This window comes from Equus caballus, chromosome 8 (genome assembly GCF_041296265.1).
Source record: "Equus caballus isolate H_3958 breed thoroughbred chromosome 8, TB-T2T, whole genome shotgun sequence".
NCBI lineage: Eukaryota > Metazoa > Chordata > Mammalia > Perissodactyla > Equidae > Equus > Equus caballus.
The window spans coordinates 72,921,379-72,993,467 of NC_091691.1; positions in this window are offsets into that span (position 1 = coordinate 72,921,379).

Below are 72,089 nucleotides of genomic sequence, written 5' to 3' on the forward strand. Positions count from 1 at the left end.
ACGCTCCTAAAGCTAGGGGCTATGTCTTCTGAATTCTCTGGAGTATTCTACATAGTGCTTTAAAGGCTCCCATTAAGAATTGAATTGAATTGAGCTGAACTGAACTGAATTGAATTACTGTCAAAGAGGTCTGAAGACAGCCCCCTTTATTCCTCATCTCCAGAGTAAAATATTTGGAAAACTACTTCTTGAGAAGAATCTGTGAGCTACAGCACAGTTAACATTTAGAATAGAACTTAGATGGCCATCTCCATCTCTAGAGTAAATTGACTTCAAAGACTTCTGGAAGTCATCTTTCCTTTAAAACTCTGACATAACATTATAGAGGCAAATAGTTCAGCAGAAAGTGTCTAGGATTGAACATCAATTGTCCTGAATTATAATTTATCCTGGCATATGCAGCCACATTTATGGGCCAACATTTTACTAATGCTCTGTGAGGGGTAAAAAATTAACTGTGATACAGTTCCTGCTCTCAAGTTTAAGATCTTGATGGAACTCTACAAGAAGAGAGACTATCTCTGTTTTATTCACCAAGGTGTCCATAAAGCCTGGAAAACATAAGTGTAAAATACAATTTTATTGAGTGAATCTGATGGGAAGATGATACCTGATCAAAAAGCTAATTAAATTAAAATACAAGGTGGCAAATGACCAGCTAAACAACACAAGATGAAAAAGTGACTACATCACAGTAATACTTGAATTCCCCACCCCACCCTGATTCCCAAGAGTCTAACATGGTGCCTGGAACAACCCAGATGGGTATGGTAGAGATGGAACAACCACAGGTGTCATGGAATACAAACTACTGCCTGGTACAATATCAACTCTCAAGTGTCCTCTACAAAATGTCGTCCAGGTTCTACATGAATTCCCTCAAGAATAGTAAGCTTGCTGATATCAACACTGTTGGACAGCTCTCCATGTTAAAAAGACAATTCCTATATTGAGCCCAAAGCTGGCTTCTTATAAATTCCACACACTGGTCCTAATTCTGCCTCCAAAGTAACATAGTTAAACCTCTTTTCTCTTCTATGTGATGGCCTTTCCCATGTCTGAAGACAGCTATCAGGTCTCCATCATGTGAACTATTCTCCAAGCTGACTTCCGCTGCCCCCATTTTCTCGACCATTCCTCCTATGACCTGGTTTCAAAGCCACACTTCATAATTATTACTCTCCTCTGAATGTGCTACCAGGTGCCCATGGACCCTCTAAAATGTGATTTCTAGGCTTGAGTGAAACACCTTATTTATGTTCTGTCCAAACTGTTACCTTCTACGGTCTGACCGCCATCCACCTCTTAATGAGGCCCAAGAGCATACCAAATTCTATCAAAGCATATCAAATTTTATCGAAGCTTTATCATTATTTTCTCACAGTAAGTGTGTGATTATGCTAAACCTTCAGGCCCATTTTAGATAAAATCTTCCCTATTAAGTCTCCTCTAATTTTGCAGTTATCACAGGACTTGACCATGGCCAAAAAGAATATTATGCACGTACTTCATTTTATGCATCAGACTGTAGGAGCAATAGGGTAGGTAAAGAAAAACGGCTCTCACTAACTAGCTAAGGGACCATATGTAAATCTCTTCCCATCTTACCTGCCAAATGGTACAGTAATTCCCATCCCACCTCCTCACCCAAGTAATATAAGGCTCAAATGAGACAGATTTGAAAAGGATTTAAAAAATTGAAGTAGAGACTCAAATAGAAATTATTAAGACGATCCATTCTCCTTAAACTCTGGTGTCTTGCCATTCTTCCATGGCAGCTGCCACTACACTCTTGTGGCTTCTCTCCTACAGTGGTGGTGGTGTGCAATAGTGTAATAGTGTAGTGCCCTGGAAAGAACAAGGGTATAGATACTATAAGACTAGCCCTTCCTAAGTGAGTGACCATGGCAACCCATTTAACCTTATGGACACTGTCAGTATCTTCCAGCCAAAGACCACCAGAAACACACCTGTAGTTAACCAGGTTGAGTTTATTACTCTTTGCAGCAAAGGATGATGCACATCATGGGGAACTCTGGGTCATCTCAGTAATAAGGTGTTAGAAAGAACCTATTATAGAATTTGAGCCTTGGTTGGGTGATATGAGAGAGGGTCTAAAGAAATAAAGGTTGACTGTAGATTGGATGCTATCAGAAAGCAGGAAAGAGTCTATGATTGGGTATCTTAATAAATCTTATCTATAGTGGGAAGAAGGATAAATCTATAACTGATAAAGAAGTAGGACTCACTCATTTTCGGCAAGAGAGGGGCGTGTTTGGTATTTGTGGGTGGCATGGTGAACTTGTTTTTGTCTACATCTAGACAAAATTATGAAGTGGCCTTGCTTCGTCTCACTTTATCGTGATCTCAGAGCAGCCTTGCCTGAGGTTAGTATCCTTTGGGATTGTTAATGTCCATCAGGAGGATAATATGACCTAGCTGTGAGTGCCAGGCAGCTTTCAGATGTCAGAGGCTGCTCTTTTTTGGCTCTCAAAATTAGTTCAACTATTTGTTAACCTCCCTGAATCTCAGCTACGTCATTTAGAAAACAGAAATAACAGCTCTTCGCATTGTTGTCGTGGGTCAAAAGTGGTACTATTTGTGAAAACGTTTCGTCCAGCTCTGGTCTCCAGGACCTATGACCCCTTGACATTGTTGAGTTTTCCTGGGCTATTAGGCCATCACCTCTCAGAAGAGACATTTTACATAGAGCTTCACAGCTTGAGTCCTCTAAGGAGGCTGCTCTTGAACCCTTCTGATAAACCTCTCTCTGCTGCTGAAGCCAGCCAGTGTTCTGCACTTGTTAGACAGTGAGTTCTCTCTTCCAGCAGCTGGAGCTGGGCTCTCTGACAAGGCAGAACCTAGCAGAACCTAGCAGGCCTGAATCCATCTGCCCAAGTCATGCAGTTGGATAGTGACCCTTGGCACATATTTGGTTAATAAATAATTGCACTCTTCAAATTAAGACATCATCGGATGTTGGATTTGGAAGACATTAGACATATTCTTGACCAAGCTTCTTATTTTATAGTTAAGGAAATTAAAGATCAGAAAGGAAAGATCTCCTGAGTTTAGTTTTCTGTAGTCTCCTGACTACAGTCAGCCCAAACAGTACAAGCCATGAAGGCTCAGGACTGGATCTGATACATTCGCTTTGCTTTTAGATCCTGGCTTGAGCCAACTGAGGGCTTCAGCACTTGAGTAGATGCTTTATTTTTTTCTTTTTTGATGTATCTTGAGCGTAGCTCCTAGTGTTTCAATAATATGGACTATAAACCCCTCAAGGGGTATACTGGCTGGAGACAAAAATTGTGATTTCAACTCAATTCAAGCAAGTAATGTTTGGGAGTAATACTTGTGCTTGATGCTGGGGATATGGACAAGAATTAAATACAAGCTCTACCTTCAAAGAGCTTTCGCTTGTATAGGGAAACAGAGCCCACGGCAGGATGCATGGAGTACTATAATGGGGGTCAAGGGATTTCATCGTACCTGAAGCTGTAGGGGAAGACTTCATGCAAAACAGACATTTATGCTGGGCTTAGTCTATGCGGCTTGGTATGAAGTACATCTAGCTACCACCTTATGTCTTCCAGATTCTCCACAGTGCTTAACTCTCCACCTGACTTTTGTTACCTGGAGACCTAATGAATACATACCCTGAATTATAAGAAAGAACCATACAGCCTCATAGGTCAGAATGAGGTTAATTCAGGTGTCATTAGTCTCTGAAATATTTGCAGTTTAGGACTAATCTCTGTATAAAGAATTTATGAAAGTTCTAGGCACTTATTAAATACTTCTAATTGATTAAACGACACCAATATTTTCAGATGTCTCTTTTTACACTTTATGTAGCTCTGTTGAAAAGAGCTGGGAGATATCCACTTGTCCTATGACCATGGTGGTCTTGCATAATACATGGCAGAGAAAGGGTTTAGTTTAGAGCTGCCAATAACCTTTAACATTGCCTAGTCCAGTGATGGCAAACAGTTTTAATCTCAATAAAATCTCTATTTGGTTGATAGCAGTGTTTCAAATGCAGTGTTGAGAGGGACCCTGAGTCTAATTCAGTAGGAAAGAGCACTGTGACCTATTAGCAATATGTGCTATGGGCATAGACTGTCTGGCTTCATTTGTGATACACATTTGCCTTCTCTGATATATTCCAATGCCTATGTTTTACAGAAAAGCAAATTAAAAACTAGAATGTGATTTGTCCACGATCACACAATGCATTAGTGAGAAAAATAGAACCAAGACCCAGGTCTTCTGATTGCAAGTATACTGCTTTTCCCATAATACCATCAAGCTCCCAGAAGCACCTGGGAAGTTCTATGTAAGCTTTCTGTGGAAAATAGAAGAAATTGACCCATTGTATACTAATACAGCACAGCCCCAGGTAGAAAAATTCAGTGACCATATGGGCCATATGGTAGCTCCTTCAGCTCATAGAATCCCAGAGACTAAGAGTTGAAATGGGCTTAGCAGTCATCCAATAAAACTATCCAGCCAGTATAGGATTCTTTTCTACAGCTTCCTTGATGGTCCTAAACAAAATATTGATAGAGGCAAGATTTCTATTTGTTACACTTCCCCTCCCTTGCCTTCTCTACTTCTCCTCAGTCTCCTGGGGCTCCCTTCATGGGCCACCAGGTATTCAGACCCCCATGATGCCCTCGATCCAATTTAGACCTTTCACTCAGGCTTAATCTTGCCCCAAGTTGTTCCATAATTCAAAATGTCTAAACCACTATCCCAGCTAGATGTTATAGGAAAACAATCTGAAAAATATCCTTGGGTGGCTGCCGTGGGCTCTGCTTTCCTAGGTTTCCTTATTTCCTACACTTCTGAACCCATCTTTTCCCTCTCTTTTCCTCCTTGCAGCCCCCAAGAGGCCTCTGAAAGTGATGTGAGGTGAGAAGGATGAGTGAGGTTAATCTGAGATTCATTTACAGGATGGATTTGAGAAGGACCAATATCAAGAGTAAATCTCCAGACAAGGAGCAAGTTGAAAGAGCCAAGGAGAGTCCCTGGGTTGTGAAGTGGGGGAAGAGAATTGTTCTTATATACGTAAGACATGCTAGCGTAGGCACTACACAGGGAACTAGAGATTGGACATCAGTTACATTTGTTTGAAAATGAGAAAGCTGAGACTAGAAGCCTTTGCACTTTCTCTTAAACCACTGGGACCTTACCCACCGCACTGAAGAGGAGTAAGAGCTTGAGGGAGCCATATAGACCCTCTGCTCTACTGGTTGTGATGTGCTTTCTCCACCTCCAGCACTTGGTTTCACCTTCAAAAGGAAGAGCAGCATGGAACCTTCCCAGGACCAGCCTGGGAATCCATGTACAAATCCTCTTGCTGTAAAGTGAATGGATCAGAACTTTGCTCTCTAAAGGGCTTCGTGGCTGTAGGATTTTTTTGTGTTCCTAGGTGGGAATTAGCCCACAGGCTTCATAAAGGAAACATTCTCCACTTTCGTGGGGCTGCAGAGGATGCCCCAAAGTTACCCCCAACCTGCCTTGCCCTGTTTCTGAATAACGGGATGGATTTAGGATCGACTGTTAGGCGCTGCTGCCCTCTGCTGGGTGGTATGTAGCCAACTGCCCCCACAAAGTACTCTGTCCACCCCCTAGCTGCCCAGGCACTGCCCTTGTGTGTCCCTGTGGTGACCTGTCTGGCATCTCATGTTCAAGTGGAAAACCACAAGGAAACTGAGGACTCAGGAGGGTGTGTGTACATGTGTGTGCTGCAGGGAGGTGGGCATGTGAGTATAAACCCAAATGGCCCATTGTCCTCAGTTAAATGAATGCTACCCTATGACTTGAGGGAGACCTTAACCGAGGTCTCACTCAGCAGAAAACCACGCACTGGTTACCCATATAGTGGCACCTTCAAGCGAAGATGACCAGGGGGCTTTCAAGCTTCATCTGCCTTTTGTTGTCCATGAGCTAAAGCACAGAAGCAAAATGGGAATAATTGGACGGCAGGGGAACATCAGGATATTGTAACTGTTCTCCTTGGAGATGAAAAGGGAAGCGGAAAAACATCTGCATGCTGAAATCTGCTTCGACGTGCTAAGTGGGCCAGGAAAACCTGCAGCCACGAAGTGGGGCTAATTTACTGCTCTAATCACCAGCATCCAATCTGAAGCCAGACATTATCTTAGAGTACACACCAGTTCCAGGTGGCGCACAGCAAATGTTTGATTAGCGCTACCAAATTCCCTGCAACTTGATAACGCTTTCAAGTGTGCAGGAATCACAGGGCTGCGCCCCGATGGAGCTGGGCTGCTGCTGGCTCCGCAGCAAGCTGTTTGCCATTGGGTCACGACCTTCCTAAGATGCTGAGGTCCCAGGGTGCTGAGATGCTGGATTTGCACAGGCAAAGAAAGGAACTCAGCAGGGGTCAAGGGAGATGGATTTAGTCGATGAGGAAGAACCCAAATGTTTCCAGTGAGGCTTGAAAAATGGAAGAGGGGGAGAGTGGGAGATTAAAAACTCATGTAGTATCTGATAGGTGCCAGGTGCCAGATATTTTATATACCATTCATCCTCACATAATAGTACATGGTTACCATTACTATCTGCCCATTTTGCAGATGAGTGAACCGAGGTACAGACAGTTTAAGTGACTCACCCAAGATATCTTAGCTAGAAAATCATGGAGCCATAATTTGAACCCAAGACTGACTTAAAGGCCTTCAAAGTAAATGTCTCTGAAGAAATAGAGGTCAAATAAGGTAATACAGATGTTAGAGTGGTCTAGGTGTTTCACAGAAAAGTAACAGGAAGACTCTAAGTCAGTCAGTCGGTGGCTTCAGAAAAGATGGAAATAAATTGACTTAGGCAGCTGACAACTTCACTAAGCGCCTGCCACCTCCCCAGGACTGTCTTCAGAGCTGTGAGTGAAGCAGAGACATGGTGCCTGCCCTCAAGGTGCTCAGGGTCTGTTTGGAGAAGATGAGACTGTTTGGCCCAGATGTGAGGGGTGCTGCAGGGTTCAGAGTTGAGAGCTGCACTGACAAAGAAGGATGCTTCAAATCAGCAAAGACAAGTATAAGCCAAATTGTGGAGGCAAAAGTGATGGTGGCGAGTTGTTCTGGGGTAAATCAAGAGGCCCAGATGAGAAGTCACATCTGTGGAGCTGGAGTTGGTTCAAAAATTGCAGCTGGAAACTACTTCTGGCTGGCTCTTAAAACCCAAACTAAAGGATCAAAAGTCTCATGGAAATTTCATATCCAAAACTCATAGATGGGAGGGGAGATGGTATTAAAACTGAAGAGAGGACCAGGGTGGAGTGAGGATTGTTGACAAGGAACTCAGTTTTCGTGACACCTGGAGTTGGAGCTATTTCCTACAGTGTCTTCTAGAATTCAAGGACCTCAGGAGGGTCTTGGAAAACCAGGGCTAATCACAACCTCATAGTCTGAAGACACACCACACCCCCGAATGGACCCACACATTACATTGCGTCTATACCTGGCTTCTCCCTATTCTTCCTCCATTATATGTCACCTCTCTGGGTCCCACCCCAAAAAGGTGTGCTCCCTTCTCAGTGGCAGTGGGCACAGCTGCATTAACAGATAAACTGAGTCTTGCTAACACATAACCCATTCAGCTCCCTCTCCATTCAGCAACTGCTAAGATGCCTGCTTTCAGAAGCAGAACGCCTCTGTGGTTGACAGCACGGACTCTGGGGTCAGGCTAGGATCTGAGGCTCTGCAGCAGTACCAACTGGCTGTGGGACCTTGAGCATGTTACTTGACCTCCTGAGACCTCAGTTTCCTCAACTGTAGAAATGGGATGATGACAATATCTACCTCCCAGGGACATTGTGAAGGTTGATGGCAATAATGAATGCAAACCCCTTCACACATAACCAGGCACATGGCGAGCATGTGCAATAAGTAGCAGCTTATTATTACTAATATGATTGTGATTCACTAACAATTTTTCTCTATGAACAGTCTATGAATGTCAACCCTCCCTCCCTCCAGACCTGGGCTCAAATTGTTTCTGGAATGCTGTTGTCTGAATTACTATTTTTCTCTAAACTGGGCGTGACCCGATTGCCACTTCTTCCACTGGACCTTCACTGATACTCTACACATTGTGGAATCCATGAGAATTTTGCTATCTCTCCCTTAGAACTTTCTTCCTTATATTATGGTCATTTATGTCCATGTCTTATTCCGGTCTTACAGGGATGAGCTTCCTGTATCAGTCAAAATAGACTAAGCTATGCTGCCGCATCAAATGACCCCCAATCTCAAAGGTTTTAAACAGTAAAAGCTTTCTCTCACTCATGCTACTGTCCATCCGCCGAGGGGCTCTGCTCATGGCAGTGACTTGGGGGCTAGGCTAATAGAGCAGCCACCGTCTCATACTTTGCTGGTCACTGTGCATAAGGGAAAAAGAGCCCTGGAGGCTCTCACACCAGCACTTAAATGCTCCAGCCTGGAAGTAACACACATGACTTCTTGCCACAACTCATTGGCAAACTAGTCTTATGCCCCGCCCCCAATACAAGGAGGCAGCAGATGCTACCCTACCACCTGCCTCCTCATCCCCAATTTGAGGAGAGCCAGATATTGGTGAGAATGAGTGATGACTACCACACTCCTGGGAAGCAGAGGCAATCTCTAATACCACTTTGTACCACCCTCCATGTGCACCCAGCAGTGTGCCTTATACACAGTAACAGGACAGTAGGAATCTTTGCGTGCATAACTGAATGACTATATTAGTTCACAATCATGTTCTCTCTCCTAATGAAGATCAATGCCTTAGATCAAAAATCTCTTAAACACGGCTGGTAGAAATTTCAGGTATCCTCAGGGCAAGTCAGAAGGGATGGTATTTGGGGACAAGCCACAATTTTGTTTCCCTCTTATTCACATCATATGTTTTTAAATGTAAAAAATTCTATGAATTGCTATGACAATCAGTAACTGAGAAGGATTATTTTCCTTCAGGAAACTGATTCACACATGAAAGGGCATTTACACACAACATAACTGGAAGACAAGCCACAGCTACTTGTAGAAATTGCACAAAAGCTGGTATATACTGTGTCCACAGGAGGAGCCGAAAAATAGGCAAATCCCCATGAGGTCAGGTTATGTGAAGGAGGTCATTCCTGACCTGATTTTTAAAGGCAGTGTGCAGCTTGGGAAGGCTCAGAGGAGGAAAAGATCTTCTGAAGCCCACCTCATTCATCCTTTGAAGAAACCATGAACCTGAAATAAGGCCTTACTTTATCACTGAAGGAGAATAGTTTCACTCCTTAGCTCTTGACAAGAGCTGTGATAATTATTTGAGAACTTCGTCCATTCATTTCTGGTGTGTTGACTTCAACGCCCCAAGGTTGGGAGTATCTGGAGTTGAAAATTTTTGTATGTTGAGACACAGAATCTCTAACCCTTCATCTCCACCTTCCCCTGTCATATTACCCAAGAGAACGTGAAAAAGTAGGAATTTTACCCATTCCAGAAGCTAGCTAGAAAGAAGAGCATCCTGGCACTTGCATGAAGAAGAGCTGCAGATCACAAACTCCTCCACTACAATCTACGAATAGAGAGGGGCCATACAAGCCACAGGTGCACACAGATATGTGTTTGCGTGTGACAGGACTGTATAGCCAAGGGGTTCTTATACATCCAAATGTGGGTTGGCTCCTTCAAGGAAGGCATTCTGATGTGCTAGAAGCATCTAATGAAGATTTTTTAAATGTTGAATAAATAATTGAAGGAAGGCAGAAGTAACATATTCACATATATAAATGTGTGCATAGAAATAGACTCACAGTAATCTGGCATGAATGAGAAAAAGAGTGAACCCTTTGAGAGGTAAAACCTTTTGATTTCAAATCATTTTGATGGAAATCTTTCTAAAACATGAGATAAGTGTGAGCCCTGGTATTTGGAGGAAACTGACCATCATGAAGCTATTTGCTGGTGACAAAGATCGTCTTTCCGACTAATTATTGGCTGACTGCGGAAGTTTGTGGCTTGAGTGATGGGACAGAATGTGTGCCAACTCCAGGGCAGGCTTGCAACTTGTTTTCTTGGCTAAATTTTGATATTGGCTTGATGCTTTATAATTTTTCTTTCTCATGAATATGGGCTACAGATTCCATCTTCATCATTTCTTGAACCAAGGAATGTAGCTCTCTTTCTCCAAAAGTAATGGTCAACCCAGTGGCCCAACTAAGGTTTTCTAAAATGATCGTCTCATTTTTCATCAAGTCATACTATTCCTCATATTCAAGGACTGATCATTTTTGCAGTATAATAAGCATTGTTCTTACAGTTACTATCAGGTTCCCAAATCCACTTCAACCAGCGTTCTATTTCCCTTGGATTAAGTTAACGAGTAAACATTGCCAAATTATGACCTTTTAGGGTTTTGCTACAGAAGGTTTCTCAAACAGTTGTTCAACTCCAGAATTAAAAGTTGCTTTCTGTTTGAGGATATTTGTTTACAGGTGCCAGAGGGCAAGACAGGACTCAGGCAAAATAAGAAAATTGGCAAATTTCTTTTGAAATTTTTTTTGGTGAGGCACACCAAACAAAGAAAGTTTGGTGTGCCTCGCCTAATGGTTTTCTCCTTCTTTCTAGACTTCTAGACTTTTTCCTGAGCTTAGGGCCCCACGCTCATCTCCATTCCAAAAGATCTATGACTTAGATCCCACTCTCACTCTAAAGAGTAAAAATGTTGACCCTGCTAAAAGATCTTTGCATTTTGACAGATATCCAAACTTTAAGCTGAAAGAAGGTCATTGTAGCATGCAAAAGCCCTTTTGGTGTTTGGGAGAGAGTTTGAGAGGAGGAAAGGGGCTATAGGTCCTGGAGCTGCAGAACACGCATGGTCCCTTATTTTTCCCACACATGAGACTGCAGACAGGACAAGTGTGACAGGTGTGCTTGGAGAAATCCGAGTTCTGGGGCAGGCACTGACACGCCCAGGTGATGCTTAAGAGAGACCTCTGTTTGTCCTGCTTCCTCTGTTCCTACGTGCCATCCTCTGGCTGGCCTTCATGAGGCAGTGAGCAATCTCAGGCAGTACCTCATCATTGCCTCATGTGCTTGCAGGGCTCTCAGAGCGGGACAATCAGGATGCACTAAGTGAGCTTTCAGTCCACTAAGCTTCCTGGAGAGAATGGCACTCCTTCGTGCCATCCACCCCACACCCTCGTCAGCGAATTCACTCATTTATCATTAAACGAATGTGCACCTTCTAAATGTCTGGCATTGTTGGACAAAAATCCTGCTCTAATGGAGTTGACATTTTATTATCTGAGAGATAACAAAAAAAGATGCACAAATAAAATAGGGTATATATAGAATGTCAGGGAAGAGGGTTAGGAGGTGAGTGTGAATGAGGGGTGTTATTTTAGCTGGAGTGGTCAGGTCTGGAAGACCTAAAGGAAATGATAACAATTGCTACATGTCACAAATGGCCACTGGGGCCAGGCACTGAGCCGAGCACCTTTCACAGCTCAATGAATGCTCCCAATAACTCAGTGAAGCAGTCAATATTGCTATGCCCATTTTACAGATGCGATAGCAACATTCAGAGAGGTTGAATACATTGTCCTGGGACACACAGAAAGAATTGAAAGAGCAGGATCCAAATCCCAGAATCCTAACCACTGTGCTGATCACCAACGTGGAAGGAGTGAAGACACCCAAGGCCATTTGGTCCCCTCAGGACAAGCTCTCACCAACAACCTCCCCCCTTGACATACACATGCTTTTCACCTATACTTGCTGGTGTCGTACTCTTTATCCAAGGGTTTAATTTTGTTTGAGCTATATGAATTCTCCTTGCTAAATGTTTAGAAAAAGGAGAATTGAAAAACCACAGTTGACTGGCCCCAGGTAAAATTCGGGCCAATGAAAGCCTCATTGCCTCATAGCACAGCGTGATAATCAATGTGCATAATGTTGACCCAAGTTCACTGTAAAATGTCAGAATACATTTAATAGCTCTGTTTAAGATGGGCCAAAGTAGAATAACACATGTTTAAAAGACTTCCACTAATATGGTGGGTGTAGACAGTATTTGCTTTGACTGGAACATACCATGCTTACACGAAGAATTCACTTATCTAAAATGCTGAAATAAGGTATCATTTTGTGTGACTATACACTTTATATTTACACCTTGGAACATATGTACACACATTTATATGTAAATATGTGTGTATATAGTTTCTCTGTCTCTCTTTGAAATAAAAATACACAATTAGAAAATCAAATCTTTATTTAAATTATTAAGATTAAACCTGTTTTCTAAGAGCACATCTGCTTTCTAATAATGTGAATCAATTTATTTTCTCTTTAAGCAGTAAATTCTTGGCAAATGAAGGTAGAACGTGAAAAATTTCTCTTCACGTCTCCTTCAGTATTCTTTCTACAGCAATACTTGACTGGAAATCCTCTCCTTTCCCAATGTCTCTCCTTATACCTATGTGATAATATTACTTAATATCAATTTTATATGTTGATACATTCTAGGGATATTTTGTATGCATATAATCTCAATTTGTATTTGAAATAACTTAAGAGTCTAAGAAGGCTTAAACTCCTATGTATCTTGCCCTCTTCTGTCAACCCATGCCTGAAATGTTGATTCACTCTCTTGATTGAAGGCTTCTCCTCTGCAGCACAAATTTATGCATCTATGCTCTCTGCAAGAACTGGCACATCAGTTGCTTTAACAGGAAATCCTTTGCAAGTTCATTTTTCTCCACAGAAAAGGTTGTGACAATAGATTGTCCCTGTGCATCGTGGAAACCCAAGGTCTGAAAAAAGCAACACTCAGAAACTTTTGAAGGTTTGCTAACTCAAAAGAGGGGGAGAGAGCTTGAAGCTCTTGAGAGTGACACAAGCACTGGAAGTGGAGCTAGTTCATCCACTCTGACTCAGCCTCTTCCCAGTTGTCTAGAGAGCACCCAGCTCGCTCTCTGCCCCACCCATTCGTGCATAACTCTGGCCTGCTTTGCAGGCTGGATGCACAACACTCACCGTTTTTCTCCCAGTTATCCTTACCAGAGCACAGCCAAGACTCAGTGAGTTCTCACTACGGGCCTTGCACCTTATAAGCATTATGATCCTATCGCATCCTCCCCTAAGCTCTCTGTGGTGTCATCGTCCCTGACTTACAGAAAAGAAAATGGAGACCCAAGGTCTTCCTTTCAGTAAGTGATGGAGATGGGATCCAGACTCAGATCTAAATGGCTCCAGGCTCTTAGCCCCTCCTCACCCTGTCTCTCAGATGGTCTTATTTCATTCAAGTTTGCCTTCTTCGGGAAGTTCAGGATTTTATAATTTGCCTTCTTAAAGAAACCAGAAATATTATGCACATTAAATATTTTATTGTGCTGTGATGCAATGATACTGTCGTAGGTCCAAGTATTACATAGGGCCAATCAACTGTGAATTGAAAATCCTTGTACCTACTTCTTCTTGTCGCTCTGTTATGTACCAGGCTGTCAGGGATCACTTTACACTGTCATCAGTTTGCTACTTTGGACATCTCCCTTCCTCTTAATTGATTTCATATAATTTGTTAAGATGCTGGAAATCAAAGAATCATACTCCTTTAAATTGTGTGTAAATTGAAAGTAAAGAGACACTGAATTGAGTCCTCAGGCTTCACTACAAATAAAATATATATGAGATTTGTAGCATCCTTTGCAATTCACAGCGTTTTGGTTATTTCAAATTTAGAAACACAGACTGTCAAAGTAGAAATTACTTATAAGATATTATCTAAGTTTTTGATAATGACCATCCTAGCAGCTGTGAAGTGATATCTCATTGTGGTTTTGTTTGCATTTCTCTAATGAGTAGTGATTTTGAGCATCTTTTTATACACTTTGTGGCCATTATACATCTTTTTTTGTAGAAATGTCTATTTAAGTCCTTTGCTCATTTTTTAATTGGTTTATTTGTTTTTTTGTTCTTGAGTTCTAAGTGTTCCTTATATATTTAGGATATTAACTCCTTATCATATATAGAGTTTGCAAATATTTTCTCCCATTCCACAGTTGCCTTTTAACTCTGTTGATTGTTTTCTTTGCTCAAATCGGAAGCCTGTGCACCATTAGTGGGAATGTAAAATGGTACCACCATTAGGGCAGACAATACAGAGGGCTTTCAAAAAAATTAAAAATAAAATTACTATATGATCCAGCAATTCCACTTCTGGGTATTTATTCAAAAGGATTGAATTCAAGATCTCAAAGAAATATTTGCATCCCCATGTTCATTGCAGCATTATTCACAATAGCCAAAAGATGGAAACAACCTAAATATCCATCAACAGATGAATGGATAAAGAAAATGTGGCATACACATACAATGGAATATTATTCAGACTTAAGAAAGAAAGAAATCCTGTTATATGCTACAACATGCATGAACTTTGAGGATACTAGGCTAAGTGAAAAAAGTCACTTTTTTTTTTTGTTCTTAGAGAAGGACAAAAAACTGTATGATTCCACTTACAGGAAGTATCTAAAGTAGTCAGATTCTTAGAAGCAGAAAATAGTATGGTGGTTGCTAGGGCTGGGGGCAGGGAGAGATGGAAAGTTGCTCTTCAAGGGGTCTAGAGTTTCAGTCATACAAGATGAAAAAGTCCTAGAGACTTTCTGTACAACAATGTGCAAGTGGTTAACAATACTGTCATGTACACTTGAAAATTTGTTAAAAGGTAGATTTCCTGTGATGTGTTTTTTACCACAATTAAAAAAACAAGACAGAGAGATTATCTAATCCAGCCTGTTCTTTTACACATGAAAAACTTGAGGCTTAGAAAGAGTAGGTAGCTTTCTCAAATCACAAAGCTAGCTGGGAAAAGAACCAGATTTGAACCCACATTCTCAGAAACCTGCTCGTCTGTATGCCAGAATTCTCACCTCCCTGCATCCTCCTCCCCCTGGAGAAACCCAGGAGCTGCGGGCTCAGACTCATCAGATCTGGAGTTGGAAAGGATGTGTAGCCACAGCCGTTAAATCAAACCCACTTCCTGACAAAGACATGTCACCCCAGACGTCTCTGACAGCTAGTCCACCAACTTCTGCCTGAATAAAAAGATGCGCTGCTCAGCCTTGGCAAGGAGCTCGTTCCATTGTTGAACAGTGATGATTTTTAGGAAATTACTTCTTATGTGAAATTGCAATCTGACCCTTACATCTTTCATTCATTTGGTCCCATCTTACTTTATGGATTAGCAAGGAAGAAATTATTCCTTGTTTCCCAATATGGGAGCCTTTCAAATATTTGGAGACAAATACGTTATGTCTGTATAAGTCTTCTCCGCAAGTTGCATTGAGTCCCTCAACCCATAGGTCATGTGTGATGTGGTTTCCAGATCTCCTCTCACTCTAACCATTCTGATCACCCTCTTCCATGTCAATGCTACTTTGTTCAGGCCCTTCTCCAGGTGCTACTCTCAGCACTGAATGCATTGTTATGGATGTGATCAGACCAATGCAAGCGTCCCCATCTCCATCTGAATACCACACCACTAATTGCAGGCCCTATGGGAACATTAGATGTTTGGCAAGCGCATCTCACAACCGGAGCATGAAGCCAAATAAATCATTCTTAATCAATTTTTATCTAACTTCTGGCAAATCAGCTCACCTACATTCCAGTTGTGCAATTTTGATTTTTTTAACCTGATTTCATATCTTTATATTTATCCTTATTGAAATGTATGTTGTTTGTTCTGCATCTATCTCATATACAGAGAACTTCTTGTCATTCAGTAGCTGGCTTCCCCATGTGATTTTATAACCCTTCCTTCTACATTTCATACAAGCCATTAATAAAATAAAGCTGCTGATCATGTCAGGGACAGAGTCCTGTGGAACTCTGCTAGAGACTTTTCTCCGTCCTTATGCTGGTCCATTAACTGACACCTTTGAGGTCGATTATTTACTCAGATACGTATTCGTACAATACTACTACAACACTGTCACCCATGTTGCTCCCCCTGCTTGTCCACACACACTCACAAAAATGTCAGAATTCCTTCTGTTTTCTTTTGCTGCCCTATTATTTTTTGTTTTATTTTTATCTTTGCTTATCCATTTAATGAGTTATTTGTAGGAGCTGTGGAGTGTGAAGGTAAAGACTACAGTTCTGGAGTCAACGTGGTTAATTTGAATCCCGGTTCCATGTCTTACTAGCTGTGGGACCTCGAGCAGATTAGCGAATCTCTCCAAACCACAGTCTCCGTATCTCTAAATTATAGAGAACGATAGGACTTAACTCTTCAAAGAGATATTTAGAAAATTGAATAAACTAATTTATGTAAAAAATCTTAGTTCAATGCTTGGCCCATGGTAGGACTTCAAGAATTAGTGATGATGATGATGATGATGATGATATAAATAAATCACTAAATGCAAGTTTATATTACTTTTGACATAAATCCTAGCAGAGGCTTTAGGAAGTATCATTTATTGAGGGCCTACTGTATGCCAGGAGTTTGCATATATAATCTCAGTTAATTTTCAAGAAAAAAGAAGTAATATTCTATGCATAGAATTCATTTTATATATAGGAAAACGGAGGCTCATGGAGATTAAATGAACAGGGCAAGGCCCATGTAGATAAGATAACAGAACCAAGGATCTAGAGGAGTTCTTTCTGAGTCAAAGTCCTTGCCCACCTCATCAACCTCTCTGCTTCCTGCTTCTCTGCATTGAGTGTGTGGCTGAGATTAAGGCTGGATGTTAATTTCTGCCCTAACTCAGATGATGAAGGAATTAAGATGGCCATGCCACTCCCAGGCTGTCTCAGGGGTCAGACCAGCAGGATCTGATCACGAAGCAGCAGGGATTGGATGGGCAGACCTTCAGCATAAAACAATTGTGGAGTATCTCAAAAGAATTGAAAGCAGGGACTTGAACAAATATTTGTATACTAATGGTCATGGCAACTTTATTCACAAGAGCCAAAAGGTGGAAATAACCCACGTGTTCATGCAAAGATGAATGGATCAACAAAACATGGTGTATACATACAATGGAACATTATTCAGCCTTCAAAAGGAACGAAATTTGAACACATGCTACAACATGAATGAATCTTGAGGATATTGTGCTATGCAGAATAAGCCAGAGGCAAAAGGACAAATATTGCATGATTCTACTTATGTGCTGTACCTAGAGTAGTGAAACTCATAAAAACAGAATGGTGGTTGCTAGGGGCTGGGGGGAGGAGGGAGTGCAGAGTTAGTGTTTAATGGGTACAGAGTTTCAGTTGGGGTTGATGAAAAAGTCCTATAGGTGGACAGGTGGTACAACAGTGTGAGCGTACTTAATGCCACTGAACTCTACATTTAAAAATGGATAAAACTTTGTGTTGTATATATTTTACCATAATAAAAAGTATATTTAGACACCAAAAAATAGTATAATGACACTTATTAGGTGCTAAATCTCATCTCATTTAATCTTCACAACAATCTCAAGATGTAGGTCTCCTTACTGCTGTCAAGTTTGAGATAAGAGCACTGAGGCGGAAAGAGGTTAAAAAAACCAGCCCATGTTCACACAGCCTGTAAGAGCTAGAGTCAGGATTTAAACTCAGTCTGGCTTCTGAGTTTATGCTCTTACTCTCTGAGCTAAAACTGGCAAAACAAATTATTGTTCCAGACTCTAAGGAGAACCTTGGGCTTTAGGCAGATGGGAGTATTCACAGGGCCAGGGCCGAGGCCCCCCGGCAGGCAAGTGTGTGCTCCTGAGGCCAGTTGCCCAGGTTGTGAGCATCTGAGCTGGCCGAAAAGGAGCTGGCTGACCCACAGCCCTTGAAGCCATCACCACACTTCTCTGAGAGGCAGGGTTTGGAGTTAATCTCCAGTTCTGAACGCCTCCCCAAAGCCTCATAAATATCCCAGACGTGGGAGACCCAGCTGGGGTCCATCGTGGAGAAGTCCATGTGGGTGAAATGCCACTTCCTTGGCTTCTGCTGTTTTCTGGCACAGAAGAACTTGGGAGGTTTCCTCGTGGTGGCTGATTTTTGTTTTTTCTTTTCCTTCCATTATTCTGTTTGATGGGGTTGTACCGGGAGGAAGAAGAACATATATTTTGATGGGACTATTTTTTTCTATTTGCATCCATTTTTTTCTACTTTTTCAGATCTTTCTTCTATTTGCTGCCACCCACACACTCCCAACCACACAGGAAGACAACTGGTGAGATTATGTTGGAGTTATAAAGGTTTTGACTGTGCTACTACCGCTGCAGAGGAATTTGCAAATGAGAGCTGGTGGCAAGAGCCAAGTGACAAAGCTACTCCATCAATGCTTTCCTCCATCCTGCCTTCCTTCCTTCCTCCTCATCCTCATCAGAATTGGCTGCAGCCCCAAAGGTCCTGTGGACCTGAGGCAGTTGACTCTCCTGTCACCGTTCATGGCCGTATCCCAGTCAGTTACAATTTGTGTTGCAAGGAGCTTGTCACTAGCAGTAGTTGAAGTACGGAAGTTTAGGGTAAACTTTTTTAAATGTAATATTTTTTGAAACAAGTTAAAAATTACAAAAGTTGCAAGAATAATACCAGTGATTTCATATACTCTTCATCCAGAGACCCCAGTCAAATTACGCCAAATGCTCCTTTGTGTTGATGTCCTTTTTAGCAAAAGGAACCCATCCAGGATGTTGGGTTACGCCCAGTTGTCACACCTCTCTATTTCCCTCCATCTAGAATAGTCCTTCAGTCTTTTCTTGAGTCTGGTGCTCTTGATCTTTTTGAAATTACAAGGCAGTCATTTTGTAGAATGACGTTTAAATGGAGTTGGTCCATTCCTTACTCATAATTAGGCTCAGGTTATGCATTTTGTGCAGGAAATCCCAGAAGTAGAGCTCCATTCTTCTCACTGGCTTTCTCCCAGGTGGCTTGCAATGTCACTTTGCTGCATTCATGTTGATAAGATGGTCACTTGATTAAGATGTTGTCTTCCACATTTCTCCATTATAAAGTCAATTTTTCCCTTTTGTACTTAATAAGTATTTTGTGTGGCGATATTTTGAGACAATGCAAAGATCTCGTTCATAACCCAAGTTACACCCACTGGTTTCAGCATCCACTGATGTCTCTCGCCTGAGTTAATTGTCACTGTGATGATCACTAAATGGCGATTTCCTAATTCCGTCATTCCTTCTACATTTATTAATTGATATTCTCTTGTAACAAAAAACTTTAATTTCTCCCTATCTTTCTATTCACTTGTTTATATCAAAATTGACTCGTAGATTTCTATTTTATTCATTGGCTCATATCCATTCCTATCATAATTTATTTTGATGCTCAGCTTTCTCCTACATTTGGCCAGCAGGAGCCCCTTCGAGAAGGCTCCTGTGTTCTTTTCATCCAGTGGTATCATTCTTTGAGCAATTCATTTGAACTGTACTTCTCCTGCCCCAGCCCTGGAGTCAGCCATTTCTCTGAGGATTCCTTGCTCTTTCTGGTGGAGAATGGCGGTTAGAAGCTAAGTTCTGGGGCTATATGTTCTCAGACCTACTAGGATGTTGCTCCTCTGAAGACCTCTAAGTTGACAGAACTTACTTCCTGCCTCCTTCAGGCCTTTACTGAAATGTTATGTTCATGAGCCTTCCCTGTCTGTCTCATTTAAAATTTCATCCCCTGACACCATCCCTAGCCTCAGTCCTTTCCTTTCCTCTGCTTTAATTTCCCCATCCCTTATCATCATATAATAGTACAAGTATTTTTTGTATATTTACTTCATTATGCTCCCCCTCCAAAAAAAACTAATAAAACATTGACTCCATGAGAGTAAGCACTATTTTACGTGACCAAAACAGATGAAAATCCTTGTTCCCATTAATGAATGTGAAAGACATACAGGAATTACCCAAAAATAAAGTTGAGGCAGAGTGTGTATAATGGCCCTAAGTTTAGGAAAGCCACAGCCATGCAGGAAATGGCAGGATGCTGAGGCTAATGGCTGAGGAGGGGAGAGAAGGGTAAATGAGGGCAGAGCAGCCAGCTAAGCCCACGCCAGCCAGGGCTGTGTGGTTCAGCAAAAAGATTTGATGCATTTCCTCATAAGTGCAACAGGAAGCCCCTGCAGGGTTTAAATACAGGAGTGACCTAATCTAGCTTATATTTTTCGAAGATTTCACTGGCTACTTAATGGAGGAATAATTGAATAGGGGTAAGATTTTTAGCAGAGATACTTATATGGAGGTTGTTACAGTGGCTGAAGAAGAGATGATGGCCTAAGGTGGTGGCAGTAGAATGACAGTATAAAATTTAGGGAATGTTTTGGAGACAGACTCTCTAAGACCACTGATGATGGGTTAGATGTGATGGGTAAGGTAGAGGGAAGTGTCAGTAATGATCCCCAAGTTATAGTTTCAAAGATAGGGAATAGAATCTGTACTTGTCTGGCTTCAAAGTGGGTCATCGTAACTGCCTTGACATCCCCAGATGGCCAGAGACAAAGAATAAGGCTATGCAGGTGGATATTTGGATTGAGCGTTGCTTCACAAAATCTGTCCACATTTCCCTACCTACCAGGGAGCCATATCCTCTCTAGTCAAAGTGAGGATGTATGTCTTCAACGCCTATGACAGAGGCCTACAGTCTCTTTGGTGGTCTTACAGAGACTCAGGAGCTGGCAAAGGAACCCCCAGGAAAACCCACAAACGAGGAATCACATTCCAGCCTTCTCACTCAACACCCCTCCCTTCCTTTCCTCCCGCAAAAATGTTTCTCTTTGTAATTGTCTATAAAAGATTATTGTCTGCATTTTATTTAATTATTCCGTATGAAGTAATTATGAGAGAATAATCAGCCAGTTCGCCGATAATAGACGTTTCATAAAAGAACACAAAAGACGCTAATAAAGGCAGAGCCAGCCCTCATCGCTGTATTATTAGTTTCTCTACATCTTTAATTTTCATACATTTTTATTGTTTGCCTGAAATTAATTGTCCATTTCTTTCCCCAATCATGTTTATTGCAAGCGGGACACTTCTAGATAGCTATTCCATTGGTGTGTTTATCTGGTGAATGTCCCAATAGATCTTGTCAATATTGAAATAACTATCTAGGAGTCTAGAAAGAAAAGGATCATGAAATCATTGTGTCTTGGTAGTCCACAGGATGATGGTGCAAGAATTTAACCACTCCCCCACCACTCCACCCCCTCCCGCTATCCTCTTTTTACAAATGAGGAATCTGAATCATTGAGAGGAGCTGCACAGCTTGTTGGTGGCAGTGATGAGACCAGAACTGGGATCTCTTGGGTGAATCCAGAATAGTGAAGCTATAGCAGGATTTAACTAACTTCAGAAGCAACGTAGCTTCCCATTATAGGTGTGAACCCTTTCTGAGGGTGGTGTCTGGGGCTTCACCATCCCTGAGGACACTATTTGAAAGCTTCTTCCTTCGACTCCTCATTCCTAAAAAGTTCTTATTATGAATATTTTAGACACTTCAATATCACCCAATAGGATGTATTAGTCTGATCAGGCTGCCATAACAAAACACCACAGACTGGGTGGCTTAAACAGCAGAAGTTTATTTTCTCACAATTCTGGAGGCTGGAAGTCTAAGATCAGGGTGTCAGCAGGTTTGGTTTCTGTATGGCCTCTCTCCTTGGCTTACAGATGGTCATGGTCACTTTCTCTCTGTGTGCTCACATGACCTTACCTCTGTGTTTGCAGAAAGAGAGAGAGAGAGAGAGAGGGGGGAGAAGGGGGCCACAATTCAGTCCATAACACAGAATAATAATTCAATTCTATCACAGAATCTCTTTGTTTTTTTTAATTTTAAACTAGTAATGGTAATAGGTACTTGGAGGCAACAGTGGTACTCTGTGTCTGTTAGCCATGGACACAGAGGTGTTTTTCAAACTTTTGAGATGGGTTGCCCCTGAGCGCCCTGCATTCCTGTTCACTCCTCCCCATGTGAGCTGGCCGGAGGGCCTGTGCAGTGGGTGCAGACTGGGCATAGAAGCAGGCAGGAGCAGGACACTCCACAACCTAGTTCATGGCCTCAGCCTTATTCACCCTGTGCTCTGGGTAGGGACCCTGTTTTATCTGTTCTCTTTTGTATCTCCAATGTCAGACGCAGGTCCTGGCACAGAGTAACCACTCAGTCAGAATTTATGTAAGCCAAGTTTGATCAGCTAACTCCTCTGCTTAAAATGCTTCAGCGGCTCCCAGCACCCAGAGGGTGAAAGCCAAAGAGGACTTCCATAACTGGACCAGACTCTACTCCTCCAGCCCCAGCACTTCCCACTTGGGTACTTGCCCCTTTCTCTCCATATCTCCATCCATGCCAAGCTTCTTGCAGTTTGTAGAGTGCCTGAAACTCTTCCATACATCTATGTCTTTGTTCATGATGTCCCTGCTACCTGGAAGGACCCCTCCTTTATCTGGCTGACTGAGTTCACCATCAGGACTCTCTCACCTTCTCCCAGTTTGAGAGGTCCTCCCATGTAGGGGCTCCCATTGCCTTCTGTCCAAATCCTTACCAGTGTTATATGTGTCCATTAACTTGTCTGTCCCCTTCCTTTAGGTATCAGGTAACTCTTGTATCTGTGTATTCCTACTATCTAGCACAATGCCTGGTACACCCGGAACTAAGTAGCCTAATGAATTATGACATTAACTTTTGCATTGTGTAATAATAAGACTGGATTTCTAATCCATAAATCGAAAGCCAGTGCAGCATATACCGATGTAAGAAAGTTTATAGTCTTGGGAGCTCAGGGAATTTGGCTGACTCCTGATTTCCCTCTTTCGTTCCTTCTTCCCATCAGTTGGGAGGTGTCTCCCTTATGTTCCTTCACACCTGCTGGAAAGGCAGCTTGAAGGGTATGATGCATAATTCCCAAATCTGTCAGAATCTCCAGGGAAACTTATGGTTACATATTCCCAGGCCACAGTCTCCATTTCTAGTGAATTAGGCTCTCCAGGAGAAACCACAATTGTTTCTGTGATCAACCTGGTGGTAACCACTGGTATAATGGAAAGAAGACTGAAGCTGAAGTTTCCACCTGGTCTGGCCCCTGACGAGCTGAGTCTTCTTGGTAAGGTCCTTCATCTCTTTAGGTTTTAACCTTGTCTTCTATGCATGTAGAGAGTGCAACTGGATAGTGTTTGTCAATCTTGTTTTCTTAGCAATGGAACAAAATCTTACACAGAGCCCAACACATAAAACAGAAAAAAGCGGGGTTGTAACGGTCAAGGATAGAGCCAACTTCCCACTCAGCCTCACTTCCACCAGCACTGTCTTGCGAAGTCCTCAAGGCACTTCCATGTGGGACTTCCAGGGCTCTTTAGCATATAAATTGAAAAATCCTGAACCAGAAGATCTATGTCTCTGTCAGTTGTGGCATTTTGTGACCCCATCGTCACAATGTGCTTACTTGGAGATGAGCCCTCAGGTTGCTTTCTAGGCAAAGTCTGGGAAGTTGCAGAACATCCCCCAGGGCAGGAGACCAGTCTGAGAATGTGCAGGGAACAGCTCCAAGAAAAAATACAGAAGGACACCCGAGACCAGCGCTGGAACTCTGAGATCCAAAAGGTGCAGAGAGAAGGACACGGGTGAGCTGACCATGTCTGTGAGGTCTAAAGCTAGGAGAGGTACAAGTAGCAAAGGATTGACAGAGAAGAAGAGCCCAGTGTACCACAATAAGAAAGGATCTGATCGTGCTTATTGCTGAATCCGAGGTCAATATTAAGATTTGTTCCATCTAATTCTTCTACATGGAGGCAATATAACTCTAATAAGTCCTTCTGACCCATATGGCTCTGTCTCAGGACAGTGTCATATTCAAAGAAATAAAATTTAATGACCAAAGCCAATTAAAAAAATCTAATCTATGGTGTTATCTTTGAGATTCAAGTCATAACACATAGCAATACTTATCTAAAACCTCCTTTCCTTGCCTCTCCAGCTCTCTCCCAGCTCCACTGTTAGGATCTTGCCGTCCTGGAAGTTCTTTGTTTTCTCCTACACTCTCCTGATTCTGCCCAACACCCAGATGAAAACCTCCTCATCTTGTGAGGATCTTGACCAGTTTTCAAACATATGCATCTCCACCTCATGGCTCCATGTTCATGCCTAACCCAGGCTTATTCCTGAATTTCTCTCCTTTCAGTTGACTCCAACTTGTAATTTTAACCCAGGTGCTCATTTAGAAGAGATGCTTTTGAAGACTGACCCTAGCGCAGACCTCTTTCTTGATGCTGAGTTTTGCTGTTGGACTCTGCTTGGTTTGGACTGCCCCTTTTGCCCATCCCACATCCACCCTGTCACCTTCTGTCCTGATGCTGAGCAGACCCATCCAGGCCCTCAGGAGAAAACTCCAGATAGATCAGTCTTAAGAGGGGCAGAACCTGAGGAGCCAGGTACCACTGATTCTTACCTCTCACTCCAAAGACTCTTCTCATAAAAGTTGCACCTCTACAGTAACTTAACCGCTGGTTTCAAAGCAAAATATTTGCCCTCACTTAAGACAATAGCAATAGTTACTTGCTTCATGTCAACTTTGAAAATCCTGAGTTCTTTTAGCTGGCGTAAGACATAGACCTGGCCCTGATGTACACCACCACTCTCTGTTAATGACTCAACCAACACACCACATGCCTTCCAAAGGGGCAACTGCAAGCTCTAATTTGTGGGTCTGCTTGAAGGAACTCTGCCACAGAAACAAATCTTACCATTTTAGCTCACATAATAAGCAATTGCAATTATGAACCTCCCCACGTTGCTTGCTTAATTATTACCTAGGTCAGGTTGAAATACATTTGGTGGAAATCGAGCTGCCTTTCTTTGAACTGAAGCACGAATGTTTTTCTCTTCATTGTTAATATCATTTGCTGGGGAAATCAAGCTGGCATATGTTTTCAGAAACCACCACTGAGATCATTTTTCTCTCTCTCTGGGGTAATTCTGGGAAAGAAAAGCCTTCAAAATATTATATTTGCCATACCCTAGCACATTCATGTCATGTAGTGCCTACAATTAATGAATGGTACTTTTGAGGATGTGAGTCATTACAGCAAAGCATTTAATTCCATTCTTCTCCAACGCACAGATTTAATCCACCCTGAGTTAAACTGGAAATGTAATGTACCTTCCCTGAATAGAGCTCCATGAGATAACATGGTGTGTCCGAATGACAGTAATTTTGCACATGTACATAGCAGCTTCCAGGCTAGGGTCTCCAAGAGTTGCTTCACACGTGGTAATTGATGGCACCTCTAAGCGTTACATTAAACATTTAATTGAACAGTTAAATGTGGATTAATGAGGCCATTAATTAATACAGCGGGGAAGTCTGCAATTCTTATCTGCAGACCACAGAGAGGATTTCCCCACACCATGTATTTGAAGCTCCATGATGAAAATTCAAAATTGTGAAGCTGTTGGGAGAGGGAAAAAAGAATGTGAAGATAGTAGAAATAGCACTAGGATGGCAGGAAAAAGACCCAGAATTTGGAGACTTAAGTTCAAGACCAGGCTTTGCTACTAATTAGCTGTATGACTTTGTATAAATCACTTTACCTCTCTGTGACTTGGTTTCCTTATCTGAAAAATAGAGGATGTACAACATTATCCCTAAGATTTCTTTTATTTAACCAACGCTCTGAGTCTGTGAATTTAACCAAATGGATTCTGTGAGTGGTTCAGTCGCTCAGCTATTCAAGTATCTATTGACTTCTGCTCATCAAACATTTGGCTCAGAGCTCCAGCCCCTCCAGTTGCAGCCCCTCAAGGGGAGGTGGAAGAGCACTGGCCTTCGATTCACAAGTCTTACTTTTTAATTTGCTGCTAGAGGTGAGAGTCCAGTGCACACGGTTCTCCATTCCTCATTCTTAAAATATAGGTATGATCTACTGCAAGAAGTTGTTTTAAGGACTAAATCAGATACTTTATATGAGAGCTAAAAAGTCAAATGTATATGTGAGCTACTATTTCTGTTTTGTTATCATGGCCAGGGCCACTGACAGCTAGCTGGTGCTGGGAGTCATGTCAGGGCCTGTGGCCACTCCCTCATTTCTCTACCGCCCTTCCCTTCTTCTCCTTGTACCTTAATGTTCATTCTTGAGTTTCTCTTTTTTCCTAAATATAGAGCAAACTAGGTACTGTCAAGCCTTTTGACACCCATAATTACTCACTCAACAAACTATTATTAAACCCTTTTGTGACTGTGGTAGTGAAAATGAAGCAGAAAGAAAATCCTAAAGTTCCATATGGCTGCATTGCTTTTTCCAAAGTATACTTAACTCACTGAGCTTCAAGGCAAGATTACCCTCCATCTAACCCTTTCCCAGAGGAGTGTTGCAGGATTCTTTTTAGATGAAAATGAAGAAACAAAAGGATTAAGTAGAGAATTGTTTGTGCTTTTTTTCCCAAATCCAGATGAGCAGTATATTTTAGGGAAGTTAAATAACTTTAAGTGAACTTCATAAACTTTCATGGTCAAGTCATTTGAGATGGTCTTTATATGAATTTATGAGGCACAAAATTAAAAGATGAGGGAGGCAGCCCCATGGCTGAGTGATTAAGTTAGCATGGTCCACTTCAGTGGCCCGTGGGTGGCGGTTTCAAATCCCCGTGCCTACTCATCAGCCATGCTGTGGAGGCAACCCACATACAAAGTAGAGGAAGATTGGCATAGATGTTAGCTCAGGGACAATCTTCCTCAAGCAAAAACCAGAGGAAGATTGGCAATAGATGTTAGCTCAGGGCAAATCTTTCTCGCAAAAAAAATTAAATCAAAAGATGAAATTATGTTCTGTAGAATTTTATTACCACATATGCATTATTGTATTACCTCATACGATGTATATGAATTCTCTCCTAACTAAATGTTTTATTTTTGACTATATTAATAACATATCTTACTAACTAATTCATTAAAAATGTGTTTATTGACCCTTACTATATGCCAGATAATGCACTGAAGAATATACTTATGTATATATATTTCTATATATTATATATACGTTTGATCCTTATTTGCAGATTTCGCCTTTGCAAATTTACCTACTTACTGAAATTTTCTTGCAACCTCAAAATCAGTGCTCACAGTGTTTTCACAATCATTCAAGGACCTGTGCAGAGTGGGGAAAAATTTTGGGTCATCCAATTTGCACATTCCCAGCTGAGGTGACACAATGAGATGCTCTGCCTTCCTGTTTCAGCTCTCAGACTGCAAACAAGTGTCCTTTCTGTGGTTTATGTAGGGCCACATGTTTTTTTTGCATTTTTCTGCTTTTTTTTGGTGATTTTGCTGTTTAAAATGGCCACCAGCACAGTGGTGAAGTGCTGTCTAGTGTCCCTAAGTTCAAGAAATCTGTGATGTCCCTTACAGAGAACATATGTTGCAGATAAGCTTCATTCAGGTGTGAGTTATGGCGCTGTTGAGTTCAATGTTAATGCATTAACAAGATATATTATATAAGGTATCTCTAAACAGAACAGACATAAAACAGGATTATGAATTGTTTGGTTGACAGAAACGTGACCAGAGGCTCTCAGGAACCTAACTCTGAATTTTCCCTAGGAGCAATGGCTCAGTATACACTAATCCAGTGTTTGCAGAAACTTAATAGAACATAACTCCCTCAAATAATGAGAACTGACTGTGTATATACGTGTATGTGATTGAGTTAAGTACTAGGCACAGACTATAGAGAGTTTGATTGGCAAATTTATGTATTTATCCTGTTAATCTTACCAGAAATTGCTAATTTAAATGAGAAATTCTGTTTTTATTAGAATAAGTGAAAACCAGTCTTCTCAGTCTTAGAAAAGAGTCAGACTTCAACTAAACTTCACTGTATTAGAAGCTCTGATCAAGGAAAATGTACAACAGAAGCAGAGTGAAGGGGATGCTCATGGTTCATTTTTGTGAACATGAACCAAGTTTGAGACTTCTTCATAGCATACAGATTAGGTTTCTCACACCCATAATGTAAACTATGTCACCACTCTTCTCTCATACATCACCCATCCACTCCACAGCAAACATTCACCCAGGGTATATTAGGTCCTGAGTACCAGAGATGACAAGTCCTTGTCTTACAATTATCACGATGTGATGGGCTCATAGAGAAATGAGGGAAGACCGCTGAGGAGAACTCAGTCTGGGGTGGGGGGTGAATGTCAGTAAAGGCTGTCCAGAGGAGAAGATGCTTGAACTGAGAGATGAGGACCAGTTAGCATGATGGCCTTGGTGGGATTCCCTGGTGCAGAGGTCCACAGCACTTATTCTGTGTGAGGCACCAGAACAGGCATCATGGGTGACACATAGGTGGTTAAGTCTGCATCTCATAAGCCAGTTTCTCAAGGAAGCTTCCCCAGAGACACCTTCCCATCCGTGCACACATATCCTCCCAACCAAGACTAGATCCGGATGCTTCCATAGAATTCCTTTCTCCTTCATCCTGGTACCTATTTGATTAACATCTGTCTCCCCAAATAGAGTTTGAGCCCCTGAAAGCAGAGGCCAGGTATTTTTGTTGTTGTTGTTGTTCACTGTTGCATCTCCCACTGCCTTAAGCCTCGCCTGACACAAACTGCTAAACACCTGAATGAAGATTGCAGAGCGAGGCCAAGGTGTTATCCCAAGGGTGACAGCTTTGCCAGGAGGTTTGGCAAGGTCAAAATATTGAGGGAGGTTTCTTCTGTATGGAACAATGTTTTATTTTGGGAAATAAGTATACACCCCATAGGTATTTTTATTGATCATGTTCTAAGCTTTTGTTGCTTAACTCTTTGACCTCATAATGAGTAAATTAGCAGTAAAGAGAACTGCAAAGAGAGAAAACAGAAAGATTTCCGGTCTTCTAACTTACACTTCTAAATGCATAATTTGGTCCCAACAGGTTGGCCCATGTTCTCAGCTCACAGTGAAAACTGCCCACATGGGCAGGGGGCTGACGTGTCTGCTTTTATAATCTCTTATTTCTAGATTTGAGCTTGAGGATCAGCCCAGAATCCTATCCCCAGAAGAATTACTTGCTTCTCTTCAGTCTGCTTAAGTTTCCTTGCCGTGAAGACCCCTTGTCTCTGGCTATGAGAAGTGAGATAGAGCACATCCAAGGGGACAGCATTCATGGCACACATCACAGGTGATGGTCAGGGTCAGGATGGCCAGGACGGCCAATCCTGAGATAGTAGAAGAATGCTGTGAGGCTGCTGAGCCAGGAGGCTTTGTCCTTCTCCTGTTTCTCACTTCTTAGTTGTGAGGTTCTTAAACTCAACTGCTCATGTGCCAGACAGCTAATGTCAGGAAGTGGAGCTGGCCAAGTGGAACCGTGGCAAGCCCTATCTGAAGGGGGCTACTACTCAGCTCCATGCAAGAATCTGGGACAAGGGTTGCCAAATTTTTTGATTTTTCAGGAGAAAGCATAAATCTGGCATTTCATCCTCAGCTTGTCAGTTTTTGTTGTTCTTATTGTTTTCCTGAAGTGCCTTTTGTCAATCATTAGGGAGAAGATAAAAATAAATAGAATCACACGCCCGTCTAAAGAGCCTAAGATCCGGGAGAAAGCTAAAGCTCATGCATAAAAAGATAATTATACACAATAGCTTATGTTATCTAATGTTATGTACAGAGAAAGTGTGTTGGGAAGTTTTATTAGTCTTTTTTTTAAGAGAACCCCCCTCTCTTTAGTAACAAGAAACTCAATTGTTTCCACGCCCAGAAAAGGAAGCTTTTTCTGCCAATAGGGTTTCTTCACTGAGCTTGTAGAGTTCTACAACTGCTTGAAGAATTGTGTTGCAATGAAGTAAGAAGGCAAATGAAGGTGGTTGCATCAAAGACATACCTGGGTTAAAATAGATTCAAATAATCGTACGTGCTAGCATTCTTCAGCTCCTTTTCCTTTTTATTCTTCCTCAGACCCAAGTCCCTGACTTCCAGTAAGGCATTCTTTCCTCTCCTTGCTTTTGAAGGAACAATCAGAATTTTAAGGTAGTGGCAAGATTCAAAATTCCAATGCTTTTACAAAACATGGATGCTCTTTCTCCGACATTGTCATTCAACAAGTTGATCAGAGATTTTCTGTTTCTGCCAATGCTGAGCCACAGTAGTTAATATGTGGGGTTCTGGAGCAACAGTTCTGCAACCCAGTCCAATTACTTCCTCTTACTAGCTGTGTGATTTTGGACAAGGTACTTAGCTTGGCCCCTAAGCCACAGTTTTCTCTTCTATATGTAAGGTAATAGTAATACTTACTTCTGGGGTGTTTTGTGAGGATAAAATGAGGTCCTACAAGTAACTTCACAAGAGTGAAAAACCCTGCAGGTATCCAAGAGAGTAATGTAAGAAAGAAGATCATGCATAGCTCTGTATGTGAAGCACAGAGACCCAGCCTGGCACACACACAAAAAAACACTTAGTCAAAGAAGTCAAGGGGCCAGCCAAGTGGCATGGTGGTTGGGTTCACATGCTCCACTTTGGGGGCCTGGGCTTCATGGGTTCAGATCCTGGGCATGGACCTATACACTGCTTGTGAAGCCATGCTTTGGCAGCATCCCACATACAAAGTAGAGGAAGATTGGCACAGATGTTAGCTCAGGGACAATCTTCCTCACCAAAAAGAGAGAGAGAGAAAGTCAATATCATTATTATCAGATAGGGGCATGAAAATGTCCTTGCTGTGGAGTACTGTGAGTATAAGGATACATCTGCATAATTTCTAATTTACTGCAAATGGGGCAAGTCAGTTTAGGCAAACCCACGTTTAGTATTATGTGGATGATGGACTTGGCCTGGCTACTCCAGGTCATTAGTTTCATGCCCAGCAATCAGCATGCAACACTGCAGGACTGAGTTGAGGTATAATGCATGTGGTCCAAGCCCCTACCTAGCCATGGGAAGTTCTCAGTTGGAAAGTGGCCTTGTTAAATAATAAACAATGGCACACTCAGAATGTTCCAAGATTTTTGGAATTCTAGAATAATGATTATGGGCAGAGGAGTCTTCTGAAAGAACCCAACAGTTTAAGAATAAAATTCCTTCTTTCTTTCCCTCCTCCCTCTCTTCTTTCTTTCTTTCTACCTATCCGCCCATGTATCCAATGGGAAATGAATCAAAACATTTGGACACATAAGCAATTTACGTTTTCAGAGGAAAGTTCATCCTCTACAAAATTATATAATTGCATCAATTGTTCAAGGATGCATGAGCCTTTCCATGTGTCAGGCACTGTGCTAGACACTGAACATACAATAATTGGAAAATACAGTCCATATCCTCAAAGGTCACATGGTCTAGGAGGCAAGGTTATCTTTGTAAAGCCTCAGGCTTGCCTTTTCTCCTCTAGAGTTCCTCCCATCCTAGTGCCTAGTGTGTTTACTTGCTCTCAGAAAAAGACTCTGATCAACTTCTTTGCACTAAAGTCTACATGTTTAATCTCTTCAAATCACAACAATGTCTGCTTTTTAAAAGGAGATGATATGTCTTAAACCACAAAGGTTATCTCAAATGATAGAATTTTAGGCATTCTTGAAAAGGTGGTGGAGTGAATTTTTATAAATCGAGTATATACTTGTTGATTCTGAGGTGAACTGCCACGGCTACCAAATATGTCTTGGTCAGGATCCTCCTTGGTCCACCGTGTACATTAAGAATCCACACATCCTGTAGGTACCTTTATCACAGACTAGTAGAGAGACTTAAGCTTTGGCTCAGAATTGAGGTCCAGGGGCAGAGGATGTGTTTCTGTCATCATTCTCTCCAATTTTATACAACTGAGCACTTCTGGTGTCGCCCAAGCAAACACGTAGTTTCTTGCACTCTTTGGAATGCCCCAACATGCGTGTATACGCGGAGGCTTGATCACATCCTGAATTGCCCATCAAAGCTCTCTAACTGAGCTATCTCCACTGTTGGATGGCATAAGTCAAATATTAGCCTTAATTTGAACTAGACCATTAATATATTAGACTTGTCTGTCATTCTTGATAACTTCAGAGCCAATGGCTCTCGTGTTTCCAAGTGTTAAAGAATTGCCACTTCAAAGGGTTCAACTCTTTTCCAATTTTTATTTAGAAAACTGATAATGATTGAAATAAGCCACAGGGGTCAAAGAGCCAGGTGGCCAGAGAGCTTATACCTGAGATGAGAAAAGCCTTACTGCCTGCTGGTTTAATAGGCTGCCCTTATTTCTAATGGGGCTTGAGAGGAGCTGAAATCAAGGCTGAGGGACTATATCAGAGCGATCTTAACATCGAACCACCTGACATTGGGTCTGTGGGGGATATTTCATCATTGTCTGCTTGACCTTTGGCCTCTTAGACCTACAGCCCATCATTTCTGGGAAGCAGTGACTAAAAAGCCATTTGTTCCCCATCGAATGTACCTGTCCTGATGCGCTGTCAACAGCTGTTTGCATTGCTAACTCTGCCAGAGGAAAACAATTGATGCCAGCAAACTCCAGTTTCTAACCACCTCTTTATTTTTGTCACTCCTGGTGCTAATGATGACCTATATTCTCTACCATAATGATTATCTTAAAAGTCTTTTTGGCTTTGAAGAGAGCATTTGAGTTCTAAGTGCCCGTATTGTGAAAGAATATAATATGGAGCAGTCTATTATCTTAGAATTCATTTGCCCATTTTTTCTTTTTTTGAGGCAGTGCTGTAAATTAAACCGCTTGAGTTAGCTTTGTAGGTTTCTTTTTTTTTTTTTTTTTTTGCATACACAGCAAGGATAACTACACCTCAGATTTATGAGCATTGTGAACAGGTTGCCATAGCAACCACTCTGGCTGCTCTACACCAAATAACCTTGTCATGTGAGCGTTTATCACAGGAACATCAAGGACTGGATTGCACTGTACGCTCTTTGGCTAAACAGCAGGATTTTTCTGAATAATAATTGGTCGTGGCCTTTTATTCCACCAGTCAGAGTTAATCATCCTCAGAATCTGAAATTAACCATAATGCATTCAAGGCACAGAGTGCAGTCATTCAAAAATTCTTCTTTGGAGGAAGAAAACTTTCCAATGATCTTTGCTCTTTGTTGTATATGACCATTTTTTTATTGTTATTGTCATTATTATTATTGGGAATGCTTAACAAGAGAAGGATGAGGATTTGGGAATGGCATATAGAACTCATTACCATGATGTAAGCAAAATGGGCATTTTGACTAGCCTATTATTTATGAGAAATAAAAGATATTTTAAACTGCCATCAAAACCAGTAGTTTTTTTCCCCTCTCAAATTACCTTTACAGGACATTTGATCGTTCAAATGGATTTTACTAGGTTAATTTATTTTCCATAGATTCATGTTTTACTACACACCTAGAAATTTCAATGTGCTTCTGATGTTGTCATATTAGAAGGGGTGTGAAGGATCAGTGAGCCGTCTCTGTGCTGACACAGCATGCACGTGTGTATGCACACATGCGGGTGCTTGTGTGCATATACATGAACTCACAAGATGGACCCCAGAAAGAGAATAATTACATCACGGGGATACAGTTTGCTCTCTGTCGCAGGCAATTATGTTAGAACTAGGGGTGGGGGTCAAAAAATGTCAGGACTGTGGTTATTCATCGGCAGAAAGTTTCGGTCTCCGAAGAGTCGCCATGTAAACTTCCACTAAGGATGGGGCCAAACTTCAGCAAGTTCACCAAATTGTAGTTTGCTTGAGCTATTTAACACTTCCCATTTTCAGTAAATGTCTCTCCTACCCCTTCTCTTTGCACTTCCCTAGTCCCAGAATCTTATTCCTTACAGGTTCTCCATCATCATTATTGTTGATAATAATCATCACACCTTAAGTGTGGCCTCCCCCAAGGATAGTTACATAAAAAAACCTAAACATTGAACCTCAAATGGAAGAATTTAATAAAGCAGTAAATAGTTTTTTAAAGGCTGGATTGAAGGAAGAATGGGCATGTTTTTAAATTGCTGTCAAATTATACCTTCCAGGTAGCCACAAACACCATCAACTTCTAAGATTCTCTTTTATGAGAAAGACCTGCAGTCAGTTCAATTAAATGAAGTTAAATGATTGCATTTGGAGATGAAAAGTAGCTATATTGAAAGATTTTGGATAAAGCTATTTAGGGAAATGGCACTGTCCATCCAGTATCATATTCCTGCTGTTGTCTTTTTGTGGTTCTCCCTTTGAAATAAGTGTATACGTGGGGCAAGCAGTAAGGTGAGTTTTGGAAAAGCAAGAACATACAGCAGCAGTGGGAACACAGCAATTCATTTATTCATCAATCATATATTAAGTTCTTTATAAATGCCAAGGACACTGCTAGGTGCTGTGGGGGAAGCAGCAATGAATGAGACTTGGTTCCCATCCTCTAGGTCCTTCCAGCTCAGAGGGAAGATAAAACATGTGCAGAACTTGGATAGTTTCTGCATTGTTGAATGAGAAACCAATCTCTTGTAAGTGAGTGGCATAAAAGTCTGGAGGTGGCATTGTCATGGGAGGACTCCTGTAGTTTGTGGTGTTGAAAGTGCTGGACTCCAGTGATGTATGGAACGCTGGTGATTAGAAGAAGAGCATTCCAGAGAGAAAAGATGGCAGCAGGCACAGAAAGCAAGTGGCACAAAAGTGTTTGGGGTGTTCTGAGTATGGTTAGCATTTGTTGGGGCTCCAGATTCACATCCATGAGTTGTGGGTAGAGCTAAGACTGGAAAGTACCTCCGGGCTAGATTTGAAGCATGGTAAGTGAGGTCACTTACGTATCAACCCAGGTTGCTTGGACATTTATTTGAATGGCATTAGGGAGTCATTCCAGGTTCCTAAGCAGGATATTAATCTGATCAAAGCTGTAGGAAAATTTAAATGAGACTGGGTGAGGAGGAGGAAGGAAGGTATTTTGGAAGTTTTTGCCTCACTTGGAGAGGTGGATTTAACTCAAGTCCCCATTCAACTAGTCTTTTTTGCTTATCATTTTACTTCTGGGGAAAAGAGAAGACAATCCCCTTTAGATGATGGTTTTGAGGGGCTGTGTTAGAGGTGGGCACAAGATGCTCCCAGGTGAAGCATCAGATGCACGGCTTAGCAATTAGGTAGATGGACAGTTAGGAGACTGCAACTGGTCATATTTGGGCTGGGCAGGCTGAAGTACCAAAGACACAGCCAGAGTCTTATCATTTGACTTTTTAAGTTTTAACAGGAGTTTCATGAAGAGGAAATAAGTGATCAATTTTGTTGACCAGTGCTCAATAAGTTGTGACCGATTTACCAATGAGAATTGCTGCTATGGGACCCAAGGGTGCTATAGTTAGATGCTAACAAGAGAAACATGTTCACACTGTTTGGTGGAGAATTTTCACAGAATTGTGTCTGAAATCCAGGGCTCATGAAGCACACCCTGCCCTGGATGATCCCCGTGGTTCCTCATGGCTCCCTCTGACCCCATTAGGGGACTATGACGTGTGTAGGTGAGGTTTAAAGTAAGACTAGAAGGAGAAATGATTCTCTCTGGTTCCCCTTCACTCTGCCTCGGTCTTGACCATCAAACTAGTGAGCAAATTTATATTGTGTTGTGATTCTGTCCTAGAAACTGTTCAAAATGAATTTTTTATCCCTTCTCCTTTTTCATTTTATAAGATCCATGAGGGCACAAAGCAATGTGTCCTTTGTGCTCTCATAAGAGTGGGCATTCTTCTTGCTACTAGTGCTGAGTATCAGGCTCTCCCTGGTTAGAAATAGCAGCTGTTTGGGAAACTATTATCTAAAGCTGCATAACAAATCTCTCCAAAACATAATGGCTTAAAGCAATAACAATAATTTAATGTCTCTCACAATTTCTGAGTATCATAAATTAGGGGCAGCTTGGCTAGGCAGTCCTATCTTGGAGTTTCTCATGAGGTTACAGTCAAATGCCAGCAAAGACTACTGTCATCTGAAGATTTGACTAGAGCTAGAAGATACACTTCCAAGGTGGCTCATCCACGTGGCTGGCAAACTGATGTTGACTGTTGTTGAGAGTCTTCACTTCTTCGGCACAAGGGTCTCCACAGGGCTGCTTGGGCATCCTCACAACATGGTGGTAGGCTTTCCCCAATTCGAGTAAGTAATATAAGACACTGAGCTAGAAGCCCTTGTGACTCAGTCTTAGAAGTCACACACCATCACTTCTAATGTATTGTATCAGTCACGCAGGACAGCCTGATTGGATGAAGGTGGGGATTACACAGGTGTGAACTCCAGGAGGTAAAGGTCAGTGGGAGGGGTCTTGGAGGCTGCCTACCACAGAAGTGCTGCGTCTTTGCACCTCATAAGCGGATGTGCGAGCTTCTGGTATTCAAAAGAGAAGCTGCCCTGTTTCTATTCAAAAAACTGGGAAATTTTCAAGTTGAGTGATACTCATTGGAGAACTGCTTTAATCTGAGAAAGTCTGGAATAGTGGTTAATAATGAGTCAAATTATTTTAAACATACATAAAAACAGTAAGCTTTTTATTTTAGCTTAAACTTATAAATAAGTATTTGTTTACCAATCCCTTCATGTAGGACCAATAATTTTTCTTTGAATAAAGGTCATCTAATTAAGCTTCTGCATCATCTTTTCCCGCAAAACCATTCCCAGAATACACAATTTACATTATCTAATTTTGGTATCTTTAAAGTAAAACAAGAACCTAAAATGTATTTTCCAAGCAATCTGAATGCAGAATTCATCCAGACCTTTGTAATTTTTGGCTAATCTCTTAGAGTCGTGTCACCTACATTCAGTTCAACATCAATTCTTTTTTTTTTTTTTTATCAACTTGCCATTTACTGACTCTTTCCAAGCAATCAACTTAGTTTTTATCAAAACAACAACTCTCTTTGCATTCATATTTCACAGTTTTGCATTATATTTAAATAAATTACACCATTACTACTGCAACTAGCATGAAAAGGTTTGGGAACAAACAATTGATTCTTGGGAGGCATCCAGCATAACAGGTTACAGTAGAGGATACTGACCTCCTGGAGAGGAGCTAGCCCCAGAGTTTCATCAGAGTGTCCTGAAGATAGGATGGATGTCATCAGTTAAGTGGTCGTGTGTTAAGGCAACATTTATGGTCACTATTTTTACTTACTTACATTTTTTAAAATATACCTATTGAAATGACTCATCTTTGGTGCTCCTTCCTCAAAATTCAAATCTGTGCAAATAATTGAACTGGTCTTGTAGCTTGTCAGCTAATCAGGGACTATCAATGAACTCACAATACTCACCTCACCAAGCATGTAGAAGAGGCCTGAAGAAGACATCGAGGAATAGGAAGATGAATGCTTAAGAGTTAGTTACGTTTGGCCCCAAAGCTTAGGATGACAATGCAGATCAGCTTCTAACACAGTGCTGAGGCGACATCCGGGCAATGAGTGCATCAGGGTAGGCTGCCTGGAGAAGAGAGTCTTGACTTTGGCCTTGAATAGGATATGAAATATCCAGTGGGACAGGAGCTTGTACTATAGAAGTGAAAATGAGTAGGGACAGTAAGAATGTTTGTGGAATAGCAAGGACAACACGGAGAAAAAAAGCTGAAAATGTGATCTCTGAGGGAAAGAAGAGCCTAAAGATTCAGGAGTTTTGATTCCCTGTTGGAAGCAGGGAGCCATGGCAGGTTTCTGAGCAGAGGAATAGCGTGGCTAATAGGTATTTGAAGTCTATCAGACTGACAAAAGACATTGTGTAGATTCAAGTGGTAGGAAGTTGGAGCTAGGGCCAGTTTGTAGGAGCTGTTAGGGTGGTTGGAAATAATGTGTGGGAACATCCTGACAAATGTAGAGTTTGTGGGCATAGAGATTTCACTAGAAAAAAATGACTGAATTTGGGAGCTAGAAAATAGAAGATGTAAGTAGAAGAAATGTAAATGAGTCTAGGGAGATATGAGAAATAGTTGATGCTAGTTGGTGCTGCTGACATAGTATGAAAATTTGGGAGGAGGAGCCAGTGTGAGTAAGGAAATGATGAACATGGATTTAGGCTGAAGAGGAGATGGGAGGGGTAGTGGAAGAGGACTGGTGGAAGGTTAGAGACACAGAAGGACAGGACCCAGGGAGTGGGGACAGAGCTGAAGGGGTAGATTCAGGAATTGTCCACAGCGCAGCCTGTGAGAGGCCCCAACAGTACACAGGTCAAACCTCTGGAGTGGGCCCTGCAGAGACAGGGAAGGCCAATGTCCAGATTGAACCTTGGCCAAAGTCCTTGCTCCATCCACTGAGCCAGAGCTTTTCATGACACAGAAAAGGTGATTAGAGGTGCTGCTAAGATCTTACAGCCTAGCTTCCTGCTCTTCATTTCCCTGTTCTCCCCATTTTGCGAGTCTTGTCCTCTGTCTTTCCTCTCTGAGTCTACATTTAGACAATAGGCAATTAGACTTTGTATAAGCATGTGCTTACATTCGGTCCAGTTTTTATTTTACTATCACGTATAAACTGAGCCTGGCTCCCTCAGTCTCTCATTTCCACCCTTTCTTTGCTCTCCTTTCCTAACTTTTCTACTGACTCTATTGCCTGAAATTTCTCCCTTGTTAAGGATGGGAAGCTCTCCATTAGGGTGCACACTCCATTGTGTCACACCTCATTTAAATATCTTTATCACTTTCCCACTGGGAAAAACAATAATTGATGGTGTTTCCATTTATCTTCACTTTCTGTGCTCCATTTGGGGAAAAGATGACAGTTTCAAATAGCTTATTTATTTTCCATCCAGCTTCAAGTTGTTTTCTAGCACCATCCATATAGGGACCCAGACTTCCCACAATCCCGTAATGTTTTATAACCAGTTTTACCATCCAGACACTGTATTATCATGTCCTTCTGAAAGGTGGTTATGTGAATTGTCAGAAAACAGGAGCTGAAAAACAGGGTTGTCTGGCACTGTTCGACGGTTGTCTCACAATCTGCCCTGGTGAGAGCCGTTTGCTCCAGAGCTCCAGTGTGGAGGAGCCACTGCAGTAGGACCAAGGGATCACTGAGATTTAAAAAGTTCTCATGCTGTGGCCAGCCCGGTTAAGTTCGCGCATTCCGCTTCTCGGCGGCCCAGGGTTCGCTGGTTCGGATCCCGGGTGCGGACATGGCACTGCTTGGCATGCCATGCTGTGGTAGGCGTTCCACATATAAAGTAGAGGAAGATGAGCACAGATGTTAGCTCAGGGCCAGGCTTCCTCAGCAAAAAGAGGAGGATGGCAGTAGTTATCTCAGGGCTAAACTTCCTCAAAAAAAAAAAAAACAAAGAACAAGTTCTCATGCTGAACTACAGTGTGCATAAGCTGAGGAGCTGCACTGGAACATTCTAACCAGAGGATTCTTTAGTGAGCATCTAGGCTATCTCACCCATTTGATGGGCAAAGAAACTGAAGTTCAGACATGGGATATAATCAACCAGAGACACATACGATGACAACCTCAGGACTGAAAACCAAGCCTTCTGATCGTCAAAAAAAAAGCTTCTTAAAAAAATTGTTTTGCTAAATACATCACAAATATGACATCCAGTATATCTATTCAACTGTCCTAAGTAGAAACAAAAACCCAAAGATGATGACATGCAGTAATTCTAACTTGATGTTTTATGTTGAAAAAACAAAGTGAGCAGAAGTCCTGGTAATTGGCATGCCTTCATCTCTTCCCCAGAGCTGGTGCTCAAGTGCTCCATTTTTGATTTATCTTCTTAGACTGCATCATTTCACCCAAGATTTATTGAGTTGAGGTGGAGTTTTTTCCACCCCTTATTCATCTCTTTTGCTTTTCTGCAAGACAGAGAGATAACTGGAGCTGAGTGGAGCAGCTTCTCCCCATCGCATTGGGAACTCAGTAACCAATGCCACTCTCGGGGCTGGCTTTCAGAGAGATGCCTGAGACGGTAGGGGGAGGGAGGGCACAGATTTCACATAACAGCATCAACTATGAATCCAGCTGAACCCTTAGCAGATAGGATTTCTTGTAATAAAATGGGGCTGGGAAGTACAATGTTTAAAAGACCTGAGGTGATATGCATTAAAAAGAACCCTGGACTTGGACCCAGGTTCTGGTTCTGACGTTGCAACCAAATAGCTGTGTGACCTTTCGGAGCCTCCATATTCTCATGTATACTATAAGGGGTTAGTTTTGTAGACTCAGAGACCCCGTCCAGCTCTAACATTCTGGGATTCTACAGAGACTTTGCATCTGGGAGATGGTGAGCAATGATTGCAAGGAACACGGGCCGGAAGGGGAATGCAAAGGAAAGGCTAATGGGAAACACATGGTGTGGACGACTAGAGGCAGGAAGACAGGGGTAGGATCGGCAGGCTCAGGGGCTCCCCATAAAGGCCTCACTTCTCCAGGGGCAAACTGTTTCCAAATCGCAACAGAGCACAGGCATGAAAAGTTGGACACTCATAACTTAATTGTCATTGCTCGTCAGAGAAGAGCAATTCATAATCATCTCCATTGACTTTCAAAACACCCCGGTGAAGTAAACAGATTCTGTTATTGTGCGTTTACACATGAGATCATGGAGGCTCCAGGAAGGTAAAAGATTTATTGTTTATGGGCTGAGTTGGACGAGACCCAAAATTTTCTAGATCCTACTCACAGGCCTTTTCCAACTCAGTTTGCTATAGCAACCACTTGTATTTCTATAAGACTCTTTACTTTTAAAGTGTGTTGAAAAACCATTGCCTTATTTTCATTCCACCATGGCCCTGTCAGTTTGGGGTACTACAAGATATTTCTCTTGTTTTAGAGATGGGGAAACTGAGGTCCAGGGAAATTAAGTGATTTTCCCTGAGTTTCCCATTCATTCAATAAACCGACATGGAGCACCCATGGTCCAACAAGCACATCCCAGACACGGCTGCCTGATGTCAAAGCCCATATGATCTCTCAGTGCCTTGACTGCACATCCAGTGCCCTTTAGGAGCTAAGATTTTTAGTGTGAAAATACAAGCTCTCGAAACAAGCTTCCAAATATGGCACGGACAAAATGTCCCTGCAATAGTAATATCCCATCCAAAAGAGAGTCCTCTCTTGTCCCCTTTTATTTTAGGATGGCTTTTCAGGCCCAAAGTTAATGACCTAGGAGATACATAATAATTCTTAGAGATATGGCAGGGCAATAATAACAGCTAATGAGGACATCAGGACCAGCCTTCAACTTTGATTTGAAATAAGCAAAGCATGTACCAAAGCTTTCCAGCCTCCCTGTGCTGTCTCCTCTACCTGCGCAACACCATGATTCCATAGCCTCCTCCACCCGAGAGCTGTATCCTTAGTTCAGTCCCTGCTAACCCCCACTGATGGATCACCGCTACGTCAATGGAACAAGCCATCACAAGAACAGACACTGGAAGGCCAGCCCTTAGAGATGGCTGGGAAACAGATGTCTTTCCTAGGAGAAGGCACTAAGATTCTCTTCACCTTTAAGAACAGGTAACATACACTCACTGGAAGTCCTCCAAGTACCTCCTAATTATGTGGCCTCTCCTGGAATGTACTGCCTCAGTCAGGTCCTCAAATATAATAGTAAGTTGTCCAGAACTTTCTAGTTGACAAACATTACGTTAACCTTCCACAGATCCTCAAAGCAATCCCAGTTTCCCTATTTCCCTTACGCATTTTTCTCTAGGTAGGTAACACAGCCCTGGTACGTTGTTTTAAGAAGGAGGGATGGATTTTACTTGTCTGAAAAACTGTGTGCTATCTCTCCACTTCAGAAATGGTGCTTCTCAACCATTATCACCCAGGATGCTCTTTGAGCCTCTGGAAGTCGAGGCAAGTTTATCCTGAGCCACCCATACTCCATTGTGTAGTCCTTTGTGATTACAGGACAGCAAGTCCCTTGGCACAAAAGGGAAGTCGGTGTCTGGGAAAGTGAGCCAAGTCAACTCTCTGGCTTCCTCCACCTCCACCTCTCTTCTTGCCTTTGGCACCACCCCTCTAAAGACCCCGCCTATCCAGCAGCAATCCCGCAGTCATGACCCAGTTCCAGTCCCACCCCTCCTCTGATTCTATGTGGACCATACCATACCCCCAGACTTCTCCCTTTCCTGGGCTATCACAGTCAGTCTTTCTATTCCTCACTGAGTGCCACTTGTCATTATTATCCTCAAATTGCTCACTAACTTGTCAAGTGTGTAATCATGACTTTTCAACTGGAGTGTAGGCTCCCTGAAATCAGAAGACATACTTCCTTCATCTCTGTTCCTTGCTATGATTTATGTTAGCTAGTCACATAGAGTATGTTAGTTGGTTTAAAAAAGTGACTTCCAAGTGGAGCACATGCTGACTTTAGACCTGAAAACACAAAGCCGAGCAGAGTGAACTAAGCATATATATACTCAGCGGAATAACAGCTCTTGAACAAGATTAGACATTTTCTAAGGGAAGCACGGTGCTGTCCCGGGGTCCTGGCTCTGCCCCAGGGAACTTGCATTGGTCACACATGCCTGTGTGAGGAAGCCCCCTCTTTGCTAATTCTGGACCACCCATCACAACAGCAGGAAATCTATCCATCTGCTATCCTCCCTCAGGGAATGACCACATTGCAACCATCTCCTTTCACCTCTTAAGATGCCAAATTTTTTCATTCTTTCTTCAACACAGAGTTGGGGAAATATTAGTATTGGCTGCGTTGAAACTGTGGGTCATTTTACCCAGTTAATAGTGACCGAGTCATTCCAAAATACCTACTTAGGAGGGACATAAGTAGCATGGAAATGGACACTCCACCCCTTTCACTGAAAGATTGTGGGAGTGATTCTTTATATTTGTCATGGGGGAAACCAAATCCCTGATCTGACATTCACTTAATTTTTCTTCATGGTAAAAGCTGTTGACTTCTCTTATTAGTGGGATTAGAAAAAACAGCACTGGCCTGGAAATCAGGAGGCCAGGCTTCTCACCCTGGCTCCATGCCCAAGACCTCCTCCCGCTGGTTCTTTCCATGGGACCACACCACTTGCACACCTGCTTGTCACTTAGTACCAAGTGATGGGTTCATTTGGGTGGCATGTTTCCTTTGAAGACCACCCAGAAGTTCCTGCTGACACTCGTGCTTTCTACTTAAAATTATTGGCAGCAGGGAGACCGACCTCTGAGGAACACGATGTGTGTGCAGAAAGGTGTCAAAGTTCCACCTGGAGGGTCTGGGAACCAAATTCCCTCCTACCTCATCCACTGATCCACGTGTGACCAGGAAAGTCCCTTGAATCTCTGTGTTTGTTTCTCTGTCCGTAAGTGGGAAATAATGATGCAGATAACCCCAACCCAAGGGTTTTTCCCAGGGCTCTTGTGAGAATTAAACGGGATTGGAAATGTGACCATATTTTAGAAGCAAAACTATATAAGGAAACAGATGGTTGTCAGAGCATCATTGTGTGTATTGCCAAGAGGACAGTCCAGGCAGGAGACCTGGCATCTGATTCCAGCTGGGCTGCCAACTATGTGATCTTAGGCAAGTCATAAGGTCTCTCTAAGCTTCACTTTCTTCATCTGTCAAATGGGAATTAAAGTAACTTCCCTACCTTTCACACAAGGGTGTAGTGAAGATCTGAAATAATATGTATGAAAGAGCTTTCACGAGTATACAACATTGAATTCCAGTAAGAAAGAGTTCACTGTCTTTAGCAAGTCTATCTGGCCTGAAGTCCATTCATTTCATGTAAAAAACCCACTCTTCTAAGAGGGCACCCCAGAGGGAGGGATTATATGTAAATTACCCAGCTACTGTACCTGTCCTACTTCTAGAAGATGAGTTATTCAACACAACGAGCACCAGCCTGGGAATTAAAAATGGAAGCTAGACATTTACAAGGAAAACTCAGTCAGTCTCTTGGGATGGCATATATCTTAACAGTATTATAACCAACTCAAACAGAACAACACTTTTCAAGGGCGTGGTGTCACTTCTTCGGACTGTTAGATAGAAATGATCCATGTTTAAGAAGCTATAAAATGGCTACCACAGACCATAACTTTAAAATAAAAAACCAGCTTTGCAGAATTGTAACTAAAGAAATTGTACACAGTATTGTAAGTGTTCAGGAAAGATGGTGCTAACATGAATATAAAGCAGAGAGCAGTACCACAGTGGATGCCACAGTAGTGTCAGGCGAAGGAAATCCTGGAAGGCTGGAGAGGGAGCCATCCCAGTGCGCTAGAGGTCATGGGAGCCCCCAGGGCACATGCCACGTAAGTTGATCCAGAAACATGGATTCTGATTGGAAAAGCAGAAATCAGGGGGACTATGCCAAGGTGACATGGTAGGTCTGGGTAGGGAGATAAGCAGAAAGGAATAGCAGGTTTAGTGACACAATGGATCAATCTCTGACACCGGACTTAAAAAGACCCTGCTCCACTTACCACCCCAAGTCAAAAGAAGGAAAATTAAATAAAACTTGCATTCAGGCTCTATTTAATAAATATTAAGACACACAGAAATTCAGCACCTCTGAAGTCACTCAGGATAATGGCTGCTGGTTCTTAATGAATAGTGGTTCATCACTAGTGATAGATGGTGGTTCTTGAGGAGCCCCTCAACTTGTCCCCTACTATTGATTCTAGATTTCTGGGAAGAGATGAGCATCTGTTGCTTTCCTGGGAGGAATCCATGTACTTTTCCTGTAAGCACTGAGCCCACCCTCTCACAAGTGCCTAATGAATAAGAGGACTGAGTAGCAGGTGCATTACTGAACAAGGACAAGAGAGGATCTAAGGGCCAAAAGCAGAATTTACTCTTTTACATATTTGGAGGAACACTGGCCCTGACCACAAAGGAAGTTATGTAACGGAGGACAAGGAAGACAAAGACAAAGATGTTAGAGTGCTAAATTTCTTGACATGAAGAGATGTTCACAATACATCATTAAATTAAAAATTACCTTATAAAACAATATACGCTATATATTTTCATTTTTTGCAAAAAGAAAAATACTTACTGGATGAATAAACACTGTTACGTTTTTAAAGGCAAAATCCGTCAAGCCAGGAGGCTGTAGGGAGCCCATGCTCCTAGCAAGAACCTGCCTGTGACAGCAGGCTGGCCGGGGCTAAGGAGGGGGAGTTGCTCTTTGCACAGTATGATTTAAGAGGTGAGGACCTGTCTGAGCAGAAGGCATCCCATCTGCCCACTTTAAGGGGGTCTCATAATAGCACTGGGAAAGACTTGAGGGAACAAACCTGGCCCATCATTCAATTCTCTCTTGTCAAATCTCTGTGATATGAGCCACAGGCAGCTCCTAGGACCCCCACTCATAGCTAGAGAGGTCTCTCCAGCCTAGCCAATCTCAGAATAGAATTAGCTCATATTTTGCATACGTTTCAGCCTCACAAATAGAATGTAGTCTTTGGCAAGAGTTCAGAGGGAAAGGAAGACAGAGTGCTTGAGTTTGATCTTCCAACTCAAGCTAGGGGTTCTGGGGCACCTGGAAGTATCCTTCTGTGGCTCCCCTGGGGTCCCTGAGTTCTAATCTCCACAGTGGAAGGACCTGCCGTTGTAGCCGGGTCCAGTGAATGTCTGCAATTGAGAAACCTGATACTCTTCACTCCAGAAGTTCTTTTAATCATTCCCTAAAGAAGCAGAGGTGCTCAGGTTGCTTGGGCCCAGTGATTTTTTGCAGGCTTCATGGAAACTCAACAATCTGCCTTAATTAACTGGCTGTACCATCTCTTGCTCCTCCATTCATATATTTCACACTCAGCCTCCATTCTCAGACACTTGTATGTTAAGCAATTCAGGTTTTGGATGGGCCTTTCTCTGCAACTTCCTGTCCCGTCAAATGTTTAATCAGTTCATTAAAGTAGAGTTGCAACTTTGGAAAAGTTCTTAGAAGCCATTTCCTCAAACAGTGTCATCTTTGCAGTTGGGGAAAACAGTCTTTGAGAGTTAAATAATTTGCCCAAAATCAGATAGCTGGTTAATAGCAGAGCTGAAACAAAAGACAAATTTCCAAATTACTGATCCAGTGTTCTTTCTACCACTTCATTCTAGCAGTTATATTTGTTGGACATTTGCTACAAAGGGTTAGAGAAAAGCATAAGGCATGGTTCCTACCCTCAAGACTATAAATCAAATTGAATAGACAACATACACAAGGGAAATAAGAGGGCTGTTGTGATAACCCAGATAACACTGACTGAGGGATTTCAGAGAAGGGAGAGAGCAGCGTCGATTGGAGTCATTGGACTGGCTCCGCCTGTGGAAAGGAACTGTAACATCAGGAAGACAAGGAAGAGAGAAACTTGAGAAGGCAGGTTGGAAAGTGGAGGAACTCAGATATGGAGGGCTTGCCAAGGGGGATGGGTGGGCTTCACATGGTAATAAGAAGGAATCTGCTCACTGTCCACCAAGACAGCGAGATTTATGGATCAGCGGAACTGACAGGTGGAAGGGGCACCGAGAGAGACCTGTCTGCCCTCGCCCTGTGTGAGCCCCAGGTTTAAGGAGGCTTCTCTGGCTGGGCGTGGATGACTTTGCAGAAGCAGGAGGGAATGGTCGGGGAGGGAGTTGAGGACCCAGGCATAAGGTCTGAAAGGTTTGGAGAAGGGTGAAGACAGAGGGGAGGATCTTACGTAATCTACTTCAGATCTCTAACCTTTTATTTGGAAACAATCATAGAACATTTCATTTGGGTTGGTAATCAGACAAGGCTTAATGCTGACTAGGCAGAAGCAATAACTCTCTATATGGTATAATTTATGCTAAAGCCTAACAGTGACCATTAGACTCTCCTCTTAAGGGATTTCTGGAGACAGTATATTTTGAAAGAATTAAGATGTTATATAAAAAATAGATATATTACCTGCCTAGCAAGTGAATGAGTGTGTGGTGTATGTGTACGTGTATGCATGCAACATCTGATTAATGAATGAATACTGGCCCACTGCTAACTAGTTCAGTGACCTTAGGTAATTTACTAAACCTCTCTGTGCCTTAGCTTCTTTACAGTGAAATAAAGATCATAACACTTACCTTGCAGGATTATGATAGGAAGTAAAAAACATAAAAACACCTCACCCAGTGCCTAGCACATAGTATGCACCCAAGTAGCGTTAGTTCTCTTTCTTCTTTTCTATCTACAATTACTTAGTGAGGAGTTGGGCTTGGGGGACACAGAAGGCTGGCACTTAGGATGCTACGTCAGTACAGTTAGAAACTGAAAGTCATGGGCAAGCAAGGGAGCAATCGTGTGTGCTGTGTGCTTTAGGCAGAGGACACAAGCAGTACCACAGGTCAGTGGATATGGTCTAGAGGAATGGGCCGCCGCCATGGTCACTCACCCCTAGGTGTCCAGGGCTAGGCTTTGCAAGGGGCCCCAGGGAAATCACTAGAGGCAATGATTCCTTCAATAAGATGAAAGAAATGGGAAGGGTGATCCTGGAGAGAGGAAGAAACAAACTGCCCTGGGTAGAGCCCTTGGCCCCTGGAGGGTTCTTGTCCTGCCAGCAGAGTCTCTTTTGTTAGCTTACTTGACAATGGAAGGCAGTACAATGCTAGTAAATGAGGCCACGCAACCCTAGTTTATGCAGTCAAGCAGGGAGATGAAAACTGGGCACAAAGCTTCATTGTTGAATATCATTCCCCCAGCAAGACAATACCTCGTTTGAATATTTGTTCTTAGTCACTATTTGTTTTGATTCTGAGCAGCCATTAACCTCCTACTATGTCTCCATCTTTTATAATAAAAATAGCAGTGTTCAGAGGCTAGCAACACTCCCCAGCAGGCACCCTCCCTGTGCAGGGTTCCGCATGGCAACGAAGGAATGAAAATGACAGACACTCCTGTGCCCAATGATAAGGCCACAGCAACAGGCAGGACCCAGGTGACTGTTTGAAAGAAGCTTCTAATGGAGCTTTTGGGAAATTGCCATTATGAAACCCTCCTACAAAGAAAGTAGCTAGAAGAATAAAAGAGTTGTTAATTAACAAGTGGCCCAGAATACTGTCGCTGATCAGACCATCTCTCGAGGTACACAGGTTTTTACAACCTAGGCAGTCAGCTGGGGACAAGCATCCTAATCCAAGGGGCTGATTTCTGTGCTAGAAAAGAGCCAGCGTGATCTAGGGAAGGCAAAGCCCAAAAGAAGTCACCAACTCCAGATTTTCTGTTGTGACCTAATGCCCAGGGCTTGACCTTCCATCGGAACTTGGCCTTGTGAGTCGGCTGTGGTGTGTTCACGGTTCCATGTTCTTCTTCCTCTTCTCCTCTAACCCCTCCTCATCCTGCCTTCACTCTCTGGAGATGTGCTCCATCGACTCTTCTCTTTTGCTCCTTCGGAATAAATCTTTACCTCCCTTGGACGCTATCCTTGTCAGTGTGGATGAGATAGACATGGGCTTGAGTCCTGGCCATACATTTATTAGCTAAGGGACTGCAGGCAAGATCCTTAACCTACTCAAGCCTCAGTTTCCCCTCTTGTGCTGAAGGAGGGTTAAATGAAACAATGCCTATAAAGAGCATAATGTAGTGCCTATAACAGAGAGTGTGCAATAGGCATCATTTTATAGTTAATAAAATCCTATTATCAATATAGTTAGCCAAACAGAACTATTTGCTTGTCCTTGAATGCAGTGTCAGCTTGCCTATGTCCATGCGGTTGTCTGCACTATTCCCTTATCTTCCTAGGCCGCCTTCTGTGATGAAAAAAAAAGTTTCGGTCACTTTCAAAAGTCATCTCAAATGTATATAACTTGCTCTCGTTCTCCAAACACATGTGCTCTCTAGGAGCGCTCCATACAATTTCTGTGGCACTTACCTTATTCTATCACACTTCTCCACCTTGTACCTGCTGCAGGATTAAGAGGATCTGGAAGGCTGGGAATATGCAATGTCAGCCCCCGATACGAGATCAATAAATGCTTGTTGAGTTGCATTATCTTAGAGTTTCCTAATATCTGTATTTAGGACTGGGAAGAAGAAGTTTAACTTGATCTGATTTAAATCAAGAACATGTGCTTCTTGTTTAAGGTCGCAGGACATTCAAACCCTGGGGAACAATGAGACCAAGGCTATGGAAGGGACATGGAGGTCCCGAATGGGCACTGAAGATGACGTAGTTTAAAAAAGAAAAGTCTGGCTTTTCCTCCTCTGAGAGGAGACAGGGGTCAGTCTGGCCAACTTCTCACTGCCTTTGGCTCACCCCCACTCATAACACTTGTTCCCTAACACCAGATGGTCCCCTCCACCTAACAGATCCTTGTCTGCATCTCTGAGGGGCCTTCTTGGGTACTGGGGACCACTCCTTTACCCCCTTATTTCTTCCATCTCTGAATCACAGGTGATCCCATATCTGAACCTCTCCCTTTAGCTTTGTGAATCATCTCATACTGTTCTCTCTCTCGAGCATGAGCCCTCAGGGATAGACACTGTGTCTTCACTTCCTTTATTTGATTTATGGACAGCCAAGGGTGGGTCCTTAAGAAGTATTTGTTCTAAGACTGATGGACTGAGAACTCCTCTTACAAATAGAGGTTGCCCTCAGTGATATGCAGAGACTTTTCAGTCTGAGGAGACTCTGAGATGTCGACTGTTAATAAGTAAAGAAAAAAGTTGTAAGACCGATTTTACATTTCGTGGACTAAAAAGGCTGATAGTTCAACTTAATTTCATCAGGAAATTTTGCAGAGCTTTTTGTTGTTTTTATTTGTTTGTACAATTTTAAGTAAGTTTAATCCATTAAACTGTTTTTTACATGTAGTAGCAGCAATGGAAATCTGGAATTTCTTGGACAGAACCAAGAGCCAGTAGGGAAAACCCAGGAGCCAGGGCAGTCCCGGGAATTGTTACATTGTTCGTGAGTTTACTAACTGGCAGCCAGCAGGCGATCGATTTTATTAAGAGATTGAAAAATAGTTTGAAAAAAACCCGTATGTGAAGATTTCAATCAGAAATAAATGGGCACTTTTTAAACTGCAATTGGTTTCTAAAGAAGGGGCAAGATAAGAATTGATAGAGGTGAACAGCTATCAAAACGTGGGGTGAAAAAAAAGAAGCAAATTGCCACCTACTTGAAGTGAATAGCTCTTATAATGTAATGGGTTTTAAACTTTAAAATTGTTTTTTGCTATGACATACATAAGAGTGGAAGTCGGGATTGAGAGCATTTATTGGTTTTTTTCCAATGGAAGATTGCCTGTTTGGTATTTGAATAATAATCTCCATATAAAAATATGGTAATGTAATTATGCTAACTAGTATTTTCTATAATTCAAGACTGTGTTTATAATAATATATCATATTTTGCAGTCAGGTAGGAATCCATTTGTCCCCTCCACCTGGGCCTGGAGATACGAAGAGGAACTTTAATACACAGTTCTCTGCAATCCGGTCCTCTCTGGAGTTAGCATTTCCTGGAAGGGGATACAATAAATCTTACCACAAATACCTTCATTGACCACATGCTGCCAAGCGGAGAGGAAGCTGATTCTTCCAAATTTTGCAGATAAACTTGCTTTGACCAAACTCGCAGATGGAAACATGCCAGCATGAGGATATTAGCCAAACTCAAAGGCAAAAGAAGTGAGAGAGTGTTTTAAACTACTTTGGAGAAGACAAATAGAATAGGTCAACTACATCTGTTAGGACACAGTATGTTATTGAGAAATTTATATGTGAAAAGTGAGTACTTCATCAGCTGGTCTTATCACCCACACAAGAATATACAAATTGTGAAGTTGTGGGTAGGTATGCACTCGATCGAGTCCTCTTTTCATTTGGCACTGTACTAAGAGAGTTTTGACAAGCCTAGTTCATTGTTCTTACTTTTATGCTAAGAATGTTAACAATTGTGGAGCCCCTGGAACCTTCCAGTGTAAGTCTGACTTTGTTTTGGAAAGCAAACCCTGAAAATATTCATTAAGGGAGTAATAGTAACCCATCGGGTAGCGTCTAGTGGCTTGTCCTAGGCTTCTGAATCAACCCTGCTCAGGTCGATAGCCTTAATAACTGGGATGAGGGTACTGAAAGCTACACTGTAAGTACAAACGTAAATATATTGAGAGGTGTGTTGCAATCCAAACTAGTTTTCATGGCTAGTACAATGGGCCAAATTTAACATTAAAATTTATAAGGCTAAATATAAATTCCTATATATAGGTTTCTCAAAAACTCACAACCAAAGAAGCACATCACAGGGAGACTGAGGCTAAGCAGCAGCATATGACGTGCCAAAGAACCTCGAAAAGCATTGAGTTACATTAATAGTATTACCATACTCAGAGAGAGGCAGGTGTTTGCCTCTCACTAAGCATAACACCCTTGGAGTTTTGCGTTAAATTTGGGGGCACCACCTTTTCATAAAGAAGTTGTTAAATTGGAGTAAAATGTCCAGAATGATGAATGAGGAATGGTTGAAAGAAATAGGCTGTTTATGTTGAAAAAAGAAGTCTGTTTTCAAATACACTTGAAACCAGATAAATGAGGAAATGGACTTATTCTGGGCGTCTCCAGAAAGCGGATGCAGTTCCTATACCAGCCTGGATCTATAGACAAGCTTCTCTTTGCTCTGACGACCCCAAACCCTTTGTGTCTCAGCTTTATTGGGGTATGATTGACAAATAAAGATTGACCCCTAAGCCCTTGTACCACTTTGCATTTGTCCTCACATCTCTATAGAGGAAATAGTGAGGGGCGGCAATGACGGGGCTCCCTCTACAGAGGGGACAGCTGGGAAGGAGGGGAATTTAGGGAAAAATCAGGTAAACATTACAGCTCCCTCCTGATAGGAAAAGAGACAAAACCCTTCCAAACAATCTTCATTCCCTTTCCCTCCATCACTCTTTTCTCCTCTCCCCCCTCCCCCATAGCTTCCCCCTACAATTCTTTTCTTTGCATATAGGAGCCTTGAAAACAAGGAACTGACCAGGAGAAGTGTGTTGATTCCAACCTCTTGTAGCATCCTGGGCGCCTTCCTATTTTCGTTCAATTGCAGTGACAGGTGATTTGAGGTGATGATAAATCCGTGCATTTAAAGCCTTGATTGCCTGAATAAATAGGTTGGATAGGTTCAGTAATTGGATAATTAAAGCAAAATGGAGATGCCAGTGGGGCCAGAAGCTGAGAAAATCAGGATGGCTGGAAATTTCACTTTGGAAAAGTCAAAACCCAAAACTATGGTAGTAGAGCAGGTAAACCAAAAGGTCCATCTTCAGAGCAAAAAAAAAATAGATGCAAAGGAGGAGGGGGCTTGATTCAATTGAACTGAGATGCAAATGGAAAGGAAAGATGCACTTGACTTCTTGGTGTATTTTCTCCCAAAGCATGTTGATCCCATGCTCTAGATTCCAGGTTGGGGCAAGGAACAGACAACAGAGGGTGGAGTCCTCTTCTGAATAGGTGCATCTTGCTACCAGACCCTCCCTCCATCTCCACGTTTGGGTGTGCATAAGGATGCACATGTGTACACATACACTCACACACACTCACACCTCTGCTTTGCTCTTTCTTTTCATCTTCTTCCCATTTTCCTCCCTTCCTTCTGCCCGTTAAGCATGGTCCTTGAGAGTGGTAGTTAGAATCCAAAATCTGTAAAAAACCATCAGAGAGGGCACCCACCAAGACACGCTGATACCATCAGACCACAAGGGAGCAGAAGAGAAACCAGGGCCATAGGGATGGCCTCTTCTTGTTTCCAGATGGTGGAAACCCACCTCAGGGAGATCAGGGAAATAGAGTCATTCATCCAGGACCCCACTGCCAGACAAGGAAGTTATTTTCTCTGGCTGGTAGTCAGATGTGCTCCTCTCAAGGAGCCAAGCATGCCCACCATCACCAGAGCACTGAGAGGGTCCCCACCCCATTCAAGCCTCCTATCTGGGAGCGGACACATCTGCTCCAGCCCCTAGCCACGCTCATTTCACATGGCCCCTGCCTGTCTTTTCCCCGTGCACACCAACCTGCACTGGAGGTGAAAGGTTCACCATGAAAAAAGAACTTGACCGCCACCCTCCCAACCTCAGCAGCAGCAGCAATTGGGCATTGAGCACTCGCTATGCCAGACACTGTGCTAAGTACTGTGTTTAATCCTCAAAATCATCCATTGTTTCCCATTTTACTGATGAGAGGATTGAGACTTGAAAAGGATAATTAACCTCTTAGCAGATAATAACTCCCAGAAGGAGAATCCACACTCATACTGGGAGCAAAAGCCATGCTCTTAATGTATGTGACCCCCTGCTGCCTTCCAAGGGCCTGGGAATCTTGGGTTATAAATACCCTTACACGCTTGACGTCTTATTGCCCATCTGTCTTCAGTCATACATCCAACAAAACATTTATTGGGCACTTACTATATACAAGTGACTATGCTAGGCACCGAAACTGTAGAAGTGAATAGCAGCATGATGCCCTCAAAGACATGGAGAGACAAAAATAAAGACTTCTAGTAAACATATAGCGTAATAAGTTCTTTGCCTATGGTAGGTGCTCAACGCATATTTGATTAAATAAAATCACTTGAATTAAACCTCCAAAATCAGTCTCCGAAGAATAGATAGCAAATCAGCATTTCTCTACACAATGGGCTGAGGCAGGTTGCAGAGGGGTGGGGGGAGAGGGGGTGCTTCTATTATGATTGCAACCACAAGCCTGCCTGAAAAACACAAGGAAATATGTTTGACCCCACAGCTAAGAGAATTCACCTCCTGTTATCTGTTTCTACAAATACAAACTAGATGGACAGAGTTCACAGGCAAGTTTACAGAAAGGCTCCGTGTGTGTACATACATGTGTGCTCATGCATGTGTATGTCCAAGAGAAAAGGAGATTTTCATGAAAGACTGATTGTTTCAGATGACTTATAATAGCCAAAGCGACTGTTTTAAGCAGATCCATCCTGCTGGAGGCTAAAGAATACCATTTCCACTCAAACAAGCTATAAATGGCATCACTTAGATTGGAAACTGAGTAAAAATATCCTAATGATCTAGCAAGAAAGTCAAAATTAAAGGTTCTTATCAGTCCTGTGATAGGAAAATAGACAAGAAAACAAAGTTCTAATGCCAAGAAGGCAATCCAGTGCCAACGAAGTTACCTTCGGGTAAGAATTTTCAGCTCAGAGCTATAAGGGACACACTTGCAGTTCGTTACTGCCCATAGCAGGCATTGGGCACTGCCCGGACAATTCCTCCTTTAAGTTTCCCAGTGACCCTCTGTAACCCCAGTGTTAGCTAGGGCCTCTAGCATCTCAAGATCGGAGCAAGACATTGCAGACTGAGCATTGAAACAGTGAAGATTCCTGGTTTCTTGTCAGATTTCAGCATGTCGTTAACCCGAGTTAGAATAGGAATTTGCTGTTCAGCAAAGTCTTCAGGAAAGAAACTACCGATTCTCATGCTGTCTGTATTTTCTGGGATATTTCCTTTCTGTTTTCTCTTTGAATAAATGTCAATAAGCAGCTATTCCTGGAGCATCTACAATGTGCTTGGCGCTGTGGTTGATGCTGGGGTGCAAAGATGAACACGGTCAACCTGGTTCTTGCTCTTCTGAAGCTTAGAGCCTAGTGAGGAAGAGATGCCAATGAAATCATTGTGTGTAATTAGCTAAATCAGTATAGACTGTTCTCTGCTCTGCCCCGCTAAGGAAAAACACAGAAGAGAGTTTTGCCTACACTTGGCACAGAGTTTTAAAGGAGATGGCACCCTATCCACACTAGCAAATATTGGCAGGTGGGGGAGGCACAGGAATCACAGCGTGGGAGAACCCAAAAGAGAAGAGACCAACTCCTGGGAGAGAAGTGGCACCAGCTCACCCTTTACACCTTCAGCCTTGCCCAGGCTCTGCCATGCACAGAGCGGTCCTTGGAGACTCTGTGCTTTGTTCTCACAAGCAAGACCAGTCCCTCACAAGGGATTATATTCAGCTTTGGAAAGCTGATTTCAGTGCCCAGTGACTGGGTTAACTGAATGTTTCCCTTCTCGATGAATTGCTTTGGCATCGTTTAAGCCCAGTCATAATATTGTGGCTCACAGGAAGCTAAAGAGCGACCTTTGTAAGTTGATCAAATCATAAAGCTAATGAAAATGGATGGCTAGGGCTTCTGAAGGGGCATGAATATAGGCCTCCTCCAGGCAGCTCAGCCTGAGCTCCTTTCCATGCAAACACTGTTGTAAAGAATTTTTTTCGAAGTCTTACTTTTCTTTCTGTCAGTCATTAATTCATGCCAGCCTCGACTAAATCCAGGAGTGTTTTTCTAAGGCTTTTGATGACACATACATGTACTGAATCCCTTATGGTTGTTGCCTAACACTCCATCCACCTCCAGCTCCCACCCCAGCCAGGTCTGTCAATGGACGCTCACTCCGAGACCATACCAGCTGAGAAGTTGATAGTCTGGATTCCAGCATCAACTCCAGACCTGGCTTTCCTCTCAGTCTTCACCAGCAGAACTGTTTTAGCTTATTAGAAATGAAAAAGGTTCTCCGGGCATCAGACCACGTGGTCACATTCAGTAATTCAGTGGGAGGTGAACCTAGTAGCCTATTAAGCAGCAGCTGAACATATAAGAGGACAGGGTCTGAAGACCACAGCCTAGAAAGTGCTTTCCCTATGTGGTAGGCAGAATTCTAAAAGCAAAACACACCTAAATGGATCACTTACTAGTTGCATGATATTTGGCAAATAAGCCTCTGGAAGCCTCAACTTTTTCATCTGTAAATGAGGAGAGTAATGGAAGCTACATCAAAGATAAAGCCCTTGGATCAACCCAGGACACAGAGACACTGTGCGATAAAGGCAAACAGTTTTTGCTATTGAGTCCTACATGAGAATCTGCCATGAATCAAGAACGATGAACATCTTGAGTCCTTAAGTCTCAGACTGGCATTGCCCTGAGAATTGGGTATTGCTTCCTGCTGTCTCTGGGAGAATAAATAACTTCCTATCTGAGGAATATCAAGACCACCTTGTTGACGCTGCATTATTTTGATTTCGTATTGACCTCCTTCCCTGTTTCTGGTTGCCTGCTTTGCCTGGTCTCAAGACTGGACTCTTGTAAGCACCTGCCCTGCTTCTACCTGGACTGTCCCTTCTGATGGACAATGGTGCCCTCTCCACCTCCACTTTTGCTCTCTTGGTCTGCATCCTAGTCATGCCAATGTTCTAGCCCAATGGGTTGGAAAAGTTAAGAGGGTCCCTTTTTTCAAATATAGTTTCACATCAGTTGGGAAATGCTGAGGAGACACCCTTTCTTGCAGAGATTCCAAGGATAAGTGTGCAAGGACGCTCCTGCTGAGGGGCACTAGATTCATATGATTTTGAAACGGAATCAAATCCAAGCTGGCGGCCATTTTGCATTTCACCACCCGGGGGTTCTCCTTTGCTCCACTCAGTCAAAACCCTGAGACAGGGATGCCATAGCTGCTGAGGCAGGACCACCATGGATCTTGGCTTCAGGACAGACGGTGGGGGAAAGCTTCTGAAGGTGGAACCGCTAGTGCTTAGTGCTGGATGGACGGTAAGATGAGGAGGCCCTGGAGGAATCTGGTCTGTTTGGCTTCAGTAAAGGAGCCAAGTTCAACTTTTGGATGTGTGCATGTGTTTGAAGGCTGCATGGATGGATACCAGGCGGCGAGAGGTCCCCCTGACCACGGAGACCAGGAATGAGGGAGCATTTTAGTTTTAGACTTGACTTTCCTTCCCAATCCTGGTGAATTTAGGAATTCACCCTCTCAGAAACAGTATGACAGCACACACTGTATTTTGGGGCCTCCAGTGCCTTCCCAGGGCTAAACAAAAATAATAAAACAAAATAAAGAAAATAAGAAGATTGAAGTGAGAAAATTTATTTTTCTAATGGCAACCCTAGGCATCTGATTTGGGGTTCTGCTAATTGTTGAAGGAGAAGAAATGTGGAAAAAATAGAGGATGTACCTCAGGGTTCTGAGTTAGTGGTGGGAGTGTGCACTGGGAAAACTGGCTGCCCCTCCCAGGCTAAGAGAGAGGGTATGTTACATCTGGCTTGTCATGGAGAGAAAATTGGCCTGTTCTGTCCTTTACCAGCACAGACTCCCAAATAAAAGCAGCAGAGCATGCAGAAGTAAATTGAAATCCTAGCTCTGCCCCTTCCAGCTGTGTGACCACAGGCAAGTTATTTAACCTCTCTGAGCCTCAGCCTTCTTGTCCGTAAAATGAAGAAAATAGTGCTCAAAGGCCTTGTCTTAGTTTTCTAGGGCTGCCGTAACAAAGTACCACAGACTGGGTGACTTAAACAGATAATTATTGTCTCAAAGTTCTGGAGGCTGCACGTCTGAGATCAAGGGGTCAGCAAGGTTGGTTGCTTGTGAGGCTGTGAAGAAGAGTCTGTCCCAGGCCTCTCTCTTAGCTTCTAATGGTTTGCTGGCAATCTGTGCCAATCCTTTGTATGGAGAAGCATCACCCAGATCGCTACCTCACCTTCACATGGCCTTCTCCCTGTGAGCCTCTGTCCACATTTCCCCTTTTGTTAAGGACCATAGTCATTTTTGACTAGGGGTCCACTCTATTTCAGTGTGACCTCATCATAGCTAATTACATCAGCAACAACCCTATTTCTAAATAAGTCACATTCTGGGGTACTAGGGGTTAAGATTTCCGCATCTAAATTGGGAGGACACAATTCCATCCATAACAGGATTGTTGTAGCATGACAGATATATAAAGTTCTTAACAAAGTCCCCATTACAAAGTAAGTGTTCAATAAAGGAATCCATTGCTACTGTTATTTTTTGCTAAACCTTCATTTACTAAAGATTTATCTTTGGCTGGGCCAGATGGCTAGATAATGTCGCCTCCCGTATACATTAACCACGTCAGCTAAGTTACTCAGGGCGTGTGTGTGCACCGGAGGTGGGGGTGCTAGGCTGCAGGAACTTCTAGGTTGTGTCCACACAATGTCGATACATGGGCCGGCCGTACTGGCAACTGTATGGTTATATATGTGCATGTTTTTAAAAGTATATGGGAAAATCTTTGCTCCAAAATCTAAATCCCCTGAAATTTAACCATGAGATTCATCTTAGATTAGCTACCAGCCACTCAGATCTCATTCTGAATGAGGGTATAAGGCATCAATTCTCTTTGCTTGAAAGATAGGACTAGAGAAGGAGGAAAAAGAGATCTTTCCAGATCCTGGGCCCTGTGGAGAGAAAGCAGGGCTAGTCAGCGGTACGAAATGCCTGGGAACATATCTGGAGAGTGAGTCACCTAGAAAAGGCGAAGGGACCCAGAGGGAGGCAATGAAAGCAATAGAGTGATTGTCACCAAATTTACCTCTGTCACAAATAAAAAAGGTTGGGCTCCTCTGTGAAACTGTCAGTGATTTACCAGAAGGCAGGCTTCTGTGCATGTGCTGAAGAACCCTAGACCCTGTTCCAGGGTTTTCTGTGGTGCTAGCAGCAGTCCTGGCGATAAGATGAGTTGAGAGCCCTGGACTGAGAATCTGGAGGCCGCGGTGCTGCCCCCTGCTCTGGAGCAACTTTGCTGTGTGATCTTGAACAAGATTCTTCCCCTCTGTGGGCCTCAGTGGCCTCACTTATAAAATGAGTGGCTGGACTCCTTTCTCTCCATGAACCCTGCTGGCCCAAAATTCTTTAATGTTCTGATCATAGCCTAGGCCCAGACCCAAAGTCAGTGAGAACGAAATTCTGCTGAGTTTTAGTGTCATGAAGGATAACGCTATCCTCAACTTAGGTTCCTTCCTGGCTGAACTCCTGCTGTGCTTCTGGAGCAGGCTTTTGGAAGAGAGAAAAAAGAAGGACAGATCATCTGTCTGTGCTAAAAAAAAAAGAGAAAAGAGAGTAAAGTGTCACCTCATGGCAAGCCTGGATCCGGCTTGCTCGTGCTCATCTTTGAAGCGTGGAAAGACACTTTGCCCGAATAGTCTGAGTAAATATGATGAATGAGGCTATTTGATTAAGCAGGATGAAACTGGGGAGCCAGTGTTCTCTGTGTTCTATTTTGCCTAATGGCTGTAATCAGAAATCACGCAACCATCTTTTCAAAAGTGGGAACCCGTGGCGAGGCTGCAGGTCGTTGTGCCTCTGCAGGTCTTTCGAAGAGCTCACGTCTCTCCTGGAGCCTAAGGGAGATTGAAAATGTGGAGGCGTCTCTGATGAAGTCTCCACCAACACCAACGTAATTGGATTGCTTTGTCAATTCAGTCAACAGCCCATTGGCTCATTTTCCTTTTGGAAATTTAGATTACATAGCCAGTACCTAGGACAGTGGCTGTCACCAAGTAATATGCTTCAAAAATATTTATTAAATGAATTAATCAATGAGGGAATGCATGAATAATGGACGGGAACCTTGTAGGTAGGGAAAAAATGTACAGGTGAATTTTTAGCTTTTCATGTCAAGTTGACGTTGTTTTTGATAGGACACAAGAGACATTTGTGATGTAGGACCCAACTGTTTATTCCTTAGTGATAAAAACAAAGAGGCCTACTTTTGCGCCTAGGTCTTTCCCTCACTTGCTGTGTAAACTTAGGGAAGTTGCTCAGCCTATCTGTGCTTCAGTTTTCTCATCTCTAAAATGAGGGTAATAATAGTACAAACCTAGCTCATCGGAATGGTGTAAAAACAGACTGAGATTACACATGTGAACACTTACTGCAGTTTGCGGCCCAACAAACTACAGGTTAAGTTAGAACAGAATAGATGTGGTCCCATGTGTGTACCACAGATGCACTAGGCAGTTGCCTTTATGGCACGATTTCAAAAGGTCAATGGGGCCCTTTTCTCCCAAATATCATCCCGCTGACCTATAATGTGCCTAAAATTCCTGCTCTTAGAATTTCCCTTGGGCTCAAGAAATGCCCAGAGAAGTCTTGTTAATGACATAAATTATGTGAGAAGGTGAACACATTTAGCCATCAACCACTAGTTACTTCCCAAACTTCAATCTACCTTCAACAGACAGGGCAGTATGCATAGTCATTAAAGCCTTGGCTTTGGTGTCACTCAGTTCAAATCTAGGCTATGCTATTTACTAGCTGTGTGACCTTAGGTAAGTTACTTAACTTCCCTGAATATCAGTGTCCTTCATTGTAGATGGCTAATGATATTTACTTCTTGGTGTTACTACGGGGATAATATGAGGTAACGTACACGAAACTCTTGGCATACATTACTCATACTCAGTTAAAGGAAGTGATTATTATTAATATACTTTTCTTCCGTTGAAGATGTTCATTAGAACGTTGTTGTGCACTGGATGGTTTTGTCCCTCCAAAACTTATATGTTGAAGCCCTAACCCCCAATGCGATGGTGTTAGGAGGCAGGACCATTGGGAGGTATTTAGATACAGATGAGGTCATGATGGTGGAGCCTCCATGAGGAGATTAGTGTTCTTAGAAAAAGAGGAAGACACCAGAGCTCTCCCTCTCTCCATCACGTGAGGACATAGTGAGAAGGTGGCTATCTACAAGCCAGGAAGAGAACTCTTACCAAGGACCCAACCTTGCTGGCACCGGAATCTCAGACTTTGAGATTGGAAAGCACAGAGGATTAGCGGAGGTCAGTTGAAACAGACATCTCTAAATGGAGTTCAGAGAGATGAATAAGATGCGATGGGAAATGGGGAGAGAGAAGGTCGTTCCTGCTCCCTTATGACTGTCACCATCTTCATGAGCCCCTGGCTTCCTGTCTCCTCCTCCTCTCTTTCCCATCCTGCTTCCTATCCACCATCCCCACCTTGGGCCAAAGGTAGCCAAGGAGAGAGATTTCTCCTCCTCCTTCAAAAACCTCTGTTTTCAGTTGATTCATTTGCCCCCAGCATTTTGTAGCTTGGGAAGCTGGGAGGCTGTTCCACACATCTTGTTCCCACCTGATCACACTGGGGTCACTCACTTCCCCTGGGAGATACCCAGGCTCAAGGAGGAAGTACCAAGCTAGAGAATCTAAGGGCACACAAATTCTAGTCTTTTGCTGGTTTTAGAAATCGTCTTCTCTATTTTGACTGGAACCTTGACTTGCCTCTTTGCCCCAGGACAGAATCGAGGCTACCGCAAGGTCTACACATCCAGATAGCCCACCTTCACTTTTCCAGGAGGAAGGCGGAGGTCAGAGAGGAGCAGGGAAAGCGACGCACACAAAACAGCCACATGCAGTACTATGTTTGTGTTGCAGCAAACGGTTAAACAGAGATTTTCTTCTCGTATCTTATTGAGATCATTTTATGACTCCAATCTCCAGGGAAAACGAGCAGTTTGCACATTTACCGTTTCCTATCAGTCGACCATCTGTAGGAGGCACCTTTCACAAAGAGCTTATACATTAACTGGTCACTTTATCATTGTAATATATTTGAAAAATCAAAAACCAGCTGTTATAAAGCTATAAACTGGAGACTTTATTACATATTGTTTATCATTACTTTAGTATTTGGAGATTCATAATGCATGGACTTTGAGATCTATCCGTATTGCCAAGGAGGCCAAAGTTTATTTCTCTAATAATATGCAAACGGAGCCTTTATACCAGATAATGAATAATCACTTTAGATTAAAGGCTGAATTTTCTTTTAGTGGTACTGGCAGTGCAGCCTTTTGCATGCAGTTAATAATTAATTTAAAGAATTACCACTTCAGTGAGCCCTGCTTACATTATTTATTAAGTGTAATTAAAGTATTTATTAGTCAAGTAATAAATGAGGGACAACCCCCAACACCTTAACAGTGTTGTAAAACAGTCACAGACCATGTTTATCTGCAAAGCAAGACTGAGTGTGACTCAAGTGTGTTAGTAGATTCTTCATGATCATTCTGTGTGTTATTGGTGTACCTCAACAACGGGTGCGTGTCCAGCATGCCCACCTGCTTCCATTGCTTCGTTTATTCTACAGAAAATGAGTGCCTTAGCTTTTTCTCATTGGTGTTGATTTGTATGTGTTGATTTAGAAGCAAAATAAAGGGGATTTCTTTGTTGCAATCTAACACCCCCAGTCTACCATGTTGCTTGCAGCTCAAAATGGTTAATCCAATATCACCATCCTGGAATTTCTTGAAGAATTTTCTGAAAGCATTACCAATAATTAAGATGACTCTATAATTCGCTGTCCAAACCAGGACAATTTTGAGAATGGAAGAGGGTGTTATTAATAATATGTAAATTGAGAGGGTTTTAGGCAAACCAAGAATGAACCTCCAAAAATTAGCATAGTCTTTATCCACCTAGCTGGGTTGATTTTATCAGGCTGTGAATATAGGAATCACCTTCTACGCCTGACTGCCACTTATCACATAAGGTTTTAGATAAGACCCTGGACCTCTGCCTTCTCTCAATTTCAGGCAACTTTGGGTTGGGCTGCCCACAATCTTCCCCAGGAAACCTTTCTTGGCCCCCCTTCCAATCAGAAATGATCACTCCCTACTCTAACTCCCACCACATCGCTTACACATCTGTTGTTGCATATCTCACTGGCTTGCAGCAACTTCATTTATGTAATTATTTTTAACTCCACTCCATGAAGAGATTGCAAACTCTTTAAAGAAAGAGTCGTACCGTACTTGCATATTTTCAGTTCCTCCAGTATTCTTATCTTGGTGCCTCACTAAAAGCAGGAACACAGTATTCATTTACAAAATAGATTTTATAGATGGGAAGCCCCATCCCTTGTCTTTTTAATCAGGAGAGAGGGTAAAATTTCACTCCAAGATCACTGACCAGAATCCATAACTGAGCAGATGAGCCTACGGAGTGGACATAAGCAGAGGAAGGTGTGGCCAGCAGGCAACCATCCCAAGGGACATTCAAGTCTGCCATGGAAATCACTTGAGAGTAGGATTACTTGCAAATCAATAAACAAAATCTCAAGGCCCACTTGTTAGACCAGAGCCTCATTGACTCTAGAGTATCACACTCAGTCTTTGTTCTCTAGACCCTCTATCTGGAAAGTTCTCCATCCTATGCTCTCTAAAAGCAAGGATAAAACCTACCAGAGTGTATACAGGTTAAGAGACTTTCCTAAGCTGACCCAAATGATTGGTGCATCTCTGCAAATCCTCCCTCTTCATCTACATGAATCCCATCTACCTCATATTCCACCTCTTCTCTCAAGCCTTTTCCTGACCACCTCTCTGGCCATTTAAAAATCCGCATTGTCCGCATCTCTCACTTGGATTCTTTGCATCCTTGGGTTGCATAAACCTCTGGCTCTCCAGGAAAGGATGATGCATTCTCCTTTTCATACTTTCCCCACAGTGCTGGGCACCCAGGAGGTACTAGACAAGTGAGGAAATGGGAACCAGACCTCTCCCACTCTGCCCTGAACCCTTCCTTCTCCTGTCTGCCTGCCTCCACCCTCACTCACTTCCCAGAATCCCACCTGAAGGGGACTGTCACTTATCAAAAAATACTACCATATTAATAAAGAAAGGAAGTGATGTGAGGTCAAAGTTAAAGGGGCTGAGCGGCATTTGAGAAAGCAAACCTGAAGAGTCAAACTTCATGTTTTAATAATAGCCAACACTACTGGGCCCAAACTTGTGGGCTTGTAAATTGATTTGTCTTTGGACCCCTTTACAGAGCTGTTTCTAGGCGACCGACAGGTTGGCCATATATCATGTGTGCTCCGGCCTCGTGCTGTGGCAGCCTGCTCCTGACCTCTTCATCAAGCTGAGTGCTGGGGCACAGAGAGGAGATACGCGATCGCTTACGGAAACACCCAGCTGGCGGCGGTCCCACGAACCATCTGCCTGTCTCGCTATGGTCAGACTGACTGTCTGCTAATGCCCCCTTCTCCTATGAGCCATTTATATATTTCTCCAGCCTTTTTTTTTTTAAGTGGGAAACAAATAGCATTATTGGACATGCTCTGCTTGGCTGCAGTTGTGAATCACAAAGTTGGAAATCAGTCCCAGACAGAGTTAGACAGCACATTCTCTGCTTGGCCGGGGAGAGGTCCAAACTGCTGATCCAGGCTCATTTGATCTCTGATATTTTATTTATCTATAAATTTGACATGGCCCTGTTAGGAAACATCTTGCCGTTGTGCATTTTCCCATTCTTTTTGAGTTTCCAAAGGGAAGGGGCCTTTGCTTTAGTAGTAACCCAGGGTCAATATTTCTTCTCGACCTTGTCAGGAGGTAATCGGTGTAAAGACAATACAACGAGAGAATCATATGCAGCTGGTAGCAGCAGGGATGGGAGAGGGGTAATGGAGGTTTGACATAATTCCCCTTGGCTCTTTGCTATTTACCAAAGTCAGTAATAGATCACAAATACAGAGCAGTAAGGAGATCTAGATGACCTGGGGTGGGACCCTTGCCCCTCATCATTGTTCCATTCAACTAGGATTGAATGAGTTCCACCGAAGAGGATAGCAAATGCCTTCTGAATAGAGAACGCACAACTCCTATATCTGAAAGGTAACACTCCTACAGTCGGCTAATCACCCAATCAGCAAGTCAGTATTGACTTATCCTCTATGCCTATCTTAGTTTGAGTTCCCTGAGAAGCAGACCCTGAAATAAGGATGTGAGTGCAAACCATTTAGTTGGGAATTGCAGGTAACGTTGGAAGAGAATTGGAGAAAGTAATGCAGGGAAGAAAAGGCCGTGAATAAAGGGGCATCATTTGTTTAGCCACCTACTGCTGTGGGCCACTAGAGTCTGACTCTCAAGGAAACTCTGGGAAATGGTGCAAAACACATGACAGAGAACCATTTAAAGAGATGAGAGAGCTGGGGTATTTATACACCAACTTCCAAGAGTCATTGGTTTGAGGGCTATTGTTAGAGGTGATAACTCTTTGAAACTCTGGCCTGCCATAAATACAAAGAGCAAGCTTTCCCCTACTGAGAAGGAAGTATGGAGCATCTTCAGGCACGGAGATGCAGACACTAGCAGTTGTAAGTTAGCTGGAGCCCAATGAGGGGTCCAAGGAATATAGGCGGGGCCCTGAAAGCATCTACTACAAAGTTGATCCCTAAGTGAGGGGCTTCCGGGGAAGCAAGAGTTGGAGATACCCTTTCTATGTTCTTCATGCAATCAATTTAGAAGTATAAAGCTATTAGAAAGCAATCTAATAATCAAACATTAGGTGCCATCACAAAGACTGAGAAAAACAGAAGTTCAGGGGAAGGAAAAGTAACTACCTAACTATTGGGAAACTTCCATGAAAAATTTAGGATTAAATTAGAACTTGAAGAATGAGTAAGATTTTTTATTTCCCAAATTGGGTATAAAAGTCAAGTTGAAAAATAAATAAATAATCAAATTGAGACCAATGAACTCTTCCTTCCTGTTCATGTTCCCATTATCATCTTAGAGATAGTTATCGATATCTACGATTACACTGCAATAATCCACTTTTGTTTAAGTTACTTGGCATCTCAGTTCAATAATCAAAGAGGTTTGGATTAGATGACCTCTAAATTCCTTTCCTATTAGAGATTTTAAGAATCATGGGTCATCACTAAACTATTCAAAAGACTAGTGACATTCTATTTTGAAAGATCATTTTGCTGGAGTTACATGAATAATTACCTCCTGATTTATCTGTTTGCGCATTCAGCAAGTCAAATCTCAGCTAACCAGAACATTTTAGGATGCAGGGGCAGTGGTCATATAAAACATAGGGACAGCTGGGGAGGTGTCTGGTCACATGTCCCTTTGACAGAGGACTGGAAACATGTGTAAGACATGTCCTCAGCTGCTGATTTGACCCTCGATGGGGAGAAAGGCAGTACGTTGGTTCAGCTGAGAGCTAGGACTCAGAGAAGCCTGGGTTTGAACCCCAGGTCTGCCATTTACCAACTTTGTGACCTCGGCACTTTGAGCCCTGTGGGCCTCAGTTTCTCAGCTCTAAAATGAAGGTAACGTCATCCACTGTCAGAGTTGTTATAGGGATTAAAGTTAAAAGGGACAGTGCCTGTAAAGTATGTAGCCCAGGGTCTGAAACACTAACAATTCAATCCACAATGATAATGAAAAACAAGTGCATTAAAAAAAAAAAAAAAAAAAACACCAAGTGCATTATTTGCAATTGCAAAGGGTGCATGTCCTGCCGGTTTCGGCATTTCTTCTTGCTTGATTTTACATGCTACACACTAAATCCACTGTATTAGTTCATACCTTGTGTGAGTGAGGTGGGAATTTGGTATTTCTGCTGGGTACCTTGCATTTTAGTCCATACATCCATTTTAAGTTGAGGACACGCAATACAACAGAAAAGGAAATGAAGGTACAGTAATGCCATTGAAATAAAGGTTTCTTAAAAAAACTGACGTTAATTTCATGTATTAATCAATACATAATCAATACATATTTTTCTTGTCATTTGCAGTTTTCTCTCCAACACTGTGCTTCTTTGTGAGTGTTGCTCCCAGGGCAGCTGCTCTGTGGTGCTGGCAGCAGGTCACAAGTCAAGGCCATCAGGGGCTAGGTTTGGCAAGACAAGAGCAAGGTCAGACATGTGAAAAACAGCCACAGGGCAAAGGGTAAGAGCTATGAAGTGTAGTTAAGGTCTGAGACGGATCTGAGAATTTCTTCCAGCAGCATCAGACATCATCGGAGATCAGGTCTCCAGCGAAGGGCGGCATCTTTCTCCTGTGCGGTGGTCAGGGGAGGCCCACTGCAGCCATTGCTTGGCCGGCAACCTGCCCCAGGGTGCCCACAGACTCACAGCCCAACCCTGGGCACTTGAAAAAGAAGTGGAGGAATTGCTCTGAGACAATGGGGGCAACCAGGACTGTCCCAGTCAAACCAGGGCCTGCAGCGTCCCAGCCCTGGGCGTCTTTTCCCTTTCTCTTAGAATCAGAGCCATCTATTCAGTGCCATTCTGCCTAGGAAGCCCAGCTCTCAAATTCTAAGATCCCACCAGCTGTACCCAAAGCTCCCTCTCTCCCAGGTTCTCTTCCTTGGGGATGGATGTCAAGAGCTCCTCGCTGCTTCTAGACGCGTCCATTGCTTTCCAGCACCCCCATCTCAGGGCTGGGCCTGAGGGAGACAGCTACCTTGGGCACAAAATTGAAGGAGGTGATGAAAAGCCCAATAATCAGGACAAATCACATTTCAATGCAATATTTTTAAAAAATCAAAATTCATGAAAAAAAAAATTCATGATGAGCAAAGTATCAAAATTTTAAATAAAGACAGGATTGGTAGCAGTGCTGTGCTAAGCCGTATTGGAGCCTGAAGCGAAAGGAAACACCAATAATACGGATCTTGTCTTTAGTTAAGATTTTGAGGTTTCACTCATTGTGGATTTTTGCATTAATTTTCACTGTTTTAAATATTATTTATCTTGCTGGCTGCGTTTTCTGGCACCTCCGTCCATGCTGTGGCTGAGGCTAGTGCCTCACTTGCCTCACCCTAATCCTGGCCCTGAATTCTGTGTAAATTAGAGTAGCTGCATTCACTGTGCCCTTGGTGGGAACCCGGCCTTGGGCTAAGTGCTTTATTGTTTAATGCAGACACTATCTGCACGAGGTAGGGAGTCCATCACACAGGCTCCATCTTCACAGTGCTCCCTCACTGAAACCTGCCCTCTTGGTCATCCAAAATTCCCAAGTCAAGTTCCACTTCCTTATAGAATAAAAAAAAGCTTAAAGCTGAAAAGACCATGGAAACATTCTAATCCTCAGCTTTCTTTTCTTGTGTGAGAATCCTAATGCACGTTAGTGGTGAAGTGACTGGCCCAGGGTCGTCATGCAGCTGCTTGGAACTAGCGTCCCTTCATCCGTTAACTCAACAAATGTTCATTGAGCATCTGCCACTTCCTCTGTTGTAGACACTGGGAATAGAGTAAGGGACAAAAGAGACAATGTCCCTGCTCTCATGGAGCTTACATCCTAGTGTGGGAAGGCAGTTAATGAACAAACACAGACACACATGTGCATCTGTCAGACGAGGATAAGCGCTATGAACAAATTGAAGCAGGGCTGGGGGAAAAGAGTGGTGGAGTGAGATGTGGGGTTTGATTTTATGTAAGATGGTCATGAAGAGATTTCTGGTAGGTTGCTTTGAGCAAACGCCTAAATAAAGTGAACGAGAGAGGAAGTAAGTGGGAAGGGGGTGGTGGAAGCTGGTTCTAGGGCAGTCTCTCCACTTTGGGAGACTTTGGGACTGGATAATTCTTTACTGGAGGGAAGGGCTGAGCTGCACATTGTAGGACGTTTAGCAGCATCCCTGGCCTCTACCTACTTGACACTAGTAGCACCTCCCTCTCAATTGTGACAACCAAAAATGTCCCCAGACATTGCCAAACGTCCCCGGTGTGGGGATAAGATTGAACCCTGTTAGAACCATGAGTGTAGGCACAGAACGAGGCAAGTGCAAAAGGTCCAAATAAATCAGGCTTCCTACAGCTCAGAGCAGCATCCTCTGCAACCTGTCGATCCCAGCCAGCCCTGAGCACCTACCACCTGCAGAATCAGCGTCACCAGACACACTGCTTGTCTCTGATTCATTTCGCGCTGGCGGTTGGCCGCCTTTCATCCAAGAGAGCGAAAGATCCTTGGGGGCAGGAGTCCAGCCTTCATTTCTTCGTATCCTGTGGCGGCCTGGGCTCTGTGTGCAGTGACTGAGTGTCTGCACACTCCCACCTGCTCCTCCACGGTGGAGAGGCTCTCCAAGGATCCCGGGGACTCAGGGCCAGCTCTGGAGAACACTGTGTCCCCAAGCCACAGCCCAGCCCATGTGCTCCTGTGAGTTGCCCTCTCCACATATTTAAGGCTGTGCAGCTTTCACACAGGGACGGCATGCGATGAAAGTTCACCTTCCACTCAATTAACCTTGAGAGAGAAGGTTTTTTTTTTCCTTTTCTCCCCAAGAGACTTTTTTTTTTCGATGACCTTTTTGAAGCATCTTATTTTCTGGGCAAAGAGCCAAATGATACACTCTCTCCCCAGCTGCAGGGCTGTTGCAGATTTTCAAAGCTGAGGTAAAGACAGCCTTTGGAATAAATGCAAGGTAGGCAGTGGGGTTGAGGGAACACAAGGAAAGGCCTTATTACTGCAGCTGAGATCTGCCTGGAGGGCTGGAGCCTTCGTGGTGCATGAGCCTGCAGGACCCACGAGATGCAGGAACCTGGAGACCTCAGGGCTGCCAGGCGCTCCCCCCAATTAGGGAGCATGCATGAATATGAATCTAAGAAATCAATTCCACTTTGGGTGAAAGTTGAATATTAATAAGTCATAACAAAGCACCTCTTGCATAGTATTTTGCAATATTGGAGGAGTTTTTTTTCATATAGTTAATCTCTTTGAGTCTTAGATTCAGTTATCAAATAAGACTGAATCTTATTTAGGGTTGGATCAGTAAGGTAGAATAAATAGCAATAGCCCTTTTTCAATGGATTTGTTGGCAATGGTACCCAAAAGCGCCGCCCCCCTGCTGCCGTCCCAGATGTACAGCATCTCTGGTGGTGGATTTAGAAGGGAAGAGCACATGCTTGCCTCTCTTTCTTCCCCTAGGGAACCTCCAAAGTCAACTGCATATATGTGCAGAGAAGAAAATAAAAGAAAGCACCCAAGCCAGCTCCATTCCCTCATGGGGCCTCATCATTGGCAGCTCTGGGTGCAAAGGGAGTTGAATGAAAGTGCCCAGGTTTGCTTCAGTTTTGCCCCCACCTCTCTGAGGCTCAGAGGCAGTTGGGAGACTTCTAGAATCCTAGGAGCATTGTTTGAAAGCAACAGGTGGGAGAGGGTCACTGGATGGTGTCTTGTTCCATGGGACCAGGAAGTTATGGCTGGGAGTCAGGAAGGTTGCATAGGTGGAAAAAAGCAGAAAAAAACTCATGGTCAAGAGCACAGTCTCAGGAGCTGGACTGCTTGGGTTCCAATCTGGTTTTAAAACTTACCATCTGCATGACCTTGGCCAAGTCACTTTACCTCACTGTGCCTCCATTTTCCCACCTGTAATATGGAGATCATAAGTGTAGCTACCTCCCAGGGGTGGGAGGAGAAGGAGCGTCCTGGATTCAGATGCTCTCCAAAGGGGAACTGAGTATCAGGAATCAAACATCACTGAAAGATGTGGCAAGGAAGCTGAGGACATGCATGTGCCAGCTGTCCTGGGAGAATGGTTTTGAGAGAAGTGCTGAGGAGCCCACGCGACGTTGGGGGTTTGCTCTGGATGTAAGACAGCCAGAAAGAGCCTGGACTGGGGGTTTCAGGCTCAGCCATGAAGGAAGATAGATGTAGAAGAGATGGCTGCCAGGGCGAGGCACTGCTGCCTCACCTCTACCATCCTGCAGCCCCCAGGGTGAGGTCCTCAGGCCGGGAACCGAGCATCAGGAAGGAGCTTTCTGGAACAAGTTTGCGGCAACGGGCATTAACGTAAAGGCATCTCTTAAGTACCGGTTCCTATCATTAGTCTCCATTTGCTGTCACAGAATGAAGGATCAGTGATTTGTGTTCCGTGAAAATGTTCTTCCCGCAACATTAGGAAAGGAGAGTTGGATCACAGCAAAACTCAGAGTGGCCCCACAGCTGCTGGGCGGGGACCCCCCCCGCAGGGGTGACACTCAGGAAGAGAAGCCCTTCCCTTTGGGCTGTGGGGGCCCCACAACCCCAAATCTTTTCACTCCCCTGCTAAAGAGTCAACTTTTCTTCCTAACGTTGTGCTCAAAATAATTAACTAGCCACACATTGATTTCACCAACTCGGCTGGCCCATCAGCCATTCCCGCCTCAGTGAATTACATTAGAACTGGAAGAAAGCTTAGAATATTTCTAGCCCAGCTTCCTTCTTCTTCAAAAGAACAAGTTGAGACCCAGAGAGATTTCTAACTCGCCCAAGAGCAAATTTACTAGCCACGTGACTGTCTTTGAGCCCCAGTGTCCTCATAGGTTGTGGAACTGTGACGGCAGAGTGGGGATAGAGTCACGTCGCCCCAAGTCTGGGTGGTGTGTGAAGTTACCCTGCCTCATGACCCTTCACAGTTCTGGTAAAGTCAGAAAACCTACAAAACGTTTGGTGCAAGTGGATACACTGATGTGCAGAAAGCTATACTTTGGGGTACAAATGACAGTAAAATAGGACAATTATATAATGCTGTCTATAAAATGCTGTCTACATAATGGGGGAGCTGTCTATATAATGCGGGAAGATCCAGTGACTGGGGCATTCTCTGAGATCCGTCTACACCTTCACAGGACTTGGGCATATTTGACCTCCTGTTTCTCTAGAGAAGGATAAACACTCTGTCCTCGTGGTGCCTTCACCTCCTTGCTTCAGATAGCGTCCCAGTTGGCCAAACTGGGAGCTCTCCTTGTGATGCTGCACAAATGCCCTATGTGTCTTCTCTGCCTCAAAAAGCTGTGTGACCTTGAGTGCAGCTGCCTCCCAGCTGTGCCCAGGTCCCTTGACTGTGAGAAGAGGGTGGTGAGTGGCTGGACTGAGGGCATATGGAGGGCCGGGGCTGCAACTTGCAACCTTCTATCCCCAGAGCCTCACCTGGTACCTGGGACAGAAGGCTGCTCAGAAAACATTCAGGAATTCAGGAATCCACAGCTCTTTCCAGTTCTGACATTTGGGGACTAGATTTGTCAGGTAGATGCTCTCATGTCGTGACCTCTCTCATTTTTAGCAGATGATTTTGATCATGGTTTAGAGGGAGGAGCTCCCCTTTAGAAGAACCTGTAAATGTGTGGTGAAGGTCCGTCCTGACCTGGCCATAAGATAAGAAAACTGAGCTTGAAGAACTCAGCAGAGATCTGGAGATGGTTGCATTCAGCCCCGGCATCTCCAGCCTCCCCTCCACTGTGTCTCCTTTCTCTCACCCTTAGCCAGTCCCCTCCAGGAATCCAGTGCCCTGATGTGCTCCCATCCAAGTCCACCCTCTTTGGTGAGTAATTCTGGACACTTCCAGCTTCCTTTAATACTCAAAACTGCTCTCTAAGACAGAGCCATTGGGTTCTGAGGGGTTGGGAGGGCATTTTCATGAAGATGTGAGTGATCTGTTACCTTCTCAAGCGTATTCTCATCTGACAGGAAGTAATGCTGCCTTAAACCAATGATGGTTCCAACATGGCGCCATCTCAGGCAACCGCCAAAGTCAGGCATGGAAGAGAAGGCTGAGGATCCTCACTGAGGTCTCCACAAATCACACGCTGACTTTTCATCTGCTCTCCCCACACCACCTCCATCTGTACTCTCCTACCACCGTCTTCCTATCGGGGTGCTGTCCCCACGCAT